The following is a 60948-nucleotide window of genomic DNA, read 5'->3' as shown; positions in this document are numbered from 1 at the left end:
GCTGTGAGGAAGGCCAGCGAACGAAGCTATGTTTACTTTGGAATAAGAATTTAGAGTAACCCTTGAGATAGCCAGCCGACCCTTAGTGCCCTTGTATCTAGCTCCCTCCACCCCGCGTCCACCGAAGGGAGAATCCCTTGTCTTGGCTTTCATCCACTGAGCACCCAGAACAAAGAAAAGAGAATTTAAATGACACATCAGACAAAACACACTTTTCTTTCTCTTACCTTGCAGTGCTACTGATATGGGGTCGCTCTGCAGTGGAAGGCACTCTGGAGACTGGACTCAGGCAGCTGGGAGGGAGAGATAGGAACGTGCACAAGGGTACTCTGTTGGAGCGTGAGAGAAGTACTTATCTGTGGTTCTCCAGCTGCCTCTTCCCTGACCTCACTCCATGCGCCACGTGGCCCAGGGAGAGCCGCCACCTTAGTTTCCCCTATCTGTGCATTTTGCAAAGGATTGGTCATTTTGACCAAACGTATTTCAGTTTTTTGGCGCGTTAATTGTTTTGAAAGTTAATTCTGTTTTGAGATGTATTCAAACAATCGAGAACTGTAAGCAATAAAGTGATTAAGTGAGCCTTGTAACCCCTGTGATAGGTACTGTTCATTGCTCAATGTCATACATTAACCTGAAAATGCTGCACTCACAAAGTCCTCTCTGTTTGTCTCTATCTCTCCACTCCTCTCTCTCTCTGGAGCTCTTTGTTTTTCTGTATCACACTCCTCTCTATTTTTTCAGCTGTGTATCACATCCAAAGCAATTCTGCACATTTTGTACAAGGATGCAAAGTGAACTTGTATTGTCTGGTCAAATGGGATCTCGCTGCATATTAGGTTACTTTATGTTCCTATATTGTTGAGCTTCTCATTAATATTTCTGTAAGATGGCATGGAAATCCTCTGCATTGTTTAAGGAAGCCCCTTGATACACAGGGGTCTGCTACTTAATTATAAATGCAAAAAATACATGCAGCAGTCTCTATGTCTTGGTCTCATTCTGGTTCTCTATGCATCTCTATCTGTATCTGTGTACCTACATGTGTCCTCTTGTTCTTGTTTATCGCTCTTTGTCTCTGGCCGAATCTGACTGTGTCTTGCCTTTCTGTCCATATGTCTGTGTACGTTTGTGTGTCTGCATGTCTGTGTCCTATCCTGGTCTGTCCCAGTCTTGTCTGTGCGTAATTGTGCCTCAGCTGAGCTCAATGCTCTGACCCAGTCCCTTAAAAATAAGACTGATTAACAGATACACTGACTGCTTGTGTCTTTTCCTATACCTGGACCGGACCAGCCTAAAGCCTTCGATGATATACCCGACAGAAGGTGGATGTAGACTTCAATCACACTCTCCAGGCCCTCTTCCACTTGGTAATAACCATGAGCTATAGGTCCACTGTCTTTAGCCCAAGTATCCCATCCTGACACAGCCTCCTCCTCGGCTGCAGCGTGTCATAGATTCCCTCTCAAGTGGGATTTAGATTTCGCTGCTGCTCCCAAATCCTGGTCTCCCTTTCCGTCTCTCTCCTTCTGTCGGGTGAAAATGTATCCGGGGGGGCTTACTCAGGCGAGGGGATCACGGGGGCCTGGAGGCAGGAGCATGGTGCCTGGGGTAGAAATAATAACTAAATGATCTAGTAAAAGCTATTAATATAAAAACTATTTTCCCCCTTACTGTAAACAAATACACTGTATTTGCTCCGCATGCACACAGCCACTGACACACTACAGGTTACTTTCAAGACAATACAGTTTATGGTAAATCGATCATTTAAATACTCTTGTTATCCTGAATTTTATTCCTGCTATAACACTGACAATTTACTCAATGGTGATAGTTAAACTACACTATCTTTGGGTTACCATATAGCCAGTATTTAACAGACTTTTCAGTCCTTTAATCTCCGTCCAGCTGGATCTAAAAATGTCTGAGATTTGCCTTGATCTTTTTCCAACACTACAGTTCCCGGGTGCCTGTTTAACCCTTCCACTCCTGCAATGCTACCATTCCATCATGTATGAATGATGATGTTTAAGGTGATAGTGTTCACTGATGTCATGGTTTTATGAACAACTATTGGTTATTAATAAATGACTTACGTCTGTAAAGACTTCAACAACCAATAAGGAACGTTTTATTTAGCTGGGGTGTTAACAGTTTACAAAAGGAAAAGATAGGTTGAGATGAGATGAGATTTTTTGAGGTCATAACACTTAGCTCCAGCCCCCCCACTGCCACTCCCACCTTTTGAAGTGTCCTCTTTATTGGAAGTTCAGGTTTGGTAACCCTAGCAAGCTCTGGTTTTCTCAACTAATTGTCAGTGAAGCAGAAACTTTAGCTAATGGGTTAAAATGGGCTTCTTAAAGATGCATTCCAGTGATTTTGGGGGGGTTGTGTACCCATTCTGTCCAATGAGGCATATTCTTTATTTTTGCACATTAAGGGGACCCTATTTTGTTCACTAATACCATTCCCTCTTGCACTGAACAAATGCTCAGGGATGGACTCATTTCCCCCTTATGGCCCCCGCAATTTTCAAAATTCTCGAATTGCCCCTGGTGAGATGCCTGCTGCAGAACGTGCTTAATCTATAGACCCTCCAAGGACGGTAGCTGTTTGGGCCAGGCAAAACCCGGACTGGCACCACGCTGACTGACCAGGAATCACAAGGAAATCGAAGTAGGTAATGTCCCTTGACAGAAGTAGTTATTATTGTGCAAATTGAAATAATAATGTCTCATCCTATATTATTATTATTATTATTATTATTATTATTATTATTATTATTATTATTATTATTATTTCTTGGCAGACGCCCTTATCCAGGGCGACTTACAAAATGTATCTTTTCAGGTTGCGTATCTGGGAGTGGCCACCAGAAGGAAAACCCCAACAATCAATAATTAAATAATCAAGTGATTAAGGCCAGTCATGCCCTGCTCGTGACACTACCTCCCGTGGCACATATTCACAGACTATTTTAATTGTAAAGCACAACCATCTGTGTACCTCCTGTCTCACTCACTCACTTATATGCCGTGTCTTGCAAACGTGTTTAGACCGTTCCTATGCTGTCCCATTTTGTGAAGTTACAAAATTCATAAACATTATTGTATCCAACACTTTAATGCTCAAACTGAAGACATAAGAGTAAGATAAGGCCTACAATACAGGCTAGTTTTTGTGAAGTGTTCTGGATATTGTTGACTGATTCACATTTTTTTCATTTATCTCAGCCATTGAACTCTGTAGTTCTTTCAAAGCTGTCTTTACCCTCAAAGTTACATCCCTCACCAGTTTCCTCCTTGCCCAGCTGCTCAGTTTAAAGGGATGGTCTGATCTAGACAGTGGCTAGGTGGTACAATGCACCTTCCATTTCTTGATGATTTAAAATTATTTTATCCCTGACTTGCCTTGCCTTTATGGTTGAGACTTAAAATTTACTTCCTGACTGAGGAACCTCACAGAGACAGGGGTTTGTATTCTGACATCATGAGAACTACAATTTGCACACAGACAGATGCCAATAACTAATTATGTGGCTTCTTATGGCCATCTAAATTAATTTAGAATACTTAGAATAATTAGAATACTTGTGCAATCCTGATTTATTTTTATATGAAGTCTCTACTTATTTCTGTTTTTGCTTTGAATGTGTGGAGAAGACTGTGTATATAACACACATTAATGCCTACTTCATAGTGTTCTGACTGCAAGCTTTAAAGCCACAAAATGTGAATATTGTGAGAGGGTCTGAATACTTTTGTAAGGCAGAGCATAAACTATTAACTAAATGTTTCAAATGAAAGATCTGAGTACGTTTATTTCTCTCTCACCCACTCCCTCTCCCTGAAACACACCCCTCTGCACCTCACTTAGACCTCCCCCACTTTCTCTCTCCCTTCTCCTGTCCGTTGTGGTTTGTGCCATACCATTTTGTATGATAAAGGTATGTCACCGGGTCTACAGCTGGAGATGGCACCCGTGCACTAATGAGCCGACTACGGCACGCCTAGTACTTAATGAGGAGGGACCTCAAACACCATCTAAATGTACGCTCTCCACATGCAGCTTCGACACACTTTACACTTTACCCTGTTGTCTGTGTGCCGGGCATGTGAACAGAATTTATTGATGACAGTATTCACTTTCAGAGGCAAGGCAAGGATACTCTATGAATGGTATAGATATATCCAGGGAGAACCAAATTATGATTCTATTCTAAACAGCCTTAAATTCACTGGGCTCTGAAATTAAATATAAAAACTGTTCCTAAAAGATCAAAGTTATGGCTGCTCTATCTAATCCTAAAAACTACAAAAGCATCCCCCTAATCCTAATACAAACTCCCCCTCCTAAATTCTCAAAAGAACAGAAAAATAAAATAATAGCACTGTCCTGAACAGAATTTGCTTATCTCCCAGAAGCTGCGCTCCGTGGTCTTCCTCCTCTTTACCAGCATGGCCTCCAGGGCCAGTCGCTGGATACAGCCAGGCACAGGCAAGGCAGTGTCCTTCACTTGTGCTGTCTGCGCCCCTTGCCTTGACTGACTGTATTCTCCTCAGGGGAGCCACTGCACCACTGGACCCACACCACCACATAAGGGAAGGCTGGAAGACAAACCACACCAGGTAGGTGTATAGAATGTGCCTTTGTTGGAATATAGTATAATATTATAATGTCTTTATAAGAGGAGAGATGGGGTTGCTATGCTGGGGAGAAGATACCAGAGACCTCAGCAACAGACTGGAAATGTATAAAATGTTTTGCTACATTTCACATCATCTCAGTTCTCATTTCTTGTTTTTATCACAGGTCTATGTAAACAAGAGTGATTGCCAAATAAGCCAGTATAATCAACTTTCCACAGTCTTCTGTTCTAGGGATCCTTCCAATGCAATTATGCCATTTCAGTCCTTCAAAGAACTCCCGTGCTCAGGTCCAGCGTCCCCTCTCTGGAGCTAGTGCTTGTGCTCGTGCTCGGGCTTGTGCTTGCAATCAGAGGTCAAATCTCCTTTGTCCTGCTCCAGCCCTCTTTTTATAGGGCTAAACCTCTCTCGGAGTGTCGGGGAGCAGGTGCGTTAACAGGCAGAGCGTGGGGAGCAGGTGATGTTCAAAGGAAAATATACAAGTGAACAATTAAATAATTATTGAAACACAGAGTAAAATAAAATGCACACCTTAATGATAATCGGCAATAATGATACAAATGAAAATAACACAAGTGAATGAGCCAAAAAGAATAGCAATGAATAGTCAATACAAGCAATTAAGTAAAAAAGTGATTAAGTGAGCCTCACTGTTCATTGTTTCATAAATTAGCCTGATAAGACAGAACTCAAATAAAGTCCTCTCTGTAGGTCTTTCACTCTATCTCTCTGTATGTTTATCTGTTCACTCCTCTCTCTGGAGCTCTATTTGTTTTTCTCTCTATCGCACTCCTTTCTATCTATTCAGCTCCATCTCTCTGTCTGGCACATGCAAAGCAATTTTACTTATTTAATGCAAGGGTCCAAAGAGATCAAGTATTGTCTGGTCAAATGGGATCTTTCTGCATATTAAGCTACTTTATTAATGTATGTAAATAATGTGATATATTGTTGCCCTGGATAAGAAATATAATAATATTAATAATAAAAGAGAGTGAGACAGAGAGAGGGAGTGAGAGAGACCATAAAAGGGAGAGAGTGAGATTTGGAGTGGAGTGGGAATAACTAAGGACAGGAACATGCACAGGAGGCAATATTAATACCCTCGCCCGTGAGTGAGACCCACAGAGAGAGACAGATGGAAGGAGGGAGGGGCTGTCAAACAGAGAGAGAGGCAGGACAAGTCTTTTCTTCCCTCTGACTCCACTATAATAACCCTGTGTTGGTTCCCACTCAGACCCCAGATACAGACCCGAAGACAACACAGCAATGGTGAGTATTGACAGAGCCACTGAATCAACAAGCCATCTGGTTATAACACTATTAGTAGTCTTGATATTATTATTGTTATCATCATTAGTATTGGTAGTATTGTAATAGTATTAGTAATGATAATATTGTATCATTAATATTAAGAAAATACAAATATACACACATACATGTGTAATATCAAAATAACTATTAAAACTATTCTGGGGCTACATGCAAGACTTTATCAAGATTTAATTATTGTTGGATTATGTGGTTGGCTACAAACCAATTAAACAATTATGTAAACTTAAATAAAGCTCAGTTTATTACACACATATACAGTACATAATAATAAGCAGATGAATTCTATTAGAAACTCAAAGCTACAGCTATACCGTTTTCTTGCATATCAGATACACTAATTAAAATTGAAATCTGTAAAAATAATGTTAAAGTGTATGAATGTGTGAATGTTTCATTTTATCAACACTTAATAAAATACATACACCGATCAGCCATAACATTATGACCACTGACAGGTGAAGTGAATAACACTGATAATCTCGTTATCATGGCACCTGTCAGTTGGTGGGATATATTAGGCAGCAAGTGAACATTTTGTCCTCAAAGTTGATGTGTTAGTAGCAGGAAAAATGGGCAATCGTAAGGATCTGAGCAACTTTGACGAGGTCCAAATTGTGTTGGCTACACGACTGGGTCAGAGCATCTCCAAAACTGCAGCTCTTTTGGGGTGTTCCCCAAATCCAATCGAGCATCTGTGAGATGTGCTGGACAAACAAGTCCGATCCATGGAGGCCCCACCTCGCAGCTTACAGGATCTGCTGCTAACGTCTTGGTGCCAGATACCACAGCACACCTTCAGAGGTCTAGTGGAGTCCATGCCTCGATGGGTCAGGGCTCTTTTGGCAGCAAAAGGGGGACCTACACAATATTAGGCAGGTGGTCATAATGTTATGGCTGATTGGTGTAAATATAAACGAATCACTTCGCTTAGAAGGCAAGAATCCTGTACCAATATTTATTGTCTTGAATGTTTTACATTGAGCGCAATGGTAGTGACTGAATTAAGCTTGTACAGTTTAACGTGTGATTAGTATTTCATGATGACGCAACAAATCGGCTAAATCCTGTAATGCAATACCCAAGTATTTTGGGAATTTTAATGTATGTAATGGTTTGTATTAATTAATTAAAGCTTTTTGCACTCTCATTGTGTCTGCTTTTTATCAATTACTAAAAATATTCATATCGATTTCAAGATCAATATAGTGCTGGAGTCCAATCCATATGATTAAAAAAACAGAATAGATTCCAGAATTGATTATTCTGAGATGAATTACTGGCATGAATTTCAATGTATATATGACCCCATTCAGCACAGAGTTGTCAGGGGTTCTCTCTCATACAAAGGGGGGTCCCCGGGTCTATGAAAGAGAACCATTGTTCTAAGGTAAATATTAACACATTTCAGAGAGGTTTATTTGCATTTGTCAGGAATTACTTTCACTTAAAACATACTTTTTCTTCTGTAATATATATAAAAAGCAAATATTTTTACCATATATTACATTAATTTTTTGGTTGCATATTGGTGTAATTGTATTATTTTTTCTATAATTGTCCATTCTCTCACCTCCAGAGATTTGCTTTGTGTGTTGTTTTGCTGTGCCTGGGGGGGCGGAGCTTTGCGCAGGATGATCAGGCGCCAGAGGATGTGGCTGAGAAAGAGGAGGATCAGGACAAGGCAGATGGAGGAGAGGTTACTGAAGCAGGGGCGGGGGATGGAGTGGACCCCACTGCCCTTTCTAAAATTGTTGCTCAGTTGAGAAGGTGAGTGGGGGATGGAGAGGGAGAGAGAAACTAAAAGCGAGGGAGGGATAGAAAGAGACAGTGTGTGACAGGAGTGGCAATGTGAGGAACGTAAGAGGAAGGGAGGGGGAGAGAGGAGAAGAGAAGCAGAGGGAGAAATGGAGGGAGTGGGGGAGAGAGGGCAAAATAGAAAGCTAAAAGAATAGGTCACCATCCCTGATCCCATCTCCCCATGGATTGTTGTTCACCTTCACCTTAATCATCCCATTTCAGCCATCTTTCTACACACCCAGTTACACCTGCCCTTGCCATCATTATATATTCCTATCCTTTCCCAGACATCCTTGCAAAGTCTTGATTACTCCTTTGTATCAAATCCAAGCTTCATCAACTCGTGGCTGCGCTCTGTCTGACATCACTTGCACCTCATTGAAAAATGTCTTCCTAAAACCCTGCAAAGATTTCTGTGGGTGGGGCTTTGTGATGTCACGGAGCAGCACTCGAAGAACGAACATCTCTGAATTTCTGTGCAGAACTGTGCTGCGGAAATCTGTGCTACACAAACGCGACCGTTGTGTATTATGGAAGCAAGAGATTCCTTATTTTTGTCGTGATTTTTTCTGCACTCTGTGTGCTGAGGTGTGCTCATATGACTTATGTTTATTCCATGTTGCGAACGGGTCTACTGATTATAATCCTCAGACTTGGATTGTTTTGTGTATAGTAGGCTAATCTGGTAAATTGTTGTGGGGAAGAATTGCTGCGGGAACGAATTGTTGCAGTAGTGAATTGTCATGGGGACCAAATGTCGGCGGGTCAAATTGATGGGGATGTATTGATGTAACTTGAAATGGTTTTATGTTCTGTCTCCCGCTCCCATGTATCACAGCAAGCTGCCAAAAACTGCCAAGAGCAAGAACATTGCAAAGTGAGTATTTTATGTTTGATTATGTTTATTTTCTCGAAAGCAAAGGGGAAATTGCAGTAGCACAGCTAATTTGATTTTGTCTTGAACGAACGAGGGAGTGAAATGGAGTGAGAAGGAAAACAAAAAATAGAAAAGGGAAAGGAGAGAAAAACAGAAGCTCAGAGATTACTAGAGTGAAAGACACAGGGTTTGAGAGAAAGCATGAGAGAGAGAGGAAGGGAGAGACAAATGGGAACAAATAAGGAGAGACAAAAAGAAAGGAGGGAGAGAGAGAAGGAGGGTGTGGCAGACAGAGAGAGAGAGAGAGAGAGAGAGAGATAGAGAGAGAGAGAGAGATGCAAATAGAGAGAGGCGACGAGAGAGCCAGACCCTAACTCAGTTTATGAATGTCAAGGTGCGCTTCAGACACTCACAGACATGGCTGACGTTCACACCCCAATTCTCATCTCTGTTTCCATGATGCCAGGCCCAAAGATCAGCTGTTCGCCATTGCTGTGGTGGTTTCGGTGGGCGTGTGCAAGGGATCTGAGGAGCTCCAGAATCAGACTCCCCTGATGACCGCACTCTCTGCAATGACCCAGGTGCTGAAGAAGAAGTCCCTGTATGAGAGCAAGGAGCTGGTGGCGGCTGTGCCCGAGAGATCAAAGTACTTCAAGAAGACTTTGGAGTCCCCTGAGCATCAGCTGCTCCACAGCCGAGTACTGGAGAAGCTCATGATGGCTCAAGCGGACAAGAGCCAGTGTCTTGTCTTCTTGACCCTCAGTCCATTCTGTGACAAGGACTGTCTTGAAAACTCCAATCAGAGCCTCCTGTCTGACTTGGACGTGTTCCAGCAGTGGACCGGACCCAAAGCCTTTGTGTTCAACAAGCTGTATAGTGGGAATTCCCTGAAGATCTTCAGGAAGAAAGACAATGAGAAAATTGCCAAGAAACGACGCAAGGCCTTCCAGCACTTCGAGCACAAGGTGGAGCTCTTCCGCTGTCAGACGGACGTGTGTCATCAGTGTGGGGCAGGGGCGATTCAAGAAGTGTGTGTGTATTGATGCAGGGTGGGGGGTGGAGGCAGGAAAGGGGGCAAAGAGGTAGAAGTTTCACATATCCCCATTTCCCCATATAGAAGAAACCACAATTTTTAATGTATGTTACAAATTGTGACCCTTCTGTATTCCCTCTGCCTAAACAGGAGTCTTTCAATGTCTCTTTATTACATGGAGTGTTTTTGAGTAGCTTTGTATTTCCGTTTATGACATTCATTTGCTGATATTTGCTAAAACTCCAGGATGTTGCCAAATACATTGTGTATGACTATGAAATGTACACAGAAGGGTCACTTTGGGGCATATCTAAGGATCACATTTCTACCAGATATTAAAAATGTGTGTTTGAACTGTTTGGGCAATTTCAGCAAAAGTGTGATTTAGACTGAGTGAGGTAAAGCCAGCTAGAGTGGGATGTCACTCGGGGGGATGACGACTGAAAGTCAGGCAATGATGATAAAGAAGGTGACAAAGATGTTGACATGGAAGATGTGTTAGTTTTGCATCACTGTCTTGGCCATTACCATGCCTCACACTGCAAAAATAATCGTAAAATTAGCAATAATAATAATAATAATAATAATAATAATAATAATAATAATAATAATAATAATAATAATAATAAAGTCATTCTGCAATACTCTGTGAATGTGTGTTGTGGACTTCTGTGTGTGTGATGTGTGAGATCCCCCCCTAAATATTGAGAGAGTGGCAATCATTTGCACATTTAGGGTGGTGCATATCCTTACACCTAACTTCAAAAATACATTAATTCATTGTCATTATTCACGACTGAATTAACGCCTCCACTCTATGACATCCCTCACCCCCCCACCCCATCCCTCAACGGAATGAAAATGCATTTCCCCTTCATTTCTGAAATGAAACCTACGCCACTGGTTGCATAGCCTGTGCTATTAATATTGAAAAAACATATAATTAACAAATTTAAGTGCAAACATTTTGCAGACATGAAACTTTGTTGGTCCAACGTTGGTTTATGGTTGGCTTGATTAGCAAGTGGACGGTAGGCACATATTAACCAGTCACTTATTTACATATAAATGTAAAGTCTCTGAAAGGTGGGGCTCAGCAAAACAGCATGTATTTTGGTGAATTTGTGGCAATTTATTATTCCCGGTGTTCAAAATAAACAGACAGTCAAAAAACATACAACAAACCCTTACTCCTCGTTGAGCCTAATTACACATATAGCACAGGTCCCTCTCTAAACACATCACTAATCATAAGCACAAACACAAAGCAACCAAGAAAGCCCCTAATCTGCTTCCATTATCCAAAGTTCAAGGCCATATCGTTATCATTCTTTAAATCCTGCTCTTCTTAGTAATTGCTCTGTTCTCGCACCTCTGTAGGGAGGTGTAAGGCAGTTTGCCATCACAGTCTAAAATATAAAATAAAATATTAATTCCACATTTTTATTTTTGGCAAGTCCAATTTGATGCAGTCAAATATATATTCAAAAACAGTGAGTTTAGTTTTGTTGGATGAGTATAAGATATAATTTAAATATTACTCATATATAAATATTAGTATCTCACCCAGATCCATGACTGGATAGGTGCTGTCCCACAACACAAAACAAAAGGTACAATGGATTGGATAAGAATTCAAGCACTTTTGGACATTTTGTAGTGTTACAATCTGGAACTAAAATATATTTCAATGGGATTTTCTGTCAGTGATCAAAACAAAGTATTACATAATGTTGATGTTGGAATTATATTTTTTAATTAACTACAGATAAAAAAATGAAATGTCTTCCTTGCATAAGTATTCACACCCTTTGCTATGACACACTTAAATAAGCTGTGGAGCAGCCAATTACCTCCAGAAGTCATATCATTATTTGAATAGATTCCAACTGTATGCAATTAGTGTCACATGATCTCAGATTGAATACACCAGTTTCTAGAAGGCCCCAGCTTATGTCAGTGAGCATATACAAGCAACCACCATAACATGAAGACCAAGGACCTTTCAAAACTAGCCAGAGAGAAAGTTTTGTGATAGCAGCAGTCAGGGTTGGGCTATACAAACATATCCCAAACTTAGAACATCCCCCTGGAGCAGAGTTAAATCCATTACAATGAAAGAATATGGCACATCCACAAGCCTGTCAAGAGCAGACTGTCTGCTGAAACTAATTGACTGGGTACAGAGGTCAGTCATCAGAGATGCCAGCAAGAGGCCCATGTTAAGTCTGTGGAGCTGCAGAGTTTCACTGACAGAATGGGGTAAACTGACAAATATTACCCTGGTGCTCAACAATGCTGGGCTATATGGAAGAGTGGCACGGAGAAAGCCATTGCTGAAGATCAGTCACATCAAATTTGCCATATGGCATGTGGAAGACACAGCAAAGATGTGGCAAAGAGTTCTCTGGTCAAATGAGACCAAAATTGAATTTTTTGACCTAAATGCAAAACGCTATGTGTGGCACGAAGACAACACTACTCATCTCCTTGAGCTTTTTATCGGCAGGGACTGAAACTTGTCAGGATTGAGGGCATGATGGATGGACCCAAATATAGAAAAATCCTTGAGGAAAACCTGCTTCAGTCTGCAAGAGACCTTGGATTTGGGTGAAGGTTCACTTTTCAGCCATACAATTGTGGAAAACACACAACCTAGGCTACACTGGAGTGGTTTAAAAAGAAGAAGCTGAGTGTCTTAGAACGGCCCAGTCAAAGCCAAGACGTCAATCCAGTTGAGAATATGTAGCAAGACTTGAAAGTTGCTCTTAACCAACAGTGCCCATCCAACTTGAGAGAGCTTGAGCAATTTTGCCAAGAAGAATGAGCAACAATTGCAGAGCTGTTAGAGACAAAAAGACCAAAAATGGAAATGGCTGCCTTAATCTGGTGGTCTACCCCTGCAAAACTTGCTTGAATAAATCCATGCAGGAGCTCTTCACAGTTGGGGCTGCTTTCCCACAACTCAGACAGCTGTATAGTATACTCCAAGTGAAGTATAGAATATAGGACAAGAGAAAGACTGCAGAGTACAATTATAGTATATAAGGATATACACTCACCTAAAGGATTATTAGGAACACCTGTTCAATTTCTCATTAGTGCAATTATCTAACCAACCAATCACATGGCAGTTGCTTCAATGCATTTAGGGGTGTGGTCCTGGTCAAGACAATCTCCTGAACTCCAAACTGAATGTCTGAATGGGAAAGAAAGGTGATTTAAGCAGTTTTGAGCGTGGCATGGTTGTTGGTGCCAGACGGGCCGGTCTGAGTATTTCACAATCTGCTCAGTTAGTGGGATTTTCACGCACAACCATTTCTAGGGTTTACAAAGAATGGTGTGAAAAGGGAAAAACATCCAGTATGCGGCAGTCCTGTTGGCGAAAATGCCTTGTTGATGCTAGAGGTCAGAGGAGAATGGGCCGACTGATTCAAGCTGATAGAAGAGCAACTTTGACTGAAATAACCACTCGTTACAACCGAGGTATGCAGCAAAGCATTTGTGAAGCCACAACACGTACAACCTTGAGGCGGATGGGCTACAACAGCAGAAGACCCCACCGGGTACCACTCATCTCCACTACAAATAGGAAAAAGAGGCTACAATTTGCACAAGCTCACCAAAATTGGACAGTTGAAGACTGGAAAAATGTTGCCTGGTCTGATGAGTCTCGATTTCTGTTGAGACATTCAGATGGTAGAGTCAGAATTTGGCATAAACAGAATGAGAACATGGATCCATCATGCCTTGTTACCACTGTGCAGGCTGGTAGTGGTGGTGTAATGGTGTGGGGGATGTTTTCTTGGCACACTTTAGGCCCCTTAGTGCCAATTGGGCATCGTTTAAATACCACGGCCTACCTGAGCATTGTTTCTGACCATGTCCATCCCTTTATGACCACCATGTACCCATCCTCTGATGGCTACTTCCAGCAGGATAATGCACCATGTCACAAAGGTCGAATCATTTCAAATTGGTTTCTTGAACATGACAATGAGTTCACTGTACTAAACTGGCCCCCACAGTCACCAGATCTCAACCCAATAGAGCATCTTTGGGATGTGGTGGAACGGGAGCTTCGTGCCCTAGGTATGCATCCCACAAATCTCCATCAACTGCAAGATGCTATCCTATCAATATGGGCCAACATTTCTAAAGAATGCTTTCAGCACCTTGTTGAATCAATGCCACGTAGAATTAAGGCAGTTCTGAAGGCGAAAGGGGGTCAAACACAGTATTAGTATGGTGTTCCTAATAATCCTTTAGGTGAGTGTAGAAGGGATATGAATGGATATGGAAAATAACTTGGTAAAGGTAGAAAAGCACATGGAATACAACAGCAGAAAAAGAAGGAAGAAATAAAGTGTTGGGCTGAAGCATTCAGACCATCCACATACAAACAACCCAACAAACACACTGTTACGTTCCTGGTCTCTTGTGAATCTGTGTGTTGCCGTTTGTCTTTGATTTTGTCTGTAGTTCTCTTTTAGGTGCAATTTGCTGATGAAGAGCTCTCTTTTGGTTGTGGGGATTTGTTGCTGAAGAGGGGGTGCTTTACCTGTCCTCATTGGTTCCCCCATCTATTGTTGCCGGCCAATCACAGCAGGACCCATCACCTATATATACCTGTGCTGTTTAGTGTGTGGAGAGAGAGCGGTATGGCGGTGTTTTAGTTTTGTGTTGCCCGGCTCCGGCTCCTGTCAGTATGGAGAAGGGCTAGGTAAGAAACCCATGGGTAAACTCTGCATCACATAGCTTTTTGTTATATACACTAGGTTAGGAACGAATGGATGTCACCATCTTTCTGTAGCAGGTAGGTTAGATTCAGGGCTTAGTATTGTTATAGGTAGAGATAGAGGTGTAGGGAAGTCAGGGCCTTTTTGTTACTTTGTTGATTTCACAGACCATTCGCACGGTCCTTCTCCTACCCTTTGTCAGTTAACCACCACCCCTTTATTTACCTTATCTGTCTATTGTTATTTGTAAAACCTGATTATTGTTATATTGTGTAACCCTGTTCCATGTTCTATATATTTAAACCTGTTTGTTATTAACTTTCATTAACTTGGTTAACAAGTAGTTCTTTGCTTGTTAAAAAGGAAATAAAATCCCTCTTTTGGGAGACTTGTTTTGTTTCCGGGTACATTTGGTAGTGCACTTGCCTTTACATTTGTTCTTCCTACCCCAGTGTGTGTGTGCATGGGCGGTTATGTTCCCCTTCACTGAGGAGCGTAACACACCCTATAGAAAAGAATTAGGACACTTGGAATGGGGTAAATGAGATTGAAATGGATGCACAATTGAAAACAGGCTGAAGAAAAGTAACAAAGTAAAGGCAAAATGAACTGTTCTGCAAAGTAACAAAAGAATAAACAATGTGTTGACGAGAATGATCATGAAAAACAAGCCAATGTCAAAAGAATGGAGTGAGCTCACCTAGCAGAAGTCCAGTGTAAACAGCAATGAATGTGGAGGAGATTGATTGGAAAAAATTGAGAGCATTGCAATGGTCTTGGTGAATAATCCAGGTGGGGGAGGAGTGGAGTTGAATGCAGCAGTTGTGAGGAAAGTCTAAAACAGGCCAAGACACGGACTATAAAACAACACTTCCACACTAGACAAAACAATAAACAACTGATAGAATCATAAAATACTGATAAAATAGTGAAAATACTGTTTATTTGGTTTAGTTTTTTACATTACAAATTAAAACAATACAAATTTTAATGCTCATGATTAAAATTCTTAAAATTCAGTTCAACAATAATGGCAAACAAAACAGCTTGACTATTGCATTGCTGGTCCGTGAGAAGGTAGACCCGACTCTATCCGCGTACGACTGGGGGCAGTTCTTATAAACATGGCCCTCACAGCCCCAGAGGTTTCAGAGTATCTTTTCTCTGCAGGCATGTGTCAGATGACTTCCCTTACACTTGCCACAGACCACCGCTGTGCACTGGGCAACACCGAGGTCTTGACCCTGACACCGCCTGCAGAGTTTTGGCATCCCATCATAGTAGACCAGCCCCCTAGCTTCTCCTATCTATATGATATTGTGGAGGTGGCAGACCTTCTCTGGGTTCTTCACACTCCGCCTCAACGGGAACTGGCACTACCACAGTCCCCACCACACACCGTCCCCATCCAACACCTTAACTATTTTGTAGAGAGTTCACTAAACTAAAGTTCACGTTCTTGTCAGAGACGTCTCGCAGAAAAACTACACAGTAACTATTCTATAGCGAATGTCGGACAGGATTAAAATGTAAAAAAATACATATTTTAGCATGGGGAGATTGGGGTGGCAAGTCTTTCTTACTGGGGTGGAAGCTGTTACCCCTTACCAACCCTTGGATCCGCCAGTGCTTACAATTCAATTGCAATTAAAACTACCAACACAAACAGAGACACATACACCCACGGATACACAGACACAGACAGATAGAGAGATAGACAGACACACACACACACACACACACAGACAAACCAACACATATATATGATAGATCTTCGGTGGGGCTTTCCCAGTTGGTCATTGTTGTGCAGTGCAGCAAACACATCAAACTACCTTCTGGCCCGACCCTTGGCATCACCTCATCCTTCTTAAGTACACTTCTAGTAAGACTTAACACACACCAATGTATACCTTTATTTACACAATACATATACACATCCAAATTTATTGTTGTCCTCGTCGCTCCACACAGGCCGAGGCTCCTTCTTCAAGACGGACGGGGAGGGAGAGCGGGGATTTGGCTTCCAGGGGGACTGCAAACGTCTGCTCAAATCTTATTCAAGGTTCACTCATTCCTTGCTTTCAATACATTGCTAATATAGCTCTGCATTTGTCCACTGCTAGCTGCTGTGGACTAATGACATGCATTTCGTTGTGTTTTCAACTAAAGAGTGAAGAGGACACATGGAGCCAGACCACAGACACAGTGAAGAGGACACACTGTGAAGAAGACACACGGAGCAAGGCCACAGACACAGTGAAAAGGACACACTGTGAAGAGGACACACGGAGCCAGGCCACAGACACAGTGAAGAGGACACAGACACTGTGAAGAGGACACACTCAGCCAGGCCACAGACACAGTGAAAAGGACACACTGTGAAGAGGACACATGGAGCCAGGCCACAGACACAGTGAAGAGGACACACAGTGAAGAGGACACACAGAGCCAGGCCACAGACACAGTGAAGAGGACACACAGAGCCAGGCCACAGACACAGTGAAGAGGACACCTAGAGCCAGGCCACAGACACAGTGAAGGGTACACACGGAGCCAGGCCACAGACACAGTGAAGAGGACACACGGAGCCAGGCCACAGACACAGTGAAGAGGACACACGGAGCCAGGCCACAGACACAGTGAAGAGGACACACGGAGCCAGGCCACAGACACAGTGAAGAGGACACACGGAGCCAGGCCACAGACACCAGTGTGGTGGACAGGCTGGAGAGGGCAGTAGCTGTGCAGAGTGGTGGCGCTGCAGCCTGAGCAGGGAGGCACACTAACACTGACACACAGAGAACACTACTGGTGACACCCCCCAGTGTCCAGTGTCCCAGTTTCCACACCAGGCGGGAACGGGCTCCAGTCAGTCAGGTGGGTGAGCAACACAATCGAGAGACCCAGAGCAGCTGTCAGACTGTCTTAGATTGATGTGACGCTGTGTCATGAATCTGTATCAGATGAGTGTCTTTCAATTTGATGAATCACACTGATTCAACCTCAGAGAGAAATAAACAACTGATTCCACTTTGTGATAATGCACTCATTGGACCGGGGGGAAGGATGTGTCAATCAATATTATACTTTTCAACCCCAGGGTCAGTTTAAAACGTCGTAAATGAGTTCATATGGAAATATTGCCCCATTAAATGAGGTGGATTGTATTTTAATGAGGAGATCTATGATTTTCAGAATTGGGCTTCATACCTAATTTCAAGGCTTGCTATGAAATATAGCTGTAGGTGTTTAATCCTATGACACAAATAATGTAGTTCTTATGACAAATTAATAAAAAAAAGTTTGTTCCATACAATACAAATATTAAAATTAATCCAGAGACAATATGTGTATATATATATATATATATATATATATATATATATATATATATATATATATATTCCTTTTTTTTATTTTTTTATTTGACATTGAGTAACTTACAACCAGGGGCGGATCTAGACATTTTCACCTGGGGTGGCAAGCGGGTGGCAGGAGATAGTTGTAGGGTGGCATGGAGGCGTGGAAGAATCCCCACACAATCCAAATCAAATTGACGTTAGTGTCTTCTGATGGGAGATGAACCAAAAACAGATCAGCCAGCCTCAATGTTAATCACTATATATACTTGAAAATAGATTTGCCACATATAGTTAGACTGGATCGATGCCTCGTGCAGCTACAATATCTGCTGGAGAACGGACGATGTGCACTAAAGGACACACAAGTATGACAATGACGGTGATTAAGTAAGATTAAAACAATGACTGCCTGGATGTTGCTCATTTCCCTATTTACATTTTTTGGGGAGACAAGAAAGCACAGTATAATAAAGTTCATCTGAAATAGACCGGTATGTAGAATGCATGGAAGAGTAGCATACTCTTTAATCTCATTAAATCACAGAGATTTTGTAGACATGAAAATATTTACATACAGGAGCCTGTTTTCTTCAAACATAAGATAGCCTTTTTTGATGACGTAAGTCAAGGAAGGTCTAATTACTAGTAAAGCAACACTTTGCTGTAAATAATTCAGTCAACTAAGGCAGATATCTCAGCCTAATTGTTATCTAGACCACAAACAACGAACATAGCATGTGGTTCAGCTGCACTTGGGGCAGGCATGTCAATCTGTCTCTGTCTCCCTTCACTTTCCACCTGTGGGTTCCTGTCTCTCTCTTTATCGCTCTCACTTTCTTTATCCATCTCTGTCTTGATCGTTGCCTGTCTCAGAATCTCTTTCTTCTCTGGCGCTGCTCATTCCATCTCCATGTCTCTTGTCTTTATTTCTGTAGCTCAGTTCACCATCTCTCTCCTGTCTCTCGCTCTGCTCTCCTTCTTTCTCCAACTCTCCCTCCTTGTGCCCCCTACACTGTTTTAGGGGAAGGAAGAAGCGGGAAATGTCCCCACTTTTAAATTTCCTTTTCATTTTTTCCCTACACTATTCAAGATGCAAGAAATAGATTTAGGTTCATCTCCGTCATACATGTTTACAGCATGATTCATCATTCATATGTTGCTGTATTGTGAAATAATCATACAAGAAAAATGTAGCTAGCAGTGTGAAAACACCTTGACGAACACTACACACAAATGTATGAAATAAAAACAAATGACAATTACCCCAAAAAACGTTATTGTCAAAATAATGGATTTAGTCATTGGGGACTCCGGTCCTGGCTGAGTGCCAGAAGGTAGAGAGCAGCCTTGAGTATGCCTGGGGGGGTGCGGTCTCCCTGCTCCTGCACTGAGCACAGCAGTGACACCACTGCCTGGAACAGAGCCGCCCCGGGACCAGCCTGCAGAGAGAGAGAGCGAGAGGGACATTTATTAATGTACTGAATTATATTATAATACAATGAGAGAAATGCCCTACTGTGTGTGTTCAGTGTGCACTGTATAATGTACAGTGTGCAGTATTCGGTGTGGTGTGCACTGTTTGTGTAGCGTGTGGTGTATGATGTGTAGCGTAAGTATTCAGTGTACAGTGCGCAGTGTGTGTGCAGTATTCAGTGTACAGTGCGCAGTGTGTGTGCAGTATTCAGTGTACAGTGCGCAGTGTGTGTGCAGTATTCAGTGTACAGTGTGTGTGCAGTATTCAGTGTATAGTGCGCAGTGTGTGCAGTATTCAATGTACAGTTTGTATGCAGTATTCAGTGTACAGTGCGTAGTGTGTGTGCAGCATTCAGTGTACAGTGTGTGTGCAGCATTCAGTGTAATTCACTGCAATATTGGCTGATCACATGTTCACATATGCATTTAAAATCTGGTTGTGTGCCTTTAAGGCAAATACCATTGAATTTATGAATGTACATTATATTGCTAATGATTAACTATGATATTGTGGTATATGTTGTGTTGGACTTACAATTATTACAGTATATCACATTATTTTACATGTTTTACACATTTAAACAGCTGGGCTGTACTTGCATATAATTTGGTACCCAAACAGGGACTTGAACCCTGGAACCTCAGATCTTACACTTGTATTGTATTATTGCATTGTCTTTGTATTTGTATGTCTTTGTAGTGTATCAGTGTATCAGGGCATGTGGTTTTGAGGAGGATGTGTATTATCCACAGGCCATGGATGAGTCTGGAGTTAAAGAGGAGGGTGACCTCCATCTCCAGTGACTCCTACATTGGGTAATATGGATGAGCAATGCATTTGCAACATTTCTGGGAAACAACCTGATTGCTGCCTTGTAACGTTGGCCGTGCACCAGCTCTGGAGCCCGGAGCCATCTCCAGGACCTGGAGCTGGATCGGAGCTGGACAGATTTTGTAAGTTGTGCTCTGGAGCCGGAGCGGAGCTGGAGCTGGACTCAGGCTCTTCAGAGCGCTCCAGAGCCTGGAGCCAGAGCTGAGGCCATGGAGCTGCTTCACTCTCTCCCCTCCATTAAATCTCCCACATATTAAGTCATGTTTTCTTGAATTAGCAAAATATGTAATGTCATAGGTATTGTTGTGAGCTGGGGGTTATAAAATAAGATCAGTTCTCACTCCAGCTATTATATCATATATGTAATACATTTTTAATTACCTGTAACTCTATGATACGTTACTTTCTCAGTTGAAGCAGTGATTCTATCATCTCAGGGCACATCTATTGTAAACTACTTGCAAGTTACAGTTTGAATTATCTCCAAATGATTTCATTATAACCAAATTCTCCATCAAGATGAGAAGACAAAATGAAACCTCCCTAATACTTGGCACACAAGTAGCAGAGAGCCTGACCTTTCCATTACATTTGTGTGAGGTTTTGGATGTCCTCCTAATACATGTTTAGCCAGTTTTGGGATTTGCCATAATAACACAGACCAACTTTTGGAAGATTTGTGATCACACAAATGTACAGTTATTGTTAATATCCTGAGTTTAACCTGAATCTTACTATAGCTCCCAACCCTCCCTGCACAACTAAAATATAGTCTTAAAAATGACTGTGTCTGTGTTTCTCTCAGCTCTAGGCTGTTCATGACCGCTGCTGCCCTCCCCTCAGAGGTCACACTGATGCTGGTGCATAGGATGATGCAATGCATGCTGGGACAGAGGCTGTGAAAAGGTGAGACTGCACACATGAGCCCCTGTAAGACAGGACTAGGACACAGTGTGATGATGACTGGCAATTTGTGGACAGACTAATCGTTGCAGGTTTAGGAACAACTGTCTTATCTTAAGTCAAATATTGCTCCTTCTAAAGCTGCCTAGGAATCTGCAGTTACAACTTGACAAGCTGTCTGCTTATTGCAAGGATTGTTGATCCTTCTGCCAGTGAGTGACTTTAGTCCCAGGGTGAGTCTGGTGTACAGCCCCTCCTGGTGGTAGCAGTGTGTAACGGCACAGTGTATTTGTGGAGGTATGGCGGAGCAGAGCCAGGGGACAGGACCATGGTAAGAGCTTCAAAACAGCAGATGTACGGTGTGTCTGACCCCACTCCCTGGGCAGCTCTGGGGCTGTGGGTGCTGGACCTGTACACAAAGAGCTCTGCTGAGGTTTCCTTGGCTACACGTGTCCTGAGTCTGTCTGCACACTGATATTGTTCAGTGTGGCCCCCTGTTCTTACCCTCACACTCTCCTCAGAATGCCCTGCTCCTCTTGCTGCCTCTTGCAGGCCTGCTGTGAGAAGTGGAGCACTGCTTTCTCTCTCTGTAACCAGCACTGTGGCTCAGTGTAGTTGCTGTACTCTGTGTGTATCAGTGTTAAAGCCCTTATCCCTGTGTGTAAGTATATGAACCCCTTCTCTGTATCAGTGTATTCACCCCTCTATTCTTTCTTCACTTGTCTGCACAGCTGGGTGCCCTGGGCTCTGCAGTGGAGGAGTTGAGCAAACTGTCTTCAGTGCCGAACGATGGAGAGATTGCAGTGCTGCAATGTGCTGTGGATGTACATGGGTAGCACCATCTCAAGGCACTTGATAAAATGAGGCTGTGAAAGGGCCATTAAAGAGCCACTAAAGCAAAACCAAGTGACACATTTGCTTAGTGACTCAACACAATGCAATTCAAATCAATGTGATAGTGTTACTCAGTGTAACAAGGATTATCAGCCATTTATATACTTTGTTCAGACCAGCAAGGGGTGCTGTTTGGAAATCCATCCGTCAACTTCCACACTGCACACTCACAAGGGAATGAATCCATGTAAGCCAATCACTGTCCTCAATCAGCGGGGGCTGTGCTGGGGAAATGCGTCTGGCCTGTAGCTTGTGCCCGTGTGAACAGCGAGTTTATTCCTGGTTCAAAATGAAAGCATTCCTGACTCACTCTGGAGTGATCATTACTGTGCCGCTGTGTGTGTCTCTGTATTTGCATGTGCACGATTGTGAGTGTGAGTGGCCTTATTCAGCCGTGCTGCTCTCGTACTGATTTTACAAACCCTTCAACACTGGACTTGCACATAAAGCCAAATGATGACAGTGAAACATACATAGTGATGACATTATTATTACTCTTTTTCATTTTCATCAGATTTCTTGGATTAAATGGAAAGCAACTATGAATAAATGCATGATAGTCAGCTGAACTCTATGATTTGACTAAGCAGTGGGCACTGAAGTACAATGCTAATTACTGCTTTAAACAATGATGAGCAGTGCTTACTACAGCAAGACATGTTAGCAGACCTATCTGTTTATTGTGTTATGTCACCACAAATCAATAGTAAACCATATAAAATCAGATAAGCTGGAATTTGTGGAAAAGCTGGGCACAAGCTCTGAGACTATTAGCAAATGTGTCCAATGTTTATTGTGTCTCTTTAGAATGGTATAGTGTTCTCATTGCATTGACCCCCACCTGGGACCCGCAAGTGGCACTGCATTACACAAGAGCCATTCAGTGGGATTTAAGTAGGGGCAACGCAGACTGTCAAGAGTACAATCTATAAACCAATGTCAAACACACGCTATGACAGTCTGATAAATCAATAGGAAGGGTGCTGCTGTGCAAAATGGGTCACTGGACTGTTGTGAAATGACATTATGCAATTTGTGTAGTTTCAACTAATTAGAGAAGTCAACACCCCAGTCAGATATCTTTTTAAACCCCTACTGAGTGTGAATCGACGTGCCAGTCCACAGCACGAGAGACACCTCTTCCATGACTCGATACGTCAACATCCGTCCACAGACGACTGTGAGTGGACCCCACTCCTGACAGCGTCTCAGCAGCCCATGTCCAGCTCCTTATCATCTCATTCACTTTAAGCACATCTCTTTCATCTTATCTGCACTAACTAGCGTTGTTTGGGCTCTATGAGCTATACATGCATAGCTATATACATGCATGCATATACATGCATATACCTGCTAATTCACATCAGGTCTAGGTGGTCTGATCGAATCAGGCCTCACTCTGGTGGTCACACTACGAGCTGCAGATGGCGGTCTCGGTCTAGGACCTAGCAGGACACCATGGTCCTCAGACGTGAGTCGTGGGAGTCCACGCTTGTTCTGGGTGGCTGGTGGTGCCCACTGCCCCAGCTGCATCTCTGGCCATTAAGGTTGCTAATGCGCTCTCGAAACAGACAGGGATTGTTTTCCGGGCCACGGCTCACTGGGGTCAACAATGGTGTTGTTGCAGTCACTGGCCCACGGGCCAAACTGTTTACATATATATGGTGAGCGCTGCTCATTGTGATTGGATGCATTGAGTGCATCTGTCTTTGGTACTACTGATTCAAACCTAGAAACTCATGCGTATTCAAGGAGCGCTGCTTATCTGTCAGAACAAATAAAAACCACGAGCAACAAGAGTGTCACCATTGGGCTCCAACCCTTCTCCAGCCGTAGAATATTTGCATGCTGGTTCACAGTTTCCGCTTGCAAATACATGATTCAATCTCTGAAGGGTGCCATGCAGGCGTTCATACGAGGGCTTCAGGGAAGACGTGGACTTGGGCATTCAAATATCTCAAGACTTTGGAAGGGCATAAACACATTCCCTTGCTCGCCTTACCTGTAGTCAAACTTCTATATGTTCAAGGCCTTTGTCACTGGACTCATGATGGTAAGACAAACTGATGTACAGCAAAAACACAACTTTCAAAAACGGTTGAAGCTCTGTTGTTGTTGCTGGCTTTCAGGGACACTATTTTTCTACTGTAGTAATCAATGCCACCTTGAATTTTTATCCTCCAACTATAGGCCATACAATGCAATATTAACACAGTACAAATATTAGCTTTTTTGTACAGTTCCTACTGTGCCTGTGTATCCTGGATTTAAGATGTGTTATAATAATTATTTTATTGTCATTATTATATCTTGACACTCTTTTATACTATTAGGTCATCAGTACAATTGGATCCAGGGAAGTGGCTATTGGTATTGGAATTTAGCCAGGAGACTGGCTTGATACCGCTACTCTTTTTTTACACGTGCCTTGGGATCTATTAAATCCAGGCATAAGGTTTAACATCTCAGCTAAAAGACTGCATGGAACATAGTTTGGAAATTTACCACAAACTATAAAAATACATTTTACAAATAGTAATATTTCCATACTTGGACAGTATGCTTTTAACAGTATCCACTGGGTTGAAAAAGACCTGTATGTCTGTGTACACATACACATGCCTAATGGAAAATCAGACTGGGAAAAAATGACAATGAAGGTCAGCCATCATTCAATATATCCAAGGAACAGGTTGAATATCTCTTAGAACAGGACTTCACCATTCCTGAAATATCATGTGTGTTGTCTGCAAGTGTGAGACCCATCCGGAGGAAAATGATACGCGATGGACAGTTTGTAAAGGAAACATAACAGAGACAGCTCCGATGATGGACTTCGACGTCTGGTCATGGACATCAGTGCAGAATATGCAGATTCGAGATATAACAAGGTGAATGGAGCGTGGCAGACAGGTAGGGTATTTCTTACACATACACATGCCTCATGGAAAGTCAGATTGGGAAAAATAAAGGCATTTAGGTCCTGAATCATTTGCGCTAGTGGTTATAAAAATAAATAATGAAATATTTGCTATCCATACTATAGTTACAGTCGGTTACAATGCAACTTGAGTATTGTTTGTCTGGTGTCCACTATAAAGAAGATTTACATGTCAATGAAAGTCTGAAATGCCAACGTGAATCAGAAAGCAAAACCTGATATAATAATAATAACAAACCCACTATATATGTATCCCCACTGATCAATTATGGAAATTCCACTATCAGCAATGTGTTGTAACAGGAGAGACGCACACTTTTGAAGCACCACATAGGCTATCCATGCTCATAACTCATGCAATCCACTTCACTCATATTAACTTTGAATGATTTGGGATTTGACATGTCAAAAGCGCTCTGTGGCTCCCTGCGAAGGGCGCTAAACAAATACAAATGTATTGATTGATAGATTTCTGATAGTCTAGTAAATTAAGTTTAAAGTAAAGGTATATTTTTGACCAAGCAAACATAAATATTGCTCGTTTCCACAGCAGTATGTATGGACTGGTTATTTCATGACTTGGGAACACTGATACAAGTGCAAACATCACCTTAAAATCTAGTAGGATTTCACTGTATTTTTATTGCCTTCAGAGTGAGTTTGAGCTCACAATCTGAGTGCACTACAGGTTTCCATTCTTCATTTCGGTAATGTATCAATGTATTTTAAACGTCATGTTTTTACCACTGGATAGAAATAGACTTACCATGGCAATACACATCATTCCCACTAGATGGAGAAGAAGTATGAATTTCATTTTAAACCTGTAAGACTTACACTTCTGCACCATCAGGCGGATATTATGTGAACTGCACTGGAATGTTTTTGATTTTGTATTCATCTTGGAAAGGCTTACAGTTGATGAAAAACAAAAGCAATCGGATCTTTATAGGTTATAATGCCAGTGCACTTTATGATTCATACTGCTACTTCATTCCGTACTATCACCGTGGGATACGGTGCATTGTGTCATCACGCAGTTGTGACGTCACAATGGTTCAAGAGTTCTAGATCGCTCTACTTATGCCATCGTATTCAGTTCCAGAGCAAACCCACAAGAGAGCGGACATCCCTTGAGTTTGTGGAAACGTCATAGCGAAAGCGGTGTTGTCAGTGTTTTTAGAGTTTGACATCGCTTGACTACAGCATAACGACAGTTGTGTTGTGTCTGTTTTTATTGGTTCGTGTGGAGGAGTGAGCCGGAGACAGACAGACAGACAGACAGACAGACGGACGGGTGTGCGTTGTTTCTGCATCGGCCCCTCTACTATTGACAAGACTACTGCGAAGCGTGAGTATGACAACTCCTATCGGGATGATAACTAACTGCACAGGGGAGTTTTCTAACGGAGACCAACACGACTTTTGCGTCCTGTATCAGGAACTGAAAACGTGTGCTTGTATGTTGTTGTCAGTCGTTGGTGCACATCTGAAACCCAAAGCTGGCCGCTGTGCCCCGGTGGGTTTGGGTGCTGTGGGATGTCACAGGAGTAAGATGTGTGGATGTGAAAGTGTCGCCGCTGACACTGCAACTCATTGGCTCATTTTAGAGGTTACTATTGTAAATGCAGCAGCTGTGTGTGCTGCTGTATGACATGGTGGGCAACTTGATCAGCAAATATACACGGACCCCTCCGTTATCATTACCGAAGGTCCGTTTGGCGCAGATGTCCGCAGTTCGGTGCAGGTCTGCAGAATCCCAGCGCTCCCATTGGTGGAGCCGCGCAGATCCGCGCAGAGCAGCGGAAATCTGCGCTACACGGACGCGTCCTCTGAACATATGAAACGCGCTGTACTGTGCGTTGATGGGTTGTAACTTTAGAAATGTCAGTCTTGTGCATTGTGTTACTCTTTTATTAAATACAAATGTCTAATTGTTAAATGTTTATCATCCAATCAATGCCCCATGTGTCTCTACACTTTTTGACACCTGTTTTACAAAGGATGTAACTGTAGCATCAAATTGCTCAGACTTCTGCATCCTTTGCTTGGCTATATAAGTTCTAAAGACTGCAGAAACACTGGCAGAACTTAGTTTCTGATTTGATCTACATCAGAATAAAACCAGTTACTTTCCATGATTGGAATCATAAATGTCAAAATGCAAACTATCCCCATTGCCCTGAGCCATGAGGTTCTGAAAGGTCAGTCCCTTTAAACTGTTCACGGGAGCTTTATTTGAAACTGTGTAAGTCATTTTATATACAATTTAAGTGATGCTCTGTCACGTGTCATGATGAATTGAATACAAAGTCGGGCTGTGCATTGAGCAGAATGACACCTTTTCTGTTGAATCATTGATCGTTTCCTTACCTAGCCTTAGAGAGCCGAACAGGTGGTAATATGTTGAGTGTTTGATCAGGATGCCAACTTGCCATTGCCATGCAGTATGTAGTGACATGTATATTAGGTTTGGTGGCATTAAATGCTATGCTTTAAAATGCTATTGATTGGCTTTGCATAAATGCTGGCTGCCCACAGGGTGAGCTGTAGGAAGAGGGTTCCAGACACTGTGCTTAAATCTTTTGAGGAGGAAACAGAGATGGAGAACTGAAGTGTGTTTGACAGTTTGATGGAGCCCATTGGAGCAGGATGTCTGTTTGATGTATCTAATCTCCTCTTGCTTTTGCTAACTGCTAGGGTCCAGAGAAGATGGGGTTCAAGTCATTCTTGAGGCTGTCCTACACATTGCCTACAGTGCTGGGGCTCATTTGCTGGCGGTGGTGCACGTCTTGCTGGAAAGAGCGCGGCACCAGTCACCAGGCAGAGGAAGGTGCTGGAGTGGGGCTGCCTGAGGCACACAGCCTCGCTCCCTCTTCCAGCCACGGCATCGAGGAGAAGAGCAGCAGGGGGCAAATGCAAGTGCATTCTGGTCTCGAGGACTTTGAATGTCTTGCTGTTCTGGGCAGAGGGGCGTTTGGAAAGGTAAATCCCAGTAATCAAAGTCATCATGGTTATTATGTGGGGCAGTTCCAACAATCAGTAGTTCAATAGAACATGTGGAGAAGAGATATCTGCTGGACACCAGTTTTCCTAAAACATATATTTGTGGACAATTAAGAAATTCATTTTTAACCTTTAACAAAACCTTTGTGTGTGACTTATTAAAGTACAGCATTAGTGAGGATGTGTTACTAAATGCTTGTGTTGTGAATGTAGATCCTGGGGTTGGGAGTGGAGTTTGACCATCTTGATTCTGTGTTGCTTTGATAGGTGCTGCTGGCTGAACACAAGAAGAGCAGAGAAATGGTGGCCATCAAAGCGCTAAAAAAAGTAGACATTGTGGCCCGTGATAAGGTTGACAGGTGAGGCTTCATTTTTATTTTATTTTGTAAGCAGAACAAATATCAATAAACCTAGTCATGTTTTAATGCTACACACTAATGCACTGCATTAGCAAAGTCTTCATTGACTTTGTACTTTCTTACTCTGCAGGAAAGCTGCCATTTTGTTGCTTCTGCACCTGAGCTCTTTCTAAATATATACTCACATGCTGTCTGTCTTTTGTCTCACCTCAGGCTCAGGTGTGAAAAGAGGATTTTGGAGACTGTCAGCAGTGTGCGGCACCCCTTTCTGGTGAACCTCCTGTCTTGCTTTCAGACGCCACAGCATGTCTGCTTTGTGATGGAGTATGCGGCGGGAGGAGAACTCTTTGTGCACATTCAGACAGCCAGGTTTTCGGAGCCCCGGGCCGTGTAAGTGCAGAATTGTCCATCTCGGTAGAAAAGCTCGCTCTGCGAACAGTGATGATGTCACCTGAGGGGCATTTCAGCACTGTGCAAATTATTATTCCTAACCATTGGCCTCACCTCCACATAACAAAGCAAAGTACAACTAAATAGGCTAATATGATCATGATCACAAAAGGAATGCAGATGTCGTTTTTGGTGTCTGTTTGTAGTGTCTTTCAGATCCGATGACATGGATTGCTGGAGTTCCTGCATGGACAGGAAATTGGCTGGTTTGGCTCATTTACGTTTGAGTGCAATCAGCTTAAAAACCAGTGAGGACAAATATTTGAACTGTGCTTTTGTCGTTGGTCTCTTTTCTTGAACAGATTTTATGCGGCTTGCGTGGTGCTCGGCTTACAGTTCCTGCATGAGCGCAAAATAGTGTACAGGTAAGTTATCAGACATCAGCAATTCTTACCATATATGAAGATGAGAAAATCTACAGTCTCACAGAGATCAAGCACAGCCTAAACTATTCACCGATATAATTTAATTCCTCTTATGTTTTGATTGTTATGTTATGATTTATTGCGACGCTCACAATAGAATGTCCTAAAATCAGTGTGGACATGTACGTGATTGCAAAACGTTTGAGAATTGTGTTTCTGACAAGTTCTCTCTATATTCTGCAATCCAAGTGGTTATACTGTGTTTTTATTGCAGGGATTTAAAGCCTGAAAATTTGGTGCTGGACTCAGAGGGCTATCTGAAAATCACAGACTTTGGTCTGTGCAAGGAAGGTACGTTATAAATCAATTGTATTGTTTTCCTAGTTTGACTTTTTGTATAATTTCCTTTTGTACTACTAAGTGTTTTTTCCCAACTTTTTCTTGCTAGGCATGGGTTTCGGAGCTCGAACTCATTCAACTTGCGGCACTGCAGAGTACATTGCTCCAGAAGTCGTGGCAGAGAGGCCTTACACCCGGGCAGTGGATTGGTGGGCATTGGGTGTGCTCATTTTTCAGATGCTGGTTGGTGAGGTGGGTATTCTAAATAGAACTTCATTTTTTACCAGTTGATTTAGAAAATTACAAATATCCAACTTGACTCACCTAGGAATTTCAGAATACTATACATATCCTCTAAAATACTAATGCCACCTAGGCAAAGTTAAATCTATACCATGAGAGCCAGTTGGGTTATAATTCAAGCTTCGATTACGTAATTAGAGTATTTGAAAATTGAGTCAGGTTAGCTTCTTGGTGGGATTTCAGTTATTGCAGCGATGAACTGTGTGCTCTATCATTTATCTGCTTTAATAAGTCATGTCTAAGGTGTGCACTGACCATTGTGTTGTGCAGTAGACAATATTTGTGTCTGTGTGGCTCTTGCATTCCCATGCTCTGAATGTGAATAATCAAAGGTTTGGCCTGAAGTAAGCCTTTAATGTGCTGTCCTCTCTCTCATTGTGCCTGTAGCGTCCTTTCCAAGGTGTCTTCAGAAGAGAGGTGTTTCACAGAATTGCTAAGGCTAAAGTGAAATATCCTCGGTTCCTCTCCTCAACAGCCACCTCCATCATGAAAAAGGTCTGTATGCCAGGGTTATTCTTTCTTGTGACAAATTTTTGCCTCCAGCTTGTCCCTCTGTATCCTGCTTATAACCGTAATGAATGGATGTCACTGTTATTGAAATGTTGTGGAATTGCAAAAAGACACAGTGATTGTAGCAGTGGAGTGAGATTCACAATAACAACGCAATTCCAACATATGCTCATCTGTACTTCCAACTACAGGAACTTATTTTTAACATCATGTTTCAATTTTAAGTACATTGATGGAAAATAACGTGCTCTCCTTCTTGTTCTGAATCATCTGCAGCTTCTGAATAAAAGTCCCGGAAAGCGCCTTGGGGCAGGGAAGAGAGATGCCGAGGAGGTGAAGAAGCATCCCTTCTTCAGAGTACGTTGGCGCACACATCCGCTCTACAGCCGCTCTTTCACATGAAGGTGGCACCGCCTTACCCTGACCGTCTTTTTATTCGTCTCTCATTGCAGAGTATGGATTGGCCAGGGCTTCTGGAAAAGAAGGTGAAGCCTCCTTTCATTCCTAACATCCAAGGCCGGGAGGATGTCAGCAATTTCAACAAGCACTTCACCTCAAAAGCCCCAGTCCTGACTCCATCTCACCAGCACCGGGTCCTCACCGAGCAGGAGGAGGAGAAGTTCCAGGACTTTGGCTTCACAGCAGATTGACTGCTTGCAAATTACGTTTTTTTTTTAATATGAAACGGCGGCAGTTAACCCGCAACCCGGATGCTGCTCACCCCAGCTGCTCACCAGTCTGCCCTGGAGGTCTCACCCGCGTGGGGGGCTTCTCTGCCAGCTTCCTCTGCACTACAGCCCACACAAGTGTCTCAAGTTTGGAGTTCTGACCAGTGCCCACGCCAGCTGGCGCTGACCACATGTGCGCCTCAATTCATCCCCAACAATTAATCCTGTTACAATTCGTTGTCTTAACATCAATTAATGTTTTTAATTGATACATTAATTTGAGACTATAACCCCAATAATTAAGTTTTATGGAATTAGTCAGAACAGCCGGCAGCGAGGCTGCAGACTACTTAAAGCAGGTTTCATGTTAAAGTTGTAGAGCAGTTGGTACAGTGGCTAGAGAACAGCACTGTGAATTTGGTGATCTGGGTTTGATTCCTGATTTGTATTTTTTTTTTAAATTAATTTCCTTGAGTTAAACGGTATCAGAGTAAAACGAATAATTACAAGGTGATTAATACAGATTTTAAATTCTCCTAATTAGAATTTTGTTTCAATAACATGGTTCAGGTAACATGAACTAGTAGCAAATCAGACAGCAAGGCAAATTCACTCATTAATATCCAGTTAGACTGGATCATTATTCGAATTTAACCAAGCAATGTAAGAAATCAATATTATTATTAATAATAATAATAATAATAATAATAATAATAATAATAAGGAATCCACATATGCACTGAATTTAACGTGTAAGTGAAAAAATAAACAAATTAATAAATTATATTTGTCAGAAGGACTGACCCTCCATATGTAGCACTGTATTTTCAAAAGCCTTGTATTTGTTCGTTCTACTCTGATAACATTTAACTCCAGGAAATTAACAAGTACTGATCAGGAATCAAACCCAGATCACCAAGTTCACAATGCTGTTCTCCAACCACTGTAGCAACTGCTATACAACTTTAATGTGAAACCTGCTTTAAGTAGCCTGCAGCCTTTGCTGACAGCTGTTCTGACTAATTCTATAAAACTTAATTATTGGGGTTATAGTCTCAAATTAATGTATCAATTAAAAACACATTATAATAAATAATACAAAATAGTTGTGTGTCTGTGTGTATATATTTATTTATATATATATATATATATATATATATATATATATATTGTGACAAAGAGGCTCCCTCAGGTGCTTCTTACACACTCTTGAGCAGGAAGGATACTGTAGAAGCCTCTAGAAGCATCTCAAAGATTAAATGAGAAACAACTAAAATAGAACTAAGACCACCCTTAACCCCCTTCTCTCTCTCTCTGCCTCTGTTGTAAACATATTGAAATGAGTCAGCTTCCTTCCCGTTTAAGGGGGGGCTCTGCAAAGCTGTGAAGACAAGATGTACTAGATATATGTTTGTTTGTGCTATAGATTATTTGCCTTGATATCATTCTCTTATTCGGTGGGCTGGCACCCAAAATATACGGGTGTAGTCCCCTACCATTGGTTAGAGACACAGGACTGTGTGTGTATAAAACTGTATGCTCTCTGAACTCTTTAAGGAAGTTGAGACAAATACCTGCGTGTCACCAGTCGATCTTCCTTCCGAGCGCTCGTAAATAAAGACTCTGTTTAATTGAAACATCTTGAGTCTGATTTCTGAAAATAACTTAGGGGATTCTTCAGAAACTGTCTGTTCAAAGCGGTTTCTGGGTTACCTGGGTCAATGTCTATAATTTCTGCCTTATAAAGCACAAGTCTCATATTCCAATAGCCAGTCCAAAGTTCAGTACACCAAAATAAGTTCCTCCTCCAAACAATATATATCACGCCAGAAAGAAAGTCCCAACAAGCAAGGGTCATACGCAGTAAGGTCTATCCTTTTGTCTTCCAAACAACACACAAACTCTCACACACAGTGTCCTCCTACTACCACACCTTTCCAGGAGCAGAGATCACTTTATATAGGCATTGCATTAGCCCTTAATGCCTGACAGGTGAGTCTGCTGCCCTTTGGAAACAAAGGACCTGGATGCTTCTTGGGGAATGTAGTTTTTTTAGCAGCTATGATTTTGTAGTTTGTAGCTCCTATAATAGCGCCCATCCACTACATGGCCATGCACTTTGCTACAATATATATATATATATATATATATATATATATTTATATAGCCTGCCTAGTATATATACACATATATGTGTTCTATGGCTCTACAATAATTTGGTTACAAATGATCAAGTGGAGAACATGTAATGATGGGGGCAAATTGACAGGGACAAATTGTCACGGGATGAATTGTCATGGACCCGCTGTCCACCCTCAGGCAACTGGGCTCCTGCCTGCGTCCCAAGGTGCACACACAGCAGACCCCAGTCAGGGAGAGGGCACGCTCTTGCGGCACATGGTTCCACATGCGGCCACCTCACCCTGCCCCCGGAGGATGGCCACGCCTCCTGCACCACACGCCTGGGGCCAGACCACCTGTGCAGGGCACTGGAGGACCCCTCCTGTGTGAACAGACACCACTGCTTGGAGTGCATCTCTGGGCGGCCCTCCTCAGCACATTTTCGTAATGCCAGATTGTGCCAAATAAAGACTTGATGCTTTTAAAACAAACACTGAAGTGTGATATCAAGTTAAAAGTCAACAACTTTCTTGACTACTTTTGAATCTCTAAATTAACCAGAAAGGTGCATTTTATTCAATGACTGATTTTTTCCCCCCTGTTCTTGTATTAAGAACACTAGTAGGGGACCTCAGGAAATAGATACAGGAACAGGGAGTCAAGTCTATTACCAATTGCTGCAGCTTGCGCCGTTCCCCCTGCAGCGCTCTTCTGCGTCTCGACTGGCTCTTGCGCTCAGCTTCTCACAGACTGCGGACCCAGTGTGTCTCCTTTCCGTCTGACTCCATTCCCCTTTTCACTGGTCAGCTCCCTCTCACAGGGCCAGAGAACAGGTGAGAGCAGTCCAGCTTTGGGGGGCACCTGTGATCAGGGACAGGTGCTTGGCGAAGGGCAGAGGACCATGGTTAGTGATAAAACACACAGCACTCAATAATTCGATTACATCAAGAAACACACGTAAATAATAAACAGTGGTAAAGGAAAGGAACAGTCAATAAAACAGCCAGACTTATTCCAGGTCTGAAGGGAATGTCCTACTGAGAGACTGAGGGAACTGAACCTTTTCACCATCAAACCAGAGGAGCTTTTCCACATCAGCAGGGACACACGGACAGAAAACAGGAGACACTTCTTCACACAGAGAGGCGTCACAATCTGGAAAAAACTCCCCAGCGATGTGATTGATCCTGGCCATAATCCTGTCCAGAATATTTTTTTTGCCTAATAACAAACTACAATTCAGTCACATTGAATATGTTATGTAAGTATTTAGTATTTAGGAAGTACTTATGTACTGATGCCTTGTTTGTAAAGCCACATTCAGACAACCCTCCTACAACACCCTGCTTCCTTGGATTCACAGATAAAAATCTTGACAGAATCTTGTCGGATCCTTTACAATCCTTTAGGATCCTCACTTGATGTATTGTCTGTACTGTTACCTATAAGTGGGTTAATGGAAGAAAGTCAAATACATACAGTATAATATTAATATGGTTTAATGTAACATTTATTGTAATACAAATATACTGTAATAATACCTAATAAGTTTAATTGAATTCTCAAATCATGAATAATTCATATTTTACATGACAATGATCAAGATCCTACACAACTGTAATTTGACAATTCAGATCATCTTATTTTGATAGTTCGACTAGTTTATTGCCAGTCTGACAGTTGGGTATAAACATTAAGATTCTAAAAAGTTAGCCTCCTCACACATTCTTGGTCAAAGGTGGCTTAACCTGTTTTTGTTGTGGGCAAAACACGAAACCGTGCCCACGATGTGGCAGCGAGAGTCGAGTGCTACAGGTGCATGAGGAAGAATAAGCTACCTCACTCACACCAGATCACAGAAACTAGGGAGTTCAACTGATGATCAATATGATATATTCTTTTAAGTTGTTCCCTAATTGGGAAATCGGGAAATCACAGATAGATCTGTTTTAGTTTAGTATTACACCTGGCTACATTACAACAGCTCTTACTTTGTGTCTCTGCCATGATGGATCCATGTCAATACAGACGCTGGAATTAAAGATACCCTGCTTCCCAAACATCTGGTTTTGATATCCAAGAAGTGTGAAAAGGCTAAAATTCAGAGGGGGTCATTACCCTGGAAATTGGGTTTAACAAACCATTTAAACAAGAGCAATACATACTTGGAGTTGTACTCTAGTTACAAAAACATGTTGAGCTTGAAGAGGCCCCAAATTCCTCGTCCGTACATGAGGTTACCAAAGAGCAAACCAGCTTCTACCGGTTTGTACCAGATGCATCTCTCTGCAGACTCACAATACAAATTTAGTACAGAACATATGTTCTAGTAAAACCACAAGAAGATGGGGAAATGGGCACACGACCCCCCTTTGCCTATCTAGACATGCGTTAGATATGTGTGGAATATAAATAACAAAATGGCTACATATGTCTCCATATTTGGGCATAAACTAGAAAACATTGTTTTAAGCTTAATCAGGAAGATAGTGAGGATATCATAAGATAGGGAGTTGTCTCCCCCTCATTGGTTCAAACTCACCCTGTCCAGGATAGCGCAGTATGTATATAACATCATACAAGCTCTATGATTTTAGGGAAGTAAGGACAGAGAACTGTGTGTGTGTGTGTTTTACTTTCTCCAAGCAGCTTGACTAAAGACTGTGTTTGATTCAATCTACTCTACAGTCTGATTTCTGTTACAAGTAATTAAAAAGGGGATTCTTCACGCTGAATAATGTTGATATATAGATATCAAATTTACAAATTTACATTTCATATGATATATCGAGATTCATCAGACCAGGCCACCTTCTTCCATTGCTCCGTGGTCCAGTTCTGATGCTCACATGCCCATTGTAGGCGCTTTCAGCAGTGGACAGGGGTCAGCATGGGCACCCTGACTTGTCTGCGGCTACGCAGCCCCATACGCAACAAACTGCGATGCGCTGTGTGTTCTGACACCTTTCTATCAGAATCAGCATTAACTTTTTCAGCAATTTGAGCTACAGTAACTCGTCTGTTGGATCGGACCACATGGGCCAGCCTTTGCTCCCCAAGTGCATCAATGAACCTTGGCCGCCCATTTCGTCGGTTCACCGCTTTTCCTTCCTTGGACCACTTTTGATAGGTACTGACCACCGCAGACCGGGAACACCCCACAAGAGCTGCAGTTTTGGAGATGCTCTAAATCATACCATTTGACAATGTATGTGTTGTTTCATACAAATCGATACAAATGCATCAACTATCCCATCCAAATGTTAGACAAGAGTCTTGTACTATGATAAATGTGGTCGTTATTTATACGTTTACTTTTAGTACATTTTAAAACGTCTTTTTAATTACACTAGGTTAAGAAATTCCAAGATGGCGAATTTGTTAAAGAATTACATGTTTTTGGTGCATAAAAAGTCAACGTTTAGTTTTTTTGGTATTGCACATATCTAAGTTAAGGCATAATCTAACCATTAAACTGTATAACAGCTTTAATAATTATTTTTCATACTTGTCCTCATCGCTCCACAGAGGCCGAGGCTCCTTCTTCAAGTCGGACGGGGAGGCAGAGCAGGGATTGCGCTTCCAGGGCGACTGCAAACGTCTGCTCAAATCTTATTCAAGGTTCACTCATTCCTTGCTTTCAATACATTCTGCATTTGTCCACTGCTAGCTGCTGTGGATTAATGACATGCATTTCTTTGTGTTTTGAACTAAAGAGTGAAGAGGACACACTGAGCTAGGCCACAGACACTGTGAATAGGACACACTGTGAAGAGGACACACTGAGCCAGGCCACATATTTTAAATTCCAGTCTAATGCTGAGCACTTTGTAGTGAGATAGATGTGATGGGAACCCTGAAAAATATTCTTTAATGCAATACATTGTAAATATGATCGAAATCCTATTTCAGGTACAACTATACAACATGAAGGTGAAGTGAATTTGGATATTTGCTGGGTCAATAGTGGTCTTAACTCTAGACCGCACATACTGAAAATGACTGAATGATTTGAAACGATTTGGGCTTTTTATCCCAGGTTGAACTTGCAGGTAATAAAGGCCTCTTTCATTAATGAAGCTTAATCATTATGGTCCCATTATGCAATAAATATAAATGTACAGGTCAGTTGTGTAATGTCTGAAACCAAAAGTACATAAAGAGTTGACTTGCAATTTTTAAGAAGAATGGCAGTATTAAGGGAGAATCATGGCTTCATGCCAGATTAATATGAATTTATTCTTAAACCTACTGCAGCTCTTAGAGTAATTTAGAGTGCAGTATCCTTTTATATAATAGAGGGATATAGTTAGGATACAGGCTTGTACTTATTTTTGTCATTTGATAAAATGTAAAGAAGTGACATGAATTTGTGTGTATATGTATGTATGTATGTATGTGTATGTATATATATATATATATATATATATATATATATACACTCACCTAAAGGATTATTAGGAACACCTGTTCAATTTCTCATTAATGCAATTATCTAACCAACCAATCACATGGCAGTTGCTTCACTGCATTTAGGGGTGTGGTCCTGGTCAAGACAATCTCCTGAACTCCAAACTGAATGTCTGAATGGGAAAGAAAGGTGATTTAAGCAATTTTGAGCGTGGCATGGTTGTTGGTGCCAGACGGGCCGGTCTGAGTATTTCACAATCTGCTCAGTTACTGAGATTTTCACGCACAACCATTTCTAGGGTTTACAAAGAATGGTGTGAAAAGGGAAAAACATCCAGTATGCGGCAGTCCTGTGGGCGAAAATGCCTTGTTGATGCTAGAGGTCAGAGGAGAATGGGCCGACTGATTCAAGCTGATAGAAGAGCAACTTTGACTGAAATAACCACTCGTTACAACCGAGGTATGCAGCAAAGCATTTGTGAAGCCACAACATGTACAACCTTGAGGCGGATGGGCTACAACAGCAGAAGACCCCACCGGGTACCACTCATCTCCACTACAAATAGGAAAAAGAGGCTACAATTTGCACAAGCTCACCAAAATTGGACAGTTGAAGACTGGAAAAATGTTGCCTGGTCTGATGAGTCTCGATTTCTGTTGAGACATTCAGATGGTAGAGTCAGAATTTGACGTAAACAGAATGAGAACATGGATCCATCATGCCTTGTTACCACTGTGCAGGCTGGTGGTGGTGGTGTAATGGTGTGGGGGATGTTTTCTTGGCACACTTTAGGCCCCTTAGTGCCAATTGGGCATAGTTTAAATGCCACGGCCTACCTGAGCATTGTTTCTGACCATGTCCATCCCTTTATGACCACCATGTACCCATCCTCTGATGGCTACTTCCAGCAGGATAATGCACCATGTCACAAAGGTCGAATCATTTCAAATTGGTTTCTTGAACATGACAATGAGTTCACTGTACTAAACTGGCCCCCACAGTCACCAGATCTCAACCCAATAGAGCATCTTTGGGATGTGGTGGAACGGGAGCTTCGTGCCCTGGATGTGCATCCCACAAATCTCCATCAACTGCAAGATGCTATCCTATCAATATGGGCCAACATTTCTAAAGAATGCTTTCAGCACCTTGTTGAATCAAGGCCACGTAGAATTAAGGCAGTTCTGAAGGTGAAAGGGGGTCAAACACAGTATTAGTATGGTGTTCCTAATAATCCTTTAGGTGAGTGTATATCCAACATACTACTAAGCTACTACCATGGTTTTTTGTTTGTTTGTTTTTTTCACAGACATTATCACACTTACGTATTTCTCCGATAAAGCTACAGAGATGCTAAAACAGCCCTGATCCAGCTAATTGTACAGGTCACTCTAAATCACGAATGTCTAAACACTAGAATAAATGTAGTTTGTAATAAGTTAGTTATTAATCAATTTAGCAAGTGATATGACAGTGGAAGCTCTGGTCCCTGGGAGCTGAAAAGTGTTTAGATGTTTATACCAAATTACCTTTAAATTACATAATTCACCAACACAACTGCTAAATAAATCTTTACAAATTGATAATTTTAAGGTGACAAATAAAATCCTTTGGAAAGAGGGGACCAGTGTTGAAAACAATTGCACTTAAATCCTGGCCAGCTGGGTAAACAAATGTCCTGTAAATTAAATAATTGCCAATTTGAGTGTATTAATATATGGGTAATCATCTCTAGCACATTAATATTCAAAAGCTACACTTGTTGTTATGTGTATGAAACTACATCCAGTAATCTATTCCACATACATGTTGCCTGTGCATGTTTCCCCATGTTAATCAATTTTTTAAAATAAATTATAACAATTATAAAAAGAACATAGATTTATTAACACATTTTCTGTTTTATTTATGTATTTTGTGTGTGTGCATGTGTACTGATCTGCAAGGTTGTATGAGTCATGTAACGCTGTATTATTATTTCCATGTTTTCCATTGAGCTACAGTATAACAGAATAACTCGGCTGAGACAGGCTGCTTCACTCTTCCTGAGAGAGGTTGTTGAAGAGCAGTCCATGGATGGGATAGTTCAATTCCATAGTGTTGGTAGCATAATCAAACATTTAACTCTGGTTCATGATGATGCATCTTGGGAAGAACTGGTCAAAGCCCTGCCCACAAGAGCTAGTGGAGGTACAAGAATATTAAATCTGGTTTTGAAGTAAGATGATTATCTAATCAACCTACCACTTAATAGCTGTTGGGGTAAAATTGCCCCCTATGTACTGTATATACCCACTGTATAACTGTTAGAAAATATAAGAAACTTTCCAGAAAGGTACTAGTTAAAACTTATTTTTATTAGGATTTCTCTGCTCACATTATGATTTCTCTGCTCAGACTTATCTGTGTGGCAGACAGAAACAATTTCTGCTGACGTGGAAATTCCTTGGGTAACGAACCAAAATTATGTATTAATACGTTCTTATTAGTACAGTGTGTCCTTGGTACCAGCGCTTCCATAACTGAACTAATTACAAAGAAAACCTTATGAAATTTTGTTTCCTGTGTCTTTGATATCAACGCCTCCCTGCTTAAACTAATTATAAAGAATACCTTATTAATTATCGCTTCCCATGTCTCGGAACTGCCCCGGACATATGCCAAGAAGATATCCAGTTTCGGGAGTGCCCCCAAACTCCTTTGAAATACTGCTTGTAAATGTATAAAAGGCTGTGTGAAACTTTCAATAAACGAAGATAAACGAACAGACTTCAGTGTCTGTGAAGTTTTCCTTCCCGAGCGCTCGTCTCCTGCAGGAAGGTCTCATCCGTTACTGGAAGCATTCACTGGGGTGCCTGATACACTGTACCTTAACAATAGCAATCATGAGTTTAAAACAATGAATGGTTATTATAAATTATATATATATATATATATATATATATATATATGAGGGAAAAAAGTATTTGAGCCCCTGCTGATTTTGTATGTTTGCCCACTGACAAAGAAATGATCAGTCTATAATTTTAATGGTAGGTGTATTTTAACAGTGAGAGACAGAATAACAACAAAAAAATCCACAAAAACGCATTTCAAAAAAGTTATAAATTGATTTGTATGTTAATGAGGGAAATAAGTATTTGATCCCCTATCAATCAGCAAGATTTCTGTCTCCCAGATGTCTTTTATACAGGTAACGAGCTGAGATTAGGAGCACTCCCTTTAAGAGAGTGCTCCTAATCTCAGCTCGTTACCTGTATAAAAGACACCTGTCCACAGAAGCAATCAATCAATCAGATTCCAAACTCTCCACCATGGCCAAGAACAAAGAGCTGTCCAAGGATGTCAGGGACAAGATTGTAGACCTACACAAGGCTGGAATGGGCTACAAGACCATCGCCAAGCAGCTTGGTGAGAAGGTGACAACAGTTGGTGCGATTATTCGCAAATGGAAGAAATACAAAATAACTGTCAGTCTCCCTCGGTCTGGGGCTCCATGCAAGATCTCGCCTCGTGGAGTTTCAGTGATCATGAGAATGGTGAGGAATCAGCCCAGAACTACACGGGAGGATCTTGTTAATGATCTCAAGGCAGCTGGGACCATAGTCACCAAGAAAACAATTGGTAACACACTACACCGTGAAGGACTGAAATCCTGCAGCGCCCGCAAGGTCCCCCCGCTCAAGAAAGCACATGTTCATTGGCAAACTTCAGACGGGCCTGTACATCTGAATGATTCAGAGGAGAACTGGGTGAAAGTGTTGTGGTCAGATGAGACCAAAAACGAGCTCTTTGGCATCAACTCAACTCACCGTGTTTGGAGGAGGAGGAATGACCCCAAGAACACCATCCCCACCGTCAAACATGGAGGTGGAAACATTATGCTTTGGGGGTGTTTTTCTGCTAAGGGGACAGGACAACTGCACCGTATCAAAGGGACGATGGACGGGCCATGTACCGTCAAATCTTGGGTGAGACATTCATTTTTGCAACTGACTATTCTCCCCCCTCTCTCTTCTGCAGGGGGCAGCGGCTTCTGGGTTCTGGTGTCAAGGACTATAAATCTGTTGCTGTGCTGGGGAATGGCACTTTTGGGAAGGTAAATCCCAGTAATCAGAGTCATCATGGATATAATGTGGGGCAGAACCAACGATCAGTAATTTAATAGGAAATGTGGAGAATAAATATTTGCACAACACTAGTTTCCTAAGAAATCTCTGTGGACAATTTTGAAATTACTTGCACTTTTTAACCTTTAACAAAAGCAGCATTAGGAAGGATGTGTTACTAAATGCTTGTGTTGTGAATGTAGATCCTAAGGTTGAGAGTGGAGTTTGACCATCTTGATTCTGTGTTGCTCTAATAGGTGCTGCTGGCTGAGGACAAAGACAGATCCGAAAATGTGGCCAACAAGGCGCTGAAAAAAGGAGATATCGTAATCCTTGGTGATGTAGAGAGATTTGTAAGCAGAGCAAAGATGGATAAATCTAGTCATGTGTTTTTATGGAATACACCAATGCACTGCATTAGCAAGGTCTTCTTTGACTTTTTTACTTCCTTACTCTGCAGTAAAGTCGGCACTTTGTTGCAGCTGCAGAATTATTGACCAGTGCTGTTTCTAAATGTATATTCACACGCTGTCTGTCTTTTGTCTCGCCTCAGCGTCATGTATGAAAAGAGGATTGCCAATTAATTCCTACAAGTGCCTCGAAAAATACAAGGTAATGCAGTATTAAAGTGAGAGCAGAGGGCCACTGTTGAAGTAAGAGCGTAATCCTCTCGTGGATCCATTACGGTTAAAACCATTTCATTGAATGTCACCAAAGCAAAGTTAAATCTATACCACCGAGGGCCAGTTAGGATTCATAAGCCTTGATGACTTAATTAGACTATTTGAAATCAGATCTTATAGTTCCAAAAATAGATCTCTCCTGCATACAGAACCGGAAGCACATGCCTTTATTGCCAGGTTACGATGGCAACCCCTTCAGGACATTTTGTTAACCAGGTTAGGTTCTCGGTAGGATTCCGGTTATTGCAGCGATGAATAAGACATGTCTAAGGTGTGAATTTACCATTTTGTTGCGCAGTATACAATATTTGTGTCTGTATGGTTTTTGCATTCCTGGGCTCAGAATGTGAATATTCAAAGGTCTGGTCTGGAGTATCCCTTTAATGTGCTCTCATCCCTCTCTCCTTGTGCCCGTAGCCTCCTTTCCGCGGTGACGATGGAGAGCAGTTGTTTCGCAATATTGTTGAGGCTGAAGTGCGATATCCTTGGTTCGTCTCTTCAAAGGCCGCCTCCATAATGAAAGAGGTCTGTATGCCAGGGTTGTTCTTTAAGTTCTTGCCTCCAGTTTGTCTCTCTGTATCTTAAATGTTAATGTCAATGTTATGGAATTGGAGCAATACCCAGTGACTGTGTAGCAGTGGAGTGAGGTTCCGAACCACAACGCAAACTCACTCAACTTTACTTTCAACTACGGGAACTTATTTTTAACATCGTTTCAACTTGAAGTACATTAATGGAAAATAACGTTCTCTCTCCTTCTTGTTCTGGATCATGTGCAGCTTCTGAATAAAACTCCAGCCGAGCGCCTTGGGTCAGGTGAAGGGGATGCTGCAGAAGTGAAGAAGCATCCCTACTTCTCGGTAAGTTGGGGCACAACATCCGTTTACATGAAGGTGGCACCACCTTATCATGACCGTCCTTTCATTCTTCTGTCTTGTTTCAGAGAGTGGATTGGAATGGGCTGCTGGAAAGGAAGGTGAAGCCTCCTTTCATCCCTACCATCAGAGGGCACAAGGATGTCAGGAATTTCAGCAGCGCATACGTGTCAGAAAATATACCAGTCCTGACTCACCGAGGAGGAGGAGGAGAACTTCTGTTAACCTTCAGACACTCGTAAAAACAGAAAACAGACACACACCTGGATTAGTGAGGTGCAGGCCAGCGAGACACACGTAGGGAAGAAAAAACCAGCAACACACTCAGTAGCTCCGATTTAGAATCATTTAATAAACCAACGATCGTCAGGGTTTTGAGGAAATGCAGAGAAAAACTAGTAACAGGAAATTAGATACTATGTGAGCAGTAAACATCTTTAGGAGGAACTAATTACATCACAAGACATTTGACATGCATTTACTTTTCATAATCAAATTAATCATCATTTACATTATGAATAAACAATCATAACAGCAAGAACAAGACATTACTATAATGGTGCAGTCAATACAAGAGATGGATTGATTTCTGGCTCTACACATGTATAAAAGAAAAAATAAGTTATTAACACAAAACAAGAATAGTTGATTTCTTCTGAGAAAATGCAGGTTATTATGCATTTCATTTGCTGCAGTTCAACTAGAAATTAGTGCCAATAATTGTAACCATCGATCAAAAACCCTCCTAGGAGTGAGAAGCAGGGACTGTGTGGCAGTCTGCAGTCGACACAATATTTGTATTCCTTGAACCGCACACCTGCTTCTCTGTGCTGGATCCTACCAGCTGATTGTATTGTCCTGTGATTCAGGAGAAGACTTTAATAGGAGGCTCACAGAACAGGTTCTCTCTCGACTCTACCAGGTGCTCCCTGCGTGTCGTCTTGAGTTCGTTTTCTCTCCTCCTTGTCCCTCATCCCTCCCATTGATTGAAAACTGACTTTGCAGCATTAGCTGTTAATGTACAGTTCACCACCTAGTTGCAACCAGTCACTCTGGGTGAAAGTGTCTGCTGTGTGGTTTCTTATAAGCATTTTGGTTTCAGGGTTGGAAAATCTCGGTTTCCTTTAGTTTCTAAAAACAAAATAGTGTGACAGTGGTCTGAGAGGAACTCCAATCCTCACTCACTAAGAGATCTCTTATGATTTGTGAGTCGAGGCCATCGTGTCTCTGGTATAGTGTGTAGTGTGGAGTGCCCAGTATTTTTGGGGCATATGCTAGTCATATTAACTATAACGTATGTTTTAAGTCTTAAATATTCTGAAATGTTGTGAAATGATGTCCATCTACACTGTAAAAAAATAAAAATAAAACTCTAAAAATATATAATTAACTATATTGTTCCAATGTTAATATATATACGCATTTTAAAATATGGTTAAAATCCACTGAATAACCTGGACATTTACTATTAAAAAACAAAATGTATGTAGTTTTACAAATATTATCCATAATTGTTTTTAATGTACAGAACCATTTTGTAGAACTGCCATTCCCCTGAATTGAATTGAAACCTTTAAAAATGTAATCTGACTGCAAAAATACTGTTCTGTTGTAAAGTTATGGTAACAACTTAAACGTTTTTTTTTTTAAATTGTATTTTACCTTTGCTTTACGGTAAAGCTATACTTAAACATTACTTTTTATTTTCCTTTGAAGAGTAACTTAACTACTGCCCTTACTATGGAGGGTAACCCGTGCCAAAATTAAAACAGGATGTAAATACATAAATCACGAAATTAATAAAATAATAAAATACGATATTAAATATATAAATATTCGATTTAATTTTTAACTGCATTTATTTATTCATTTCGTATTTATTGATGTATTTCCTATTACATTTATTTATAGTTTAATGTTGGCACGGATTACCCTCCTTAGCCAACTCTCTTTTGTTAACAATAGGTCCGGAGCATACTTTCAGATGTGATATCCATGCGCTACAAGCGAGATCAATAGTAGATGGTTGCTCTGGTATTCTCACAGCACACACACTATTATATATATAAATATATATATATATATTACACACACGCGTATGTGTGCCAGCTATTATATAAGCGAACATTTAAAAAAATTGAATTAAGTAGAAAAAGTAGAATTAACAAAGGAACTACTTTGTGCTTCTGACGCACCACACTCTCAAGCTGCCTACGCCGCTGCTGCCACCCGCTCCTGGACGCCATTTTGTGTCGCTGCGCTTAGGGAGCGCGTGTGTGCAGTCACGTGATTCTGATGACGCGCGAAATTCAGAAGGAGGCCGGGAGTGAAAAGCAAAATGGACGAGATGAAGGACAGTCCGTCCTGTACTAGTTTAGACGCTATTGCGAGAGAAAGGTATGAACAGAAAATCACAACAAATGTTGGGCGTGATCCTTAGGTTATGAAGAGGAGCGATTTTCCACTTGAATTGAAAGACTTGCCTGCTATCGAGGCGGTAGATACAAGCGACTGCCCTGTACTCCAGACATCCGTCTACTCAAGGAAACAAACACACGCATGCACACACATGGAGAGATACAACTTGTGCGTTAGTGGTTGGGTCCACGGTACCAAGGGGCTCCACAATGACTGTCGTTTGGTTTTCGCCGGGTGAGTGGCATTGATTTTTCTGTCCTGTGGATGAACCCAGCAAGACATTCAACGCTGCTGCGCCTCTCGGGGTTGGCGACCCGGTTGTTCACTAGCGTTCAGGTTAGACTTCTGCTCCCCAGTAAGTCCGGTCTGGGAACACTGTTCGGGACCCATTTCTGTTCAGTTTCTTTAGCATATATTTGGTTAAGAATGCATGGTTGTTCTTATTATTATCACAGACTAAATAGAAAAAACTCAACCGGTTTTCTTAGTCAGTCACAATGTTGGCTCCGTCCTCAGAACCGGTGTAGTACCGCGGGGCAGCGGATCAAGGGCCAGGCAAAGACGGGCCGTGGCCACAGGCAAGGAATCCAGGGAACACGGCACTAATCAAGGCCCAGTCAGTAAAGCTCAGCAATGTAGTACAAAACTTCACAGTGGCTGGGAGTGAGTGGAGGGTTTATATGTGGAGCTGAGAACCGGGATGGGAGGTGCAGAGGGTGACTGAACAAGTGCAAGGGTTGCAGGAATGATAATTGAATGATTGAAGAGCTGGCAGAAGTGACTGCTAAGGCAGCGTGATGGCGACATCTAGTGGGGAAAGTGGAAGCGCTGGATGGTAGCCGTGACTGATGCTCTGAATGCGGAAGACACTCCAGGTGAAAGCATGTTGGAAAGCCAGTTAGGTGTGTTGCCACAAAATGTGCCAGAATTGTACTTAAAAACCTGTCTGTTTACAACAGACATTGTAATTTGCACTGAAAAATGACAAGTCAGTTTCAGATATTGAGGTTTCTAGGATTGTGAGTTACAAATGGTAACTATACCATGCATGTTAATTTCCTTAGTGGCTTTTATCCATTACCAGCTTTCACAACTTGTGGGTTTCAAGTAATTTCTTTAAAAAACACTCCAGTTTCAGTTTAAGCCCCCCCCCCCCAGTTAAGAGCCTGGTTAAGTGATTAGCCATTGCTTAAATTGACTAGATTAAGTGATAGTAGTTTCATAATTAGCTGTGAACAATTGACTAAATCTAGGTGTATTCTTTCTTCTATGAAAAGGCATGGAAAATGTCAGGGAAGAAACTCATACATTGCTGAGTTGTATCCAGTCAGTGTTGCCAAACCTGAGAAATTAAGAATTCAATTCAGTAAACACCATTATGACCTTGGGTGTAGATACTGCTGAAGATTTGAAATTCATAGAAGAGGAGGATCTGCTCACGGTTCTTAAACCAGAAAACTGATATCCAGCTTTACTGTGACATGTCAGTATGTCCCCTTTTGTTTTATGTAATTTGACATTTTTGATTGTTGCATTCTAAGTGGAATTGTATATTTCAGCATTCATCCTACAAATTATTTTACCTGCACTGAAAGGAAAGAATAAGTACAGTATGCTTTTAAGACAACAAATGTGTTATCTGCCCTTGCCTAAACCTTTCCTTGTCTGTTTTGCATTTTGTTTTGTGTAATGTCTAAATTAAGCTACTCATCAGTTAGTTGTCCCTCCCCCCCTGATATCAGTGTTTTCTGTTGTGGTTTATAGCCAACATGATTATTCTTGTTGTAATGTTTTAGTATATAACAATGAATTGTTCAAAGACCAATCTGTAAATGCACTTTAGGTTTATTTAAAAGTTTTGAAGTGACTACATGTATCCCCCTGTGTAAATTGTAGTAATCCTACATACGTACAAACATGTATATTTTGTTTATTAATATTTGGCCTATTTCTTAAATTGTAACGGTGACTCTTTGACTCCCTTGTTCATTCAGCTCCACTGACGAAGAGAGATTTATAAAGCTCCTCTTCTTCAAGCAGTACACCACAGAAGTGCAACTATGAAGGACTGTTACACCTATTATTCCCAGAGAAGGGATTTCTTGTGATGCATGCCAGTTGAAACCCAGTTGAGAGATTGACCCTTTCTATTTGAGATGACAGGCATGCTTATTCATTTCAAGGAACTTATGGGGAAACATTTTGAAGACACTCTGACAGACATTGTCATCTAAAGGGAAGAGACTTATTGCCTACATTAGAATAATTGGTAATGGAAAAAATAAAAAGGTAACTGAAGTAAACGCACTACTGGAAAATGCTGAAAAAGCAGTGAAAATCAAGTTCCAGAAGTTCCAGGGACAATATTACTTATCCTTGCATACTTTCACAAAGATGACGGGCTGATGTTTCTTGAGGCCAGTGACACTTGTTTAGGAGATGAAATACCTTCACCAAGTCTTCCAGTCTCACATAATAATCGCATAATGTTTTGTGTTGAGTTATTTAACATTCTGTATCATCTGAGGTGTCATATACATATTCTGCTGTTCAAAATGTTCCTTAAGAAATGAACATGACCGTTCATGCAGAATATTAATTATTCTTATTCTTATCATCTCAGGAGTCTCTCTGTTGACAGCGACATGCTTCATGCTAAGCATTGACAGGATTGTTGTGAAGGAAAACAGTTTTCACTGTGATGATGGCATCCTACTACATCAATCTTCAACATCAAGTGCCCTGCAGAACTGGCATCAACGCTGGAATTCATACAGAGGTAACTTTGCAAAACAACTATGAAAGATGTAGTTTGTAATTTGTTGGCATTTTAATCAGGGGTGTAGGTTTGAATTCAAATGTGAGGGGGACAAATATTTTTCTGCAGGTAATACCTTTAGGTCAGGTATTTATTTCTAGATATAAAAGGTAATAGTACTATAGGCCTACATTATTATAACATGTATAAAATAGCCCAAAAGTAAATGTAAGATATCAATATGTTTGTGTATATTTAAAAACCAGGTTCATATGCTACATTCAGTAATTTTGATACATTACTAAATCAAAGTACAATAACTTACTTTTGATGACCTTTATTCAAATACTTTCTTTAAAATAATTATAAAAATGAATATACAATAAAATACAATTATTTAGCCTACACTATATGCAGACCTCTCCTCCCAAAAGAAAAAATATTTCAATCCTTAAGCTATCTTCTCATCCATCACCATAATTTTTTCTTTAACCCTAATTTCCCACTCCTAATTTTCTCTTCCTCCTTTTTGTTCTTTATCTGTCACCCTTCTTTTATCAACTTTTCTTTCCTTCTCTTCATTTTCTTACATCCTAACATTTTTCTTTATTAATTGAAAGCTCCAAACGCCAGTTTTCTTCGTTCATTTGTAGAGACAAACTGCTGGCAAATAGTTTTTCTGTCCAATCCATCCAACTTGTCCTGATGGACATGACAGACTGCTGCATGGTTTAAGTGGCTTTGCTTCATTGTACTTCGGAGCCAGGACTTAAGCCTTCTTAAAGCACTGAAACTCCTCTCTGCTTCAGAGGAAGCAGGGACAACCAAAAGAAGTCTAACAAGTGCTTCTACTGGGCTGAAAAGACCACAGACCTCAGGCAGCTGGTCTCTGAGGATAGTTGCAGCTTCAGTACTTGTGCTATACTGGTGGTGAATTTGTAACATGGACAACTGCACATCAATCAATCTCTTGTTCAGCTCTGGGTACTGGTCCACCACAGTATTAACCTCTCCTGAGAGGAGAATCCTTGCAAGTTTGTCAAGCTCTTATAGGCAGGCCTGATTGAAGCGCTCATTCAGCTGCACATCCACAGTGTCAAGCATCTTATAAAACTCAGCCTGGTAGTATTCCTGAGAAGATGTGGGAGAATAAGAAGCAGCATTTCCAGTGAAGTGCTTAGATGGATTCCAGATGTGAGGCATCTGAATTGATTGTAAATTGAACTTTCCAATCACCTCTGTTGCTCTGTCATATATCTGTTTAAATGTATCCTCTGACCTCTTTGCCTGTAATGTGTTCTTCACACACTCAACTGCAGCAAGCATTCCAGCCACTGCAGCTGTTCTCTTCTGTAAGCTGCTATTCAGGCACTCCAACTCCTCTGTGACCATAGAGGCTAAATATTCTGCCTAGGGCCCCTACAGACTCTAGAATCTCTCTGTCCATGCTTCCCAATTCTAAATATTTAAAAGTATGAATAAATGTGTTTTAAACATTTCCTTGCGCTGTGTATTTGTATGAAATAATATGACCAGAATAAGTAATAATGCCCACTTATTAACGTAACAATTAATATAATAACTGCATGCAGCACCCGCTCCTACCCCACTGAGGTTGAAGACATTTTGGTGTAACTATAATGAAACGAAAGAAAAGCCTGTTGTTGTGGTGGAAAATGAACCAGTATCGACTACCTGTCCTTGCAAGATTGGCTGAAGTGCATCTTTCTGTACCACCCTACAAAGTGAATGTATTTTCAGTGTTGATGGCGTCTATGGCAGAGTTGACTTGTGTGTTTTAACCACTAACTTGCTCACAAATCAGCTCTAGTACAGTTTTTGCAGTGGTCTAGTGTTTTTTGCAGGAAAGTGCCAGAAAGGCTGGTTTACACGCGTGAGAATAACACTTAAAACACTTCCATCCCGGAATCCATGGCTGTCATGTGACAACGTGTTCAAATTAAACCAGTAGATGTGCCTTGCAGCTTTAAAACTTTGTATTAGTGTTTTAATGGTAGGATTACAACACGATGTAAAGTATCTTAACGGTACACAGCAGACCCACAGGATAGAAAACAATGATCATAGAAAAAAAAAAAGCTTTGCCATTATTAACATAAAATACAACATTGCTAACAATGAAATGTCCATCAGCATCTTCCTTTACCTTGAAATCTTACACTTTTATAATGCGGTCATTTAAGGATATATAAGATTAATACTGTTTATATTTGGAATGGGCATGGTTTGTAATTTTTCCTAATTTTTACATCAGTTACTCGAGTGTTTGGGTGTGATCCTTCCTTCTGCTGGTTTTTGTTCCAAACGAGGTCTTAATTACTTAATTGAATGGTATATTGCTTTTTTAGGTCAATTAAGGATTCAATTAAGCAATTAAAACCTCGGTTGGAACAAAAACCAGCAGGGCAGGGGGTACTCCAGGACCGGTTTGAAAACCACTGGACTACAGTGACCTCATTCATGAAGACAGCTTAATTTTGTTTGTGGATTTGTATAAAGCCTTTGTCACAGAAGCATGAGTTTGTTTAAAACACTGCAAGTTTTGGGGTTTTAAGTATTTAGGAGGCTTTTGATAGTATCAAAATAGATTTCTTCTGTATGTGGATTATTGTTAAATGTTAAAGAATTTGAATGATTTGCCTTAGAAGATTGTGAGTTAAGCAACATCTGTGACTGAAGAGCCAGTATGCTTTATATAAACTGTATAATGTTTTATATTAATAATAGTATGCAGACTGAGCAAATTTCAATAAGGTACATTTGTTATAATTTCCTGTCAATGATATAATGATCACATAGTGGAGAGAGAGTCCACAGCTGTTTGTTAAAAGTCTGTTAATTGGTTCCCCAGATTGGCAGGAAGTGTTTTAGTTAATGATTGGTTGACAGTTGCTAATGATGACCGTGGGATCGGACCTCTCCCAGTACATCAAGGGAAGCCATCTGGTTTCTGCATCCCTCAACTTCCACCAGGAAGACAACCTCTTTGCAAAGGTCCACGACCTGACCTTGGGGCAACGCTTCTTGGAAGCATGTGACTGACCCTGCCCACAGAACCATGCGTCATGCATTGTATAAAAGGCTGTTAAATTGTGTTGTTCAGAGAGACTCTGCTGAGGTGGAGAGCTTCCAGGCCGGGCATGTTAAATAAATACTGTATCCTCTGTGCTTCAAGACATAAATTCTTTACTGGGCTTTTCAGTGACATTCCTATTAAAAGGTGATTACACATTTTAATTCCAAGATATGTTAAGATCTGGAAGAAAGAAGTAGTCTGAACTTCATGCCCATTATAGAAAAAAATAATAATTGTAATTCTTGGTTTGTGATATATATAGCATGAGGGGGGTTCCTGTCATGTCTACATTTCACCACCAGAGGTCTTAGTTTTCCCCAGTGTTATGTCTCCCCTGTCTCTTTCATTCCTCTTCACCTCATTATTGAATTATTGCCCCTTGTTCCCCAATCCATTAGCACACCTGTTCCTCATTTCCTTGCTTCACCTGCTTCCTGTATATATACCCCTTTGTTCTCTGTGAAGTCTTGCCTTCTCTAGGAGTTTGCTTTTCTGAATGTTTAGTTCTGTAGAGCGCTCTGTGTTTTGATCATCGCTCTTTGGATTACCTAGTTAGTGTTGTTTGTCTGATCCCATGACCTACACTGTACTGTTCACCGGCCCTTGACCTCCTGCTAGCCTGATCTGCCTTGTCGCTGCGCACCTGGGTTCACTAACCCATCACGAACAAGGGATTTATCTGTATCAGACCGTGTTCTATTATGGAAGAATGAAGGAATATCTAGATCAGTTATGTATTCACTAGATTTATCTTTCAGAAGGTTGGTGATATTGAATTCTTATGTAATTTTGATGTGAATAAAATCCCTGTTAAACTTGCTACTGTTCATAAACGGGTACAATTGACTTGGAAATGAATATATAAACATAATTATTAAATTAAAATATAATTATTTAATTACTCAGAATTCTTCAATGCATTTAAAAATCCAGTTAATTTGCAATAGTTTTTGTTGCAATTCCCAGAGGGACTTTATTACTGTTAAGATTATATAAGGAGGTTTGCCAGCTAGAGACTGTTGTTCAGACATCATCCTTATTGCTGGAGGACGTGGATATTTTAAATAGGAAATGTGACATTAAACAAACTAGGAAATGATGTATTTCTATTCCCCCTGCAACATTTTACTGGAATGCAATTTTAAAAAATATAAACTGATTTAGTTTTTTTAAGATTTCTGTTAGGTATCATCTCGCCAATGAAGTTAAAGAAGTTTCTTCCAAAACAATTCATAGGATTTATCCTGTTATAAGATGTTTTAGCAAAATTTCAAGTAGAAATGGTTGAAAAGACCTGAAGTGGCCCACAATGCTGTTACCGGTGTTTGTGGACGGACAGGATAGAGGGGTGTGCTGTAAATGTTGGGCTCAGGTCAAACAATATAATGGCAAATGTAATTAATTAACTCAGTCTCTTCCAATCAAGACTATTCCTAGAATGGATGCTCTAACTATAGTATGAGTATTTCTTTCTTTTACATGTCCTGGACCCACAACAAGGGAGCAGGAACAGACTACTCTTGCTTATTATGCGATCAATGGGTACAAGCCATTTCTGGACGCCTTTTGTCTGATTTGTATGTGTTATGTGTTGTCTGTTGTCTGTCCTAGGAACTGTCCTATATTAGAGATTACACAATCAACACTAAATATGCATAATGTTTTTTTGTAACTTCTGTTTTGAATGTTTATTGTTTTTGCGTATCAGATTCTGTGCAATGGTTGCAATCACGATTGTCAAACCTGAACTGATACCATCGAGTGCAGCCCATGCAGACTGTCAGGAGCCACAAGCAAGACATGTGTACGGACGGGGATATGCAGAACGGATAGCATGACCTTCAGCTTCGGGACTCTGTGAGTTAGCAAAGGCAACAAGCAGCACAATAGTGGCAATTTAAACATACTGACAAAACAAGCAGGTCAGCCAATAATGGGGAGCAAGCATGTAAGAATGCCTATGAGGATTTAAAAACTTGCAACTAACAGAGATCCTTAAAAGCTTTTTAAAATAGGTGAATTTTAAGACATTTCTGGAAGCTTCAGCTGCGAGGCATGTCTACAGAAAGCTCTGTCACCTGACATGTTTTGAGGTTACAACGGGGCTGCTGAAGAAATCAGGAGCTTTTACATCATTTAGAAATATGTAAAAAATTAAATAATAAAGATTTCACTCAGACTACCCTCACCATAAAGACACAAATGCAGAGAGCATGTTTCAGTGTGTTTATTTGAAGTTGCAAATCTTTGTAAGTAATGTAAGTCTCCTTTTTGTTGTTTATCTGTGCTTACCCATTTCCTAGGAGAATTCTAGCTACATCAGTAGGCACCATTCATCCCCAGCTCCTCCGCGATAGCTTGTTATATATTGTCTGTCTATATTTATTTGGTTTGTTGTACAGTTATTTGCGGTTAGACACGCAGATAAGCTTTTCCACCAATCCAGGTCTTCCTCTCGTGTTTCATTGGTCATGTCACTTTTAGTGCACGTAAAATATAAGAAAGTTTACAAATGAGAGGAGGCCATTCAACCCATCTAATCAATCAATCGATAGAATCAAACTAATTTCACCGTCGTATGACAATCATGGACTGACTGTGCAAGGTGGAATAGGGAATATGCACACGCTCTTTTCAGCCTGCCAGACAGCCCCCAGGGTAAATAAGTGCCACACTCCCTCAGGGAAGGAGATGGGCTCCCCACTGCAGTCTCACACCCCAGCAATAGAGATCAGAGGACAGCACTCACAGCCAGGCTGCTCCCGATGTCAGAGCATAAGTTTGAGGCACTTTTGCTTTTTTGCAGTCAATGGCAGGGCTGTGGTCAGAGATAATGACCTGCAGGAAGAGCACTGATCTGAAAAATGAAATTGGTGTGAAGGACAGAACTTAAGAACAAACCCCCCATTTGTGTCTGATCTTTTTCAAATGAAACAAATCAGTGGCTGATGGAAGACCAGTGGGGTCAATGTGTTTGACTCCTCACGGGCTGTGTTTAATAACTGTGGCCCCTGTGTCTCCCCATCTGTGTCTCTCCTGCAGCAGCGGAGCTGCACTTGTCTCCTCAGAGGCCTCCCCCCACCGGGCTCTGGACCTCCTCCTTCAGAGCTCCGTCCAGGACTGCCTGCACCGTTATTTCAAGGTCAGTCTCAGGGATGGCTGCTGCTGCTGGAGGAGGCTGTATTTTTAAGATTTTTTTCATGATAAAAATTTCTCACCTCAACAGTGCGGAGTGTGTTGTGTAGATGAGTGGAAAAAATGAATTAATGAAACTCTGAGGCTCTGACACACCAAAATGTGAATAAAGCTCAAGGGGGTGTGGACTGTCTACAGGCCCTGAATGTATTCACTAGAAAGGCTTTTTCCAATGTTAAAATAGATTTTGCATTTATTTTTGAAGATCTGTCTCTTGCAGCTTTCAACCTGTATTTATCATAAAATGTCCTCTTTTAAATGCCATTCCCTGGAAACCCACAAACCACATGACCTCAGAATTATTCCTAAATCTACATGGCCACAAAGCCTGATATGACAGTCACTCATACAGTCCTTACAAACTGCTTACTGGACATTAAGACATGGATGCAACACAACTCTTATCTTTTTCTAGACTTGTAGCACCCTGGGTGTGAGAAGAGCACATTATCAATAAAATGCATTAAAATATCCACCGACAATTAGTGATGTGACACTCGAAGCAGGCTTCACGAAGCAGTATCGACACTTCTGGTTTAAACAAGCATGTCTCTCTGTACTTCCCAATATAGTCTTTGCCCTCTGTTATATAAACCATCACTTTCCCAGGTGCACAATATCTGTCATAAACAAAATGTAGGCGATACTCTATATCAGCATCACTTGGATCATCACACAACCACATCCCTAAATATATGAACAGGAAATACATGTAACTGTTGACTATATCTAGGCTATATGAAATGTAGACTATGCTTATAGTTAATTGCATTTATTTGGCGTGGCTACTTAACATACGACATTAATCAGGTAAATGTGACTGCCTACTCTAAATTCATCATCTAGTCTTGAGTCTTTATATTGATCACAGAGAAACTATTACATAATGTTACTTATACCTTGCTGACAAAGCAGGTTTAATGACCGAATATTTGTGGACATGATGACGATGGGTTCATTTGTATATTGCCTGGCTGATGTCCGAGGACTATTGTCTTTCCAGTCACTCGATACAGTCGCAATACCATGTATTGAGCAGCTGATGTCACTATGGAGAGCATGTGTCCAGTGCTTCGAAGCAGTGCACGCATGGTAACGCTTTATTTGAACACCCCTCTATGTAGCCTACATAAAGGCTACATAACACAGCCATAATACATTCATAACCAGCCATAACCATTTTCCAACTGACATAACAGGCACATAAGTATTCACAACACTGATTGTAGCATTCCCTATGAAATGTTTGACATAACCATGCATGCCACATGTCATAAAATGATTCGTCCTGATTTTGGGGGTAAAGCGTCATAATGCAGGTATAAATACATACAAGACATAATGTTATAACACTCTGCTATGAAACATGGGACATAACATCTTGCCATAGGACACCAAAGAAAATTGTAGATTTCAATTGAAGAAAATGTATGCACAGCTTGGTACATATTGTTCTCATCATAATTAATATTGTGTTCTGTTCATTGTGGACCTAAATGGATTATTGATGTACATCTGTATCTTATTGTTTGATCATGTCACTGTTTTCTTATTTTAAAATAAATATATACCTTTGTAGCTCAAATGAAGGACCATGTCAATCTTTTACTTGCTGCTCTTTTTTGTGCTGCTTAAATGGAAGTAAGCTACTCATTTCAGTATGTAGATTAAGTATATTCAATAAACCAGGACATTAACATGTATTATAACACTGGTATAAGGTGCTGCAAGAGTTATAACACTCACATTACATTGCTATGAAGGATTTTGTGCAATTCAAATAAAGTGACATATTATAGGTCGTATCACTTTCATAAACCCTTCTTCCTGTGTTATTTGCTTGAATACAGAGTAATAACACACTCAACACAAATGACAGTAAACAGCTTTATTACAAAATAAAAAGGCTAGTTTGCCATAGGGAAATGTACAGCTTGGCCTTTTCTGTCAATGTAAAAAATACAACCAAAAATATGCATATATAGATTTACATGTTGCTGTATTTCTTAGATACATTCAGTTTTGTGTGTAGGTGTGTCCTCATATTTAAAACAAACAAACAGAAAAGATTCTGTAGGTCAGAGTCACTGCACTTTTAATCAAACCTCACAAATGTTTGATCAATGTTTTTCTTTTCTTCTTTTAAAGTAAGATAAGTTAAACACTCAGAATTTGAACCTTTTCACATCATGGAAAAGTCTGCCTAGAACACCATTTGATGTCTTCTGCCTAACCAATGACTCCACTCAATTATTTTTAAATGTCGTCGAGGTTCTTTGTGAGGTTCCCTCGATGGCGCCATACCTCCAACTTAAAGGTTTGTGTATACATATATATATACACAGTGAGGGGAAAAAAGTATTTGATCCCCTGCTGATTTTGTACGTTTGCCCACTGACAAAGAAATGATCAGTCTATAATTTTAATGGTAGTTGTATTTTAACAGTGAGAGACAGAATAACAACAAAAAAATCCAGAAAAATGCATTTCAAAAAAGTTATAAATGGATTTGCATGTTAATGAGGGAAATTCGCAAGGCATTATAAGTCTCTCACTGTTAAAATACACCTACCATTAAAATTATAGACATTTACTCATATATATATATATATATATATATGGGTCAGTGATGAATAAGGATTTTAAAATGGTAAAAAAAAAAAACAGTTTAAAATACAAATTAAAGCTCTTCATTATAATGTTATGCATATATTTCAAAGGTTTATTTCTGAAAATAATGTATACTTTTGTATTATAAATCATTATTTCTAGTATCAAAAATGTCATACCGGATAACATAGATAGATTTGCAAATTATTTGACTTTAGTTTTTTGTCAGCATAGAGTGAGTTATGAGTATTCATATGTATCTCAACAAACATATTCAGCCCAGAAAAAAACAAAAAACACAATTAATCTCACAAATGTGGGCTTTTCTATTGACAGCGGCACATTTTGTGAAGTTAGTCACTCAAAACATAACGCTGAATAGTGGAAAATGCTGGGAAATGTCTAAAAATGCTTTCTAGTAAAAAGTATATCATTATTGTTACTGACTTCTGTATTTTTACAAGAATATTCAGTGTTGTCCTACCTGACTGATATTGTTACTCAGAATGACATACTGTGAGATTTCATACGGGATGATATCTCAAGATAGTCTCAGCAACAAAGATGTAGTTAAAAAATAATTCTATATTTAACTGAGAGTGAGAGTTACTAAATGTATAATTTATTTAAATTAACAGCAAATAATCAGAGGTGAGCAATACATTTCCACTCAAGACATATTTGATAAAGCCATAGCAGTAAAACATAAGATTTCAAAACATTAACTTAATAATTTTCAGCACATTAAGTATTTTTAGGTTATACAACAAACATGTAAACATTTGTGATGTAAAAACAAATTGCGACAACAATGTTCTAAGTCATTAATGACATGAAGTCAATTCAGTAATATTTCAACAGATTAAAAAGTATATTGAACATTTTGATATCATACCATATTGAATATATAGGAATTATGCTATTTTTGATCTTGGATTTTTATATTCTCTTAAAACTTGCAAATGACTTCATGACATAAACATAAATTAAAACAAAACAATAATGACCATGTTGCCATCTTGTTTCTTATTTAAGGACATCCACACAAAATATGTACATTAAAACTACAGAAATAATGTTATAAATATTTCATTGTGTTATTTAAACAACATGACAATGTAAATGTGATGCCTACATGCTTAATAATACTCCTAAAAACAATACAAGTATAAGCAAGTCACTCCAGATAATGAGTGATATTGTTAGATAACAGAAAGTGATCATTTCCTGCTAGGACAAAATACAAGTTTTAACTTATGAATCAGGCAATTACTTGACAATTTATATAAATGTATTACTATGACCTACAACTATTCAATGCCATCTTTCACAAATAAATATACATATCAAAAAACTATATTATAAATGATTTTTAAGTGTTGCCCTGTATGACACAGAATTTTGTACCCTAGTGCACCAGTGATCGAAAAGGTCAAATTATCAACATTTTAGGAGAGACTTACTAAACTTTCTGCACAGCCTGGGGGTCCTTCATCATCTTCTAAATGATAATGTCCATCACATGGCCAGCAAAATGCAATGATGTAAAAATGCTCCTGAGTGTCTGTTGTCCGGAATGACAAATCCCAATATGGGGACAAAAGTATCTTTCATGTAAAAATTAAATGAAATTAAGAGTCTTTGCAATATTTTTATACAACAATGCAAACACTCACACAATTATGTCCAACTGTTAGATCTAAGGTTTTATAGTTTTCTTAATTCGTTTTTGTAATTTGTAATTGTAGTTTTTGAATTTTCATTTTAGGTGTGGACAGTATGACATTTTGGATGATCCTAACATTTTAAATACTCGTGAAAAATACTCCAATCAGTGAATAAAGATAGGAGTGTTGAGACATATTATTTAATAACAAATAAATACATCTAATATTTGTAATATGCTTGGGACTCCAGAATGCATGTGTCACGTCATTGACCCATATATTGCTGTATGTTTGTATTGCTGTACATTGTGTCCATTGCCACATAAACAATGCATTGATGAAGTATAATGTTGATGGCTGGGTTTAAAGCGTATTTCCACAGTCGTGTTGAGGTGCTTTGTGTGTATTTAGCGACAGTTCACAGTATATGGACTCTTACACTGCTAACACAATCACCGGTATCTGGTGTCCAATCCAGTGTGTACTTCACCATACACTGAATGTGATTTGTTTGCATCTTTGGAAAGCAAATGATTAATGGATCATAATAACTCAATCAATAAAAGCCTGGTCTATTATCTTTCCAGGCTCTTCTTACCCTGCGTGTGTCCGCGGTGTCTCTTTACTGATGATTATTAATACAAACGCTGGTCTAATTGACGCCGCGGCTCCTCGCAGTTATTTGGATTAAACGCCAGGCGTGTTAATTGACGTTTTACGGCACGGGTAGTCAATTACTTTTTGCCAGGGTGCAAATGTCTTGGTCAAGGTATAGTCAAGGTCCAGACACCAGGGATACACCTCCAACACACACACACACACACACACATATTTATTACTTTCATTTGACAAAGTGCAAAATAAAACGTTTACATAGATGTGCATATAAGTATTACAGCGCTTTCAGACCACTTGTATTGTTTTAATGTGTTAAAGATTACTGTAGGCAGATAGATCAACTTTCAAGCATTTCGTGTCTTATTACATTCAAGTCTTAACACTTCCCTTGATCACTGTCTGTTCAAAATTAATGCTGCAAAATGAGGATTGAGGAATTCATTTCGAAGTCAATAAACTCGCCTCAAAATCTCCATGCGATCCATGAAATCAGGCGGATTTGGACTCAAACACATCTTTGCTTCACAACCACATACAGCAGCGAAATATCCCATTTGAACCGCCATTATACTGCAGACGAGGCGCGCTTTCTCGTCAACCAGCTGTTTCGGTGCAGCTGTGATTGTATCGGCTGAGGCGCCGTTTTCTATTCGTGCGCCGCTACAAATATGCGACCTCATTGAAAGCAGCCGCTTCCAGCCCTGATGGAGGAGTTTCTGGTGAACAAGCTGTGGCACCGTGAGCCCCCAGCCCCCCTGCCTGCTCGTGTGCGCACTTTTATATTTTGGACGCGAGGTTGAAATATGTCCACAGGTCAGACGATCCGCAGTTTAGCTGTTTAATTATAGAAATCAGGAAAACAAACCCAGTACCTGTGCTTGACGAGTACAAAGTGCCGCTCTTGCCCCAGTCCGGACCGGGAACCTGCGAGCAATCAGCTATGGGACATCCCATAATACTAACGTCCTACTGGCTAATAACCAGGAAGGGCTGCTACTGGGTTCCACACAATAACAAGCACTGAGTGCAACAAACCTCCATAACAATACATTTCAAATAATAATAATAATAATCATCATCATCATCATCATCATCATCATAATAATGATCATTATATATATATATATATATATATATATATATATGTATATACATTTTCCCCATTGCCTGCAATTAATTAACATGAATGACAAATATGCGTACATTAATATTTGTATATAAAGCAGGGTCTGCGCAGTCAACCGTAACCATGGAGACGTTAAACAGACATACTTTGCTGGCTTGCACGGCACGCGCGTCATCCCATTGTGACATCACAGGGACTCCAGAACCTTGAACGGCTCTGCTTGTGCCAAAGCCTTCATTATTGAGAAGAGCTCACAGACAGTGCACATCCCTTGACATTGTGGAAGCCACCTGGCAAGAGTGAATCTCTTGGCCAACAGGTGCAACTGCTTGCAGACAAGATGGGATTGAAGGCGATCTTGAGGAAGTCCTACGTGTATCCTGTGGTGCTGGCACTCATGCTATGGAGGCGCTTCACGTCTCGCCCGG

At 40.6% G+C, this 60948-nt stretch overlaps 3 protein-coding genes and 1 long non-coding RNA gene across 4 annotated transcripts in view; all 4 read left to right on the top strand.

The window, feature by feature from the left end:
• Window positions 1-5699: 5699 nt before the first annotated feature.
• On the top strand, window positions 5700-10283 carry LOC136714876 (uncharacterized). The gene is made up of 4 exons (XM_066692500.1): window positions 5700-5918; window positions 7558-7748; window positions 8617-8655; window positions 9122-10283. The coding sequence occupies exons 1-4, from the start codon at window positions 5916-5918 to the stop codon at window positions 9696-9698; spliced, it is 810 nt and encodes a 269-aa protein (XP_066548597.1). The 5' UTR covers window positions 5700-5915; the 3' UTR covers window positions 9699-10283.
• A 17255-nt stretch (window positions 10284-27538) lies between these two features.
• Window positions 27539-30814, top strand: LOC136714895 (serine/threonine-protein kinase N2-like). Its single transcript, XM_066692523.1, has 9 exons — window positions 27539-27817; window positions 28106-28197; window positions 28411-28587; window positions 28950-29012; window positions 29287-29363; window positions 29461-29603; window positions 30042-30149; window positions 30441-30521; window positions 30617-30814. The coding sequence occupies exons 1-9, from the start codon at window positions 27545-27547 to the stop codon at window positions 30812-30814; spliced, it is 1212 nt and encodes a 403-aa protein (XP_066548620.1). The 5' UTR covers window positions 27539-27544.
• A 14499-nt stretch (window positions 30815-45313) lies between these two features.
• Window positions 45314-56084, top strand: LOC136714852 (uncharacterized). Its single transcript, XR_010805060.1, has 4 exons — window positions 45314-45428; window positions 48073-48228; window positions 53013-53161; window positions 54347-56084. It is a non-coding gene; the product is annotated as an uncharacterized LOC136714852 (long non-coding RNA).
• A 4776-nt stretch (window positions 56085-60860) lies between these two features.
• The window catches only part of LOC136715006 (serine/threonine-protein kinase N2-like), a 4656-nt gene continuing 4568 nt past the window's right edge, over window positions 60861-60948 (top strand). The window contains exon 1 of the mRNA XM_066692672.1: window positions 60861-60948. This exon is cut by the window's right edge and continues 137 nt beyond it. Coding sequence (XP_066548769.1) covers window positions 60861-60948 — 88 coding nt within the window.

Source organism: Amia ocellicauda, chromosome 19 (assembly GCF_036373705.1).
Source record: "Amia ocellicauda isolate fAmiCal2 chromosome 19, fAmiCal2.hap1, whole genome shotgun sequence".
NCBI classification, from domain to species: domain Eukaryota; kingdom Metazoa; phylum Chordata; class Actinopteri; order Amiiformes; family Amiidae; genus Amia; species Amia ocellicauda.
The sequence above is the reverse complement of the archived record's forward strand: the minus strand, read 5'-3'. Positions and strand labels throughout refer to the sequence as shown.

What these genes read in the sequence shown, in the direction of transcription:
- LOC136714876 (XM_066692500.1), top strand. An exon ending in ATTGTTGCTCAGTTGAGAAG is followed by an intron (nt 7,749 to 8,616) that starts GTGAGTGGGGGA and finishes CATGTATCACAG; the next exon opens with CAAGCTGCCAAAAACTGCCA. An exon ending in AAGAGCAAGAACATTGCAAA is followed by an intron (nt 8,656 to 9,121) that starts GTGAGTATTTTA and finishes CCATGATGCCAG; the next exon opens with GCCCAAAGATCAGCTGTTCG.
- LOC136714895 (XM_066692523.1), top strand. Translation starts at nt 27,545, where the DNA reads ATGGGGTTCAAGTCATTCTTGAGGCTGTCCTACACATTGCCTACAGTG. An exon ending in CTTTGGTCTGTGCAAGGAAG is followed by an intron (nt 29,364 to 29,460) that starts GTACGTTATAAA and finishes TTTTCTTGCTAG; the next exon opens with GCATGGGTTTCGGAGCTCGA. An exon ending in TTCAGATGCTGGTTGGTGAG is followed by an intron (nt 29,604 to 30,041) that starts GTGGGTATTCTA and finishes TTGTGCCTGTAG; the next exon opens with CGTCCTTTCCAAGGTGTCTT.